Genomic DNA, 72,089 nt, shown 5'->3' with positions numbered 1-72,089 from the left:
GGATCCTCAGCAATAAAGACAGTGCTTTGAAGCACTACTCTGTTTTTTGGAGCAGAGCTGCGGCATATGGTTTCTTATGTCTGATGCAGCTTTTTAGATTTATTAGAATTATTTTGGGCTAATAAAAGGCAAAAATATTGGTTCACAGAGACGCACAACATGATACATCTCATTATAATCGGTGCACCATGTAACTCCCCCCCCCCCCAACTCCTACTGATACCACCCAAGGTGCCAGCTGGGACAGAGAGATGCAGAATGTGATACATCTCATTATAATCTGTGCACCATGTAACTCCCCCAACTCCTCCTACTGACTCTCCCCATGGTGCAAACTGGGGCAGAGATGCAGAATGTGATACATGTCTTTATAATCTGTGCACCATGTAACTCCCCCCAACTCCTCCTACTGACTCTCCCCCAGGTGCAAACTGGGGCAGAGATGCAGAATGTGATACATCTCATTATAATTTGTGCACCATGAAACTCAGCTCCAACTCCTCCTACTGACTCACCCCAAGGTGCAAGCTTGGGCAGATAGGACCAAAATACTTTGATACATAGCAAGTGAAGCAAAGCTGACACAAAGTGCCTTGATACATTGATGCAAAGGGACAGAACACAAATGTTGAGTCTTTTGTAACATTGTGGTGCCTCTTTGCAACCTTCTGTACATATCCCTCTATATTCTACAGATGTAGCCCAATTTCCTGTCACCGGAGCCACGTCCTGAAAAGCAAAATGCTGCGTCTCCGGAGACAGTAAAGTCACGGCTGCCTGCGGGAGTGGTCCTGATCTTCTGAATGACACCCCCCTCCCTCCAGAGAGATTTCCCTCTGCAGGGGGGTGCCGGCAACGCAAACATTAAGTCTGGCTACATCTGTATGTGCAGATTCTTTAAAAAGAGTTGGAAGGAGTGACAAACGGCTCTCTTTTGTAGGGCTGACGTCTGTTTGGACTGTTCCCGACACGGTCTTCTAAGGGTTATTTAAAGAGAATAGAGGACAACACGCAGCATCATACTGCGTAATTAAGGCTTCTGCCCACTTTATTTCATCCAAGAAAGGGACTGCAACTTTGACACACACATTGGGGCACTCAGCCCTTAATCTTCAGTGGTTATTCTTACATCAGTGTTTCAGACACACCATCATGTTAAGAAAAAAAATCATAAAAGTAAAGCCTACTCCTTCATAGGCGTCAGACGAAACAACAGCATAAGCCTCTCTAATTGTCGCTAGTCAACTAGCTTGGTTCCCAGCTCAAAAAATATAACACGGTATACAGATATACCATATGACTGTCACTATCACTGTCCTTATCTGTTTGTTGGGGACGCCATCACAAGAGATTCCATGCAATCCTTCTGGATACTGCAACACGTGAAGGGGGGGCATCCTCCCCGAACTGGATGGGGGGGAGCAGTGTGCCCCCAGCCTCCAGGCGAGAGACTGAGGCAACAAACCTATCTGCCCTAAATACCTGTTCCTTTAAATAGGAGAGCAGGTGAGGGGAACCAGAACCACTGCAAAGTCTGGCATGGATTTCCCATCCACCAGCCCCAGTGACTCTGAATCTGTGGGATGGATCACCTCCAAACTACTAGGTCTGCACTTTCAGATACAAATTGGACAGAAAGCTGCCTACTATCCTGGGATTATATATATATATATATATATATATATATATATATATATATATATATATATAAAGAACTGGTGGTAATTAGTAGTTAATAAACAGACTGAGAATCTAGAGTGTAAATTGTTTCAGTATTGATCGTAGCTTGCGCTGTCAGCACCCTGGGGAGGCTGAACTTCAAGTGCTTAATTCAGCTTAAGCCGTATGCAACCAATAATTTTGTTTTTATCCTCCAAACAAAAGTGCCTTTGTTTATTCTTGTTTCTGTGGAGTAATAAAATCAATTAAGCTATTTTTCCAAACCTAGCCCTTTTTTTATTATAGTCAATATGTTTAAAATGTCAATGCATTCACCGAAAATTGTTTAATGCATAGTGACAGCGCTGTGTGCCGTGCGCAATACTTTAAAGATTCCTTGTAAATAAAAATTTGGGGTACTAATGAAGTGTCTGCTGCGATGGTTTTCAGCTGGAGAATTCTTTAATTAAGGAAAGTTAAGTACTGTGATTCCTTGCAGAAGTTTTATTGTGCTTCCTTGTACTAGTTAGTCACTAATGTAAAGTGGAAAAACTGGAGGAGAAACACCAATTTACAATGGGTGTCAAGACGGGCTTAAGTTTAGCACCGTTTAGTGAATATTGGCCAATGAAGCCTATTTTAAGGTCACTGCTCAAAGTATAAAGAATAAAGTTTGTTTTTGTAGTTACCCTCTCTCCAGCCTGTTTTTGTTTCGGTGGTGCGTCAAGCTTTCTTCACTTCCAAGATCGGGACTCTGCATTACAACGTTGCCACTGTGGGACACTAACTTTTAACATCTGTGATTATTTGTACACTTTTATCCTCCAGTACCTGGGAAGCCTCTCCTCCTGCATCTCACTATGCCCTCCCTATTGCTTTTTCTGTTTACTGTGTCCTCACTCCTTTGTGAATGTCTCTGTTCTCTCCAACTTCACCACTCCCCACTGCACCATTATTTATACACACCCACACAAATCCTCTATTCGCACCCTCTATCTTCTCCTTCCCGCTGCTGTGGATCTCCCCTAAGCCTGAAGCCAGACATACCCACCTGATCTCACTCATGCCTCCCTGCCATCTCTTCCCCTGTAAATGGTGTTAACCTTTTCATTTAATACAGACAAACCTTAAATCTCACCCCACAAATCAAGTATCCCAATAGCCTGCACTCATGGCTATTGTCCCACACTCAGTCACTCCTACCACCCACTGTGACCAAGCACTGCCATCTACAGCACTTACTCCCTCACCTACTGTCTCTGTAAGTTTCCCATTAAACCTCTTAAATTGTAAGCTCTCCGGGGCAGGGATTTCCTTTCCTATTGTCTGATTTTTGCTGCACTTATTGTATAATTATAATTCCCTGTACTGTATTCTTTGTGAAGCGCTGAGTGCACTTTTGGCGCTATATAAATAAAGACATACAATACAATACTTCCAACACTGCTCAAAGTAATTTGGGATTGGATTAATACAGCGGTGCGCAAACTGGGGGGCGCGCCCCCCTGGGGGGGCGCAAGATTGTTTAGGGGGGGCGCAGGAAGCAGCGGCGATTTTGCCAGGAGCAGAGGGAAAAAAGCCGTCTGCAGCTGCAATTTTTCTTTTGGCCATTAGGTGGCGCTGTGCTGCGCTGTGCTACAGTACACAGCAGCATCTCGTTGCTTCCTGCATCAGCGTGTGACATGGGGAGAGGGGGTGAGTGAGACTGGCACATGGGGGAGTGAGACTGGGACATGGGGGAGTGAGACTGGCACATGGGGGAGTGAGACTGGCACATGGGGGGGAGTGAGACTGGGACATGGGGGAGTGAGACTGGCACATGGGGGGGAGTGAGACTGGGACATGGGGGAGTGAGACTGGCACATGGGGGAGTGAGACTGGCACATGGGGGAGTGAGACTGGGACATGGGGGAGTGAGACTGGGACATGGGGGGGAGTGAGACTGGGACATGGGGGAGTGAGACTGGGACATGGGGGGTGAGACTGGCACATGGGGGGGAGTGAGACTGGCACATGGGGGAGTGAGACTGGCACATGGGAGAGTGAGACTGGGACATGGGGGAGTGAGACTGGGACATGGGGGGGAGTGAGACTGGGACATGGGGGGAGTGAGACTGGGACATGGGGGAGTGAGATTGGGACATGGGGGAGTGAGACTGGGACATGGGGGGAGTGAGACTGGGACATGGGGGGGAGTGAGACTGGGACATGGGGGGGAGTGAGACTGGGACATGGGGGGGTGAGACTGGGACATGGGGGAGTGAGACTGGGACATGGGGGGGAGTGAGACTGGGACATGGGGGGGAGTGAGACTAGGACATGGGGTGGGAGTGAGACTGGGACATGGGGGAGTGAGACTGGGACATGGGGGGGAGTGAGACTGGGACATGGGGGGGGGAGAGAGACTGGGACATGGGGGGAGTGAGACTGGGACATGGGGGGGGGGGTGAGAGTGGGACATGGGTGGTGGGAGAGTGAGACTGGGACATGGGGGAGTGAGTGTGAGACTGGTACATGGGGGAGTGAGACTGGGACATGGGGGGGAGACTGGGACATGTGGGGGGAGTGAGACTGGGACATGGGGGGGGAGAGAGACTGGCACATGGGGGAGTGAGACTGGCACATGGGGGAGTGAGACTGGCACATGGGGGAGTGAGACTGGGACATGGGGGAGTGAGACTGGGACATGGGGGAGTGAGACTGGGACATGGGGGGGAGTGAGACTGGCACATGGGGGAGTGAGACTGGCACATGGGGGAGTGAGACTGGGACATGGGGGAGTGAGACTGGGACATGGGGGGGAGTGAGACTGGGACATGGGGGGAGTGAGACTGGGACATGGGGGGTGAGACTGGCACATGGGGGAGTGAGACTGGGACATGGGGGAGTGAGATTGGGACATGGGGGAGTGAGACTGGGACATGGGGGGGAGTGAGACTGGGACATGGGGGGGAGTGAGACTGGGACATGGGGGGGGAGTGAGACTGGGACATGGGGGGGTGAGACTGGGACATGGGGGGGAGTGAGACTGGGACATGGGGGGGAGTGAGACTGGGACATGGGGTGGGAGTGAGACTGGGACATGGGGGAGTGAGACTGGGACATGGGGGGGAGTGAGACTGGGACATGGGGGGGGAGAGAGACTGGGACATGGGGGGAGTGAGACTGGGACATGGGGGGGGGTGAGACTGGGACATGGGGGAGTGAGTGTGAGACTGGGACATGGGGGAGTGAGACTGGGACATGGGGGGGGAGACTGGGACATGTGGGGGGAGTGAGACTGGGACATGGGGGGGGAGAGAGACTGGCACATGGGGGAGTGAGACTGGCACATGGGGGAGTGAGACTGGCACATGGGGGAGTGAGACTGGGACATGGGGGAGTGAGACTGGGACATGGGGGGGGAGTGAGACTGGGACATGGGGGGGAGTGAGACTGGGACATGGGGGAGTGAGACTGGGACATGGGGGGGAGTGAGACTGGGACATGGGGGGGGAGAGAGACTGGGACATGGGGGGAGTGAGACTGGGACATGGGGGGGGGGTGAGACTGGGACATGGGGGAGTGAGTGTGAGACTGGGACATGGGGGAGTGAGACTGGGACATGGGGGGGGAGACTGGGACATGGGGGGGAGTGAGACTGGGACATGGGGGGAGTGAGACTGGGACATGGGGGAGTGAGATTGGGACATGGGGGAGTGAGACTGGGACATGGGGGGAGTGAGACTGGGACATGGGGGGGAGTGAGACTGGGACATGGGGGGGAGTGAGACTGGGACATGGGGGGGTGAGACTGGGACATGGGGGAGTGAGACTGGGACATGGGGGGGAGTGAGACTGGGACATGGGGGGGAGTGAGACTAGGACATGGGGTGGGAGTGAGACTGGGACATGGGGGAGTGAGACTGGGACATGGGGGGGAGTGAGACTGGGACATGGGGGGGGGAGAGAGACTGGGACATGGGGGGAGTGAGACTGGGACATGGGGGGGGGGGTGAGAGTGGGACATGGGTGGTGGGAGAGTGAGACTGGGACATGGGGGAGTGAGTGTGAGACTGGTACATGGGGGAGTGAGACTGGGACATGGGTGGGGAGAGAGACTGGGACATGGGGGGAGCGAGACTGGGACAAGGGGGGGGGGTAAGACTGGGACATGGGGGAGTGAGTGTGAGACTGGAACATGGGGGAGTGAGACTGGCACATGGGGGAGTGAGACTGGGACATGGGGGAGTGAGACTGGGACATGGGGGAGTGAGACTGGGACATGGGGGAGTGAGACTGGGACATGGGGGGGAGTGAGACTGGCACATGGGGGAGTGAGACTGGCACATGGGGGAGTGAGACTGGGACATGGGGGAGTGAGACTGGGACATGGGGGGGAGTGAGACTGGGACATGGGGGGAGTGAGACTGGGACATGGGGGGTGAGACTGGCACATGGGGGAGTGAGACTGGGACATGGGGGAGTGAGATTGGGACATGGGGGAGTGAGACTGGGACATGGGGGGGAGTGAGACTGGGACATGGGGGGGAGTGAGACTGGGACATGGGGGGGGAGTGAGACTGGGACATGGGGGGGTGAGACTGGGACATGGGGGGGAGTGAGACTGGGACATGGGGGGGAGTGAGACTGGGACATGGGGTGGGAGTGAGACTGGGACATGGGGGAGTGAGACTGGGACATGGGGGAGTGAGTGTGAGACTGGGACATGGGGGAGTGAGACTGGGACATGGGGGGGGAGACTGGGACATGTGGGGGGAGTGAGACTGGGACATGGGGGGGGAGAGAGACTGGCACATGGGGGAGTGAGACTGGCACATGGGGGAGTGAGACTGGGACATGGGGGGGAGTGAGACTGGGACATGGGGGGGAGTGAGACTGGGACATGGGGGGGAGTGAGACTAGGACATGGGGTGGGTGTGAGACTGGGACATGGGGGAGTGAGACTGGGACATGGGGGGGAGTGAGACTGGGACATGGGGGGGGAGAGAGACTGGGACATGGGGGGAGTGAGACTGGGACATGGGGGGGGGTGAGACTGGGACATGGGGGAGTGAGTGTGAGACTGGGACATGGGGGAGTGAGACTGGGACATGGGGGGGGAGACTGGGACATGTGGGGGGAGTGAGACTGGGACATGGGGGGGGAGGGAGAGAGACTGGCACATGGGGGAGTGAGACTGGCACATGGGGGAGTGAGACTGGGACATGGGGGAGTGAGACTGGGACATGGGGGGGAGTGAGACTGGGACATGGGGGGGAGTGAGACTGGGACATGGGGGGGAGTGAGACTGGGACATGGGGGGGAGTGAGACTGGGACATGGGGGGGAGTGAGACTGGGACATGGGGGAGTGAGACGGACATGGGGGGGAGTGAGACTAGGACATGGGGCGGGAGTGAGACTGGGACATGGGGCGGGAGTGAGACTGGGACATGGGGGGGGGAGACTGGGACATGTGGGGGGAGTGAGACTGGGACATGGGGGGGGAGAGAGACTGGGACATGGGGGGAGTGAGACTGGGACATGGGGGGGGAGAGAGACTGGGACATGGGGGGAGTGAGACTGGGACATGGGGGGGGGTGAAAGTGGGACATGGGGGGTGGGAGAGTGAGACTGGGACATGGGGGAGTGAGTGTGAGACTGGGACATGGGGGAGTGAGTGTGAGACTGAGGCATGGGGAGGGTGTGAGTGACATGAGGAGTGTGAGATGGGGAGGGGGGTGAGAGTGAGTGTGACATGGGGAGGGGGGGTGAAAGAGCTACATGGGGATGGGGATGAGAGAGACATTGGTGGGAGGGAGGGAGACACTGGCAGGAGGGAGAGAGACACACAATGGCTGGAGGGAGAGTGTGAGAGAGACACCGGGTGGAGGGAGAAACAATAGCTGGTTGGAGAGTGCAAGAGAGACATTGGGGGGAGGGAGAGGCAATGGCTGGAAGGAGAGTGAGTGACAATGGAGGGAGGGAGATACTAGGGGGAGGGAGAAAGAGAGAGAGACACACAGGGGGAGGGAAAGAGAGTGGGGGGAGACACTGAGGGGAGGGATAGAGAGGGACTGGAGGGGGAGTGAGAAATACAGGGAGTTGGAGAGACTGGAAGAGGAGTGTGAGACTGGAAGAGGGGAGAGAGTGAGAGACAATGGGGGGAGGGAGAAAGAGACACACACTGGGGGGAGGGAAAGAGAGTGGGGGGGAGGGGGAGACACTGAGGGGAGGAATAGAGAGGGACTGGAGGGGGAGTGAGAAATACAGGGAGAGACTTGAAGAGGTTAGAGAGGTCCTGAGGTGTTCTAATGTGGCGGGAAGAGAGAGATTAATAATACAGCAGAAATGGGAACGCTATTAGACAAATATTATAATATTTATTTTTAAGTTATGTAATTTGTGCTATAAATACTTTTTTTGTAGACGCGTGGCGGGGGCGTTACAAAGCTGGTTCGCCTCAATGGCTGAACCAGCTCACGTGCACTGACGTCATGTGATTTTGATTACATCAGGCAGGGGGGGCCCGAGAAATTTCATGGATGAAAAGGGGGGCTCGGCATAAAAAGTTTGCTCACCCCTGGATTAATACATACTGTACATGATTACATCTAATTTCATATACACCTAAAATTCTATATGTAAATCCCTTACACGGAGCTTTCAGAAATGTTTTGGAAATGATCTAGAAACAGAATTCAGAAACTAAAGTGTTAAAGCCGCATTCAATTAAAATAACATGTTTCCACCCCGAGGTGGGTAGCATGGGGTCTCCGGACTCGAACAGCATTCATTTCAGCTCTGGGGACACCCTGCTTCCCGAGATACGTAGGTGCTGCTAGTTCTCAATGGGGGTTTAAATCATCATCTCACGGGCCAATAGGGAGCCACAATGGATGATGTCGCTGTTTCCCATTGGCTCCCGTGCCGCCGGAGATTCCAATCGAGGGAAGGCAGATATAGGGTATAATGCTTGTATTGGGGTTGATTGGGGAAATGTCTATGCATTCTGTGTGTGTAAAGAGATTCCAATCACACATACTGTACGCTCCGTGAATAACTCAAGCTATGATACTTCATCAATACTGCCACCTGCAGGGTCCTCAGATGCACTGCATGCAATACAAAAAGTCATTATTAAACAAATTATTGTGATTAGACAGCACAACTCTATCAAAAGAAGGCAAAGAAGTGATGTGATGATGGTGCAATGGGAACTAAAGAGGGGGCCCTTTCCCCTCTATATTCTAGAATAAAACTAAACAGAGTTCCCAGCACTCCATTAAGAAAAAAGTAAAAAATACATGAAACAGGAATAGCAAAAAATAGAAATCAGTTTCTAATGCCTGTCTGAAGATAAATGAATAATAATCAAATTAGATCAAAGAAAAAGAAAGGTATATGCAACATGTGTATACACTGATAAAATGATAGAAACATACACCAAAGCTATATACATATATACAAATAAAGATACTTATCCACCATGCAGGATACGAGGGATGATGCCATGAAAGTACAGGATAAAGATCACAGAACCTCTGCACGGGGGGGACAAAAGAGTATCCAAAATGCTGAAAATTCAATATAAGGACAAAAAAACGAGGTCGGTGGAGGAGCTACAGTGGCGGCCGCCTTTAACCTCCTGCGGCCGTTTCCCCACGATTTTTAAAATCGCGAGCAGATGCGGCATGTTTTCAGCCGTTTTGGGCGCCACGGGCGCTTTCAATGTTAAGCGCCAATAGCGCTGTCTGGTGAATGCGGCTGACGCCTGGCAAAGTCCGTGACAAACGGAAAACATCCCCGAATTTTTTCGGGGATGTAGGAGGTTAAAAGGCGCCGCAACAGTAAACTAGGAGGAAAACACATTTAAATCAGGGACCAACTTTTTAGGGGAGGGACCTCCTCCTTCAGGGCCGTTCCCGCGAGTAAAGTACATGCGACACTGCCCTTCTCCTATCAAGGAAATGCTCCCAGCAATAAACACCAAAAGGAAGGTAAGAAATGCCCAGAAATCGTTAGTAGATTGAAAAATCAGCACAGAGAATTTCCTTGGTAGCAGAAAGGAAGTACCACGTGTACTTAACTCGTGGGGACGGACCTGAAGAAGGGGGTTCCTTCCCCGAAACAGGAGTACTTGTGTGCAGTGGCAGATTTTCCATTAGGTCCGTTAGGCCCGGGACTAGGGCGGCAAAAATGTCTGCCCCTGTATACATTTGCCGCGCTCTCTGGGCCATCGGGCCTGATGGGAAGTCACTTACATATGCTGGGTGCCTCCTTGCTGCTCTCTCTATTCCTCCTTCCGATTCTCAGCGATTTTGCGAATTTGGATCCGCAGCAGATAGTCTGATTCCTTTGGTCCATGGGTTTCAGCGGATCAATCTCAAAAACTGCGATTCGCGTGTTGCGATTTTTTAAAATTATTATTACAAATACACTTAGTGGATTCTGAAACCCGTGGATAGATTTGTAGAATCCAATCCGCAGATTCAGCAATTCGTTGAAGGATTCTAAAGAATCCACCAACGGATTGTATCCAATGGTGGTTTTTGATTAATCTGCGTGGATTAAAACTGATCAAATCTGTTTGCGGATTTTACACCGCAAAATGGATTTTGGGTCAAAAAGCCAAAAAAATATGGGAAACAGATTTGGGCAGATTTGCCCATCTCTAATCTTGGGACCTCTTGCAGGGAGTCTTTGATGCGGTGAGTACGGGCTGCGGTGTTGGCAACTCAGTGAGGACATTGGCGGCCAGGCTGCTGTTGGGGCAACCCTTTTAGACCAGAACAAGTGGCATCCCTCTCCAACAACTTATGGTACCCATTCCTGTAACCGGCGCGATCTTAAAGGGCACGTTACTAACTGAAAACAACGAACGGTGACAGGACACATCTTATACACACTAACTCATTTACAAGACTCCCAGTGAGAATCCCTGTCAGAACTCTGAAGAACCTGCTTCTAGAACCTAAGGTGTGAATATATATACCCTGACATTGACATCATACATCACATGGTGGGTAGGGGAGTAACCCGAGTGAGCCCACACAGTTAACCCCTTAAGGCATTTAAACCCTTTCAGAACTAGTAGTCCCCAAAGAGGGGACTACATATGTATGACTTAGAACAGGGGAGCGCAATCTTTTTTTCCCACGCCCCCCTGCTAGCAGTTCCCCTCTCTCCACACACTCCCTCCCCCCCCTCTTAACTCGGCTCCGGCGTCGCGACATGACGTCACGTTGCCATGGCGACGTGTCTCCAAAAGCCGCCAGAGCCAAGGTAAGTGCAGTTTACAGAGGCCATCCCGCTTCCTTGGCACTTAATTTACGTGCCTTTGGGAAGTGCGCGGGGCCTCTGTAAACCCCGCGCCCCCCGCAGAAAATCTCGTGCCCCCCAGTTTGCGCACCGCTGACTTAGAAAACCATACTTGCCAATGAAGTGTATTTAGTATGGTCAATACAGATGGTCCTTCAAACTACCTTTTAGAATCATGGCAATCAGCTAAACTTTAAAAAAAAAACTTTGGCAGTTTACGTAATTTAATCAAGCCAAGTTGAATGACACCTACTTATTTTTTCCGCAATGTAAGACTCTGCAAAATCTCATTTTGGAGGTGTAAATCCTACCGAAGAAAAAATCATTTTCTCTTCATTTTATTGATAATAATGCCTTACAAATTCCCCAAGTTTCACATAAAGACTACGAAAGAAGAAATATATTCATTTAATAGCTTTAGCGTTGACAAAATCGTTCGCCAATTGCCAAAAGATGGCAGCATTAAGGATGTGATAAGGTATTTCCATTTGTTTCTCTGTTTTCATTTTGTAATCGATAATGCAATGAATGAAGAAGAAATGTGTTCCAGTTACACTTCTCAAAGATAGCTAGCAAAAGCATCATTTCTTATTGATTGACTTCCAGTGGCTATCATGGGGCTAGGTTTAGACAATGGTAGAAATTCCCCAAGGAAATAATATACACGTGACTACAGTAATAAATACAAAAAAGGGTGAAATCAATATATTGAACCTATAGAAAAGTGTGTGTATAATATGCACAAGTCATATAGATTTACAATCAAATGTTTCTGCTCCGCTATTAATTACTCCCCTCTAATGATCAAAAATGTCCTCTTTATTGTTGCATTGGCTAGTTTGAATATACTATACAGAATAAGGATACCAGTGTAAGCAAACGGAGAACCATTCGGTGGACGAGAACCTCCTTTTCCTTGTTTGTATTTGCTTGGAAATGCTGATCTGGCAATAAAGATTTTTTTTTTTGTTTTGTTTTAGTATAAATTATTAAAACATAGGCAAGTGGCAACGTCAATAAACAATGGTAGGGGCGTGCGCGTGACGTCAACGCAGGTGCACGTCTGCTGAGTGAGCTCCGTGCATCCCGTCCAACATACTCCAATATAACCCTTGATCGGGCACCTCATAGCCGCCCACAGGTTGTGGCAGCAGCCGGGGGAACACATGCAGATGCCCTTAAGAAAGATAGGAGGACGGTGACAGCGGATCTCTCCCGATTCAGCCGCGGACCGCCAGCGACGGCTGAAAAAAAAGTAAAATAAAAATGGTGCCGAGGTGCGCGCGCACGGGAGCGCTGCAGGAACAGAGGCAGACACTGCAGAGAGAGGCACAGCAGAAAGAGATATAGAGGTGAGAGCTACTGCTGAGAGGAGAGAGGCACTGCAGAGGGAGACACGGTGATTACTAAACAGGACCTTCAGAATACGCTTAAAGAAATGCAAGCTGGTTTCCAGTCAGCTCTGGACAGAGCCGTAGTGGAATTAAAGGGAGACGTTTCCTCACTGGCTAAATGCACCACAGAGCTGGAAAACAAGATGGACGTCGCCTTGCAAAACCAGGTAAATACTGACGATGAGGTCCTGCGACTCAGCAAAGAGATAAGAGCTAGGAGAGATGGTATGGATGACCTCGAGAACAGGGAACGAAGGAAGAATCTACGAATTCGCCATCTCCCTGAGACGGTGTCTGCGGAAGCCCTGCAGCCATACCTCAAGAGACTCTTCTTGTTAATTGATCCCCAATTACAAGATAGTGATTTGTTGATGGACAGAGCTCACAGAGCGTTGGGTCCGAGATTTGAGGACCCCAAAAGAAGTAGTGATGTGGTACTGAGGCTTCATAAATATGTGCTTACCACAAACAGGACGTAACGCCGAGGTGGGGATTGAATAAGCCGACCTCCAGTCACGTGAGCGTGTCCGGAGTGCAGATTGGTTGTTGTCAGCCGGGTCGGGATTGGAGAGGTACGGATCGTCATAGGTACTAGCCGGGGTCAGGGGTTGGAGAGGTGCGGATCGTTGAAGGTACTTGCCGTGGTCAGGGGTTGGAGAGGTGTGGATCGTCGTAAGTACTTGCCGTGGTCAGGAGCGAAGCTGGTCAGGTTACAGGTACAAGCCAAGGTCAGAGAAGGAATGAAACAAGAACTGCGGATACAAGGTACAAGACATGGAGGCAGGGATTGCAGTAAGCACTTCGTACGCAATGAAGTCTTATGCTCAGCCAATTTGCCAGAGGACTGGCTGAGCATATAAAGGAGGTTAGACCAATGAGCTGCAGGCAGGTATAGGGAGTACTGCCCACTAGAAAGCAGCCGCCCAATGGTAGATGGGGGCGGAGTTAGGTCACAGCTGCAGGTGATCCGAGATCAGTGGGGATTAACCCCTCGTGTGCTCCTCATGAAGCAACGTGGTGCAGTCCATTGGTGAAGGTCAAAAGAAGATGTTAGGGAGAGAACGCGAGAAGCCCAAGTGAGATAGGGGTCATCATATTGCAGTTGAAGTCTCCAAGGATGAGAGATGGGGAATTGGAGGAGAGAAAGACACCTAACCTATCTAACAAGGATAAACAGCATATATCTCTGATACTTCTACAGCGGTGTTGCTAATAATAAAATAACACACATAGGGTTCAGACTAAGGACGAGCTCTCCTAACACTTACATAATAGCAACAAGAACGTGAACTGGAACAAAACTCTAGGACTATCTATAAAAGGGATGGGATAGGTCTTATGATTAATCAATGACCATTACATTCATTTAACTGTTACATAGGCTCACAAAGCTTAGTAAATCTGGGCCAAGGTCGAATAACACCACTCCGACAATAGTTTGCTTTGAAAACATATTTGAGACAGAATTGCTCAATCTGTCGCTACAGTAAAATACCCGATTGTATTTTTTTGTATATTGCTCTCACAATACAGTAAGTTTATAATATGTCTACTGCAGCTGTTGTAGGAATAACATTACATTTAGAACTTGAGTGCTTAAGTCATTTCATTTATTTAGATAGAATTCACCATCATTGTCTGCAAGCCCCATATGATAAGAAGTTTGCTGATTTTTCCAATTTTAACGCCCTACATTATGACCTCGCTTTTGCATCTCGGCGTCAACCTGACTTTGTTTGTCCTTTAGTATGCCAAATTGAAGTAGCGAAGACTTGGGAAAGACATGATTTTACTGTAACCTTGGTCTTGCTATGTGTTTGCATTACATTAAGTTTGGATTGAGGAGACCTGACTGTGATAATAGCATTTCCACGATTTAAGAAAATTAGATAAGTAACATTTGCAAAGTCTGCTAAATTTGTTTGCAATTAATGTCTGCTTCAAAGCTTTCCACGGTGCCTTGGTTTAAGGAGGCGATCCAAGCTTTTTTTTTTTTTTTTACAGTGGATTGAAGCAGGGGGTCTCCGGAGCTGAACCCCATTAATTTCAGCTCCGGGGACGCCCTGCTTCCAGAGATACGCACCTCTGAAGGGAGTGTCTATATGTCTCTTGCTCTCTAAAACTCCAGCGTCACATGGACCAATAGGAAGTCACACCGGATGACTTCACTGCTTCCTATTGGCTAGCAGGGAAGCAGGAGCATTGAAAAGAGGCCATAATGTGAAGCCTGCTACCCAACCGGTGTAGCTACCATCACCACCTATGGAGGTATATGTCTCCAGAAACAGGGTGCCCCTGGTGCAGAAATGAATGGGGTTCAGCTCCAGAGACCCCCTGCTTCAATTCTGTGTTTAAAAAAAAAACGCACAAATTGCCTCTTTAAACCAATGCCGAAGGGCTGTGTTTTTTTTGTGTTTTTTTTTAAAAAGTTTGTATAGACATACTGTACTGTATGCAGAATATGCATTCTGCATTACTAACTACATTACCTTGACAACAACAGGGTATTTTGCAGTGCAGTTGTGTGACACATAACAATGGTTTGTAATGTAAACCCATGTGTGATGCGCTCCACATACTCATACTGGCCCCTCGCAGGTTCCTCTCCAGTGTGCTCTGGACATGTAACTGTAATAAACACGAGAGCAGCCAAGCAGCCAATGATAACGGCTGTGGAAGAGGAGGGACTATGAGGGAGAGGAGCCTTTGGTGGCCATGTTGAGTCAGATCTTTGTGGATCTGAGGGCTATCAGGTTCGGTCAAGGATTGCGGAGTGTGCACGTGGCAGAAGCAGCAGAGAATTGCAGTCCGGACGTGATCCAGTGTTCGAGCGCCATCAGAGGGGACCCTCAACAGCCACAAAGCACAGCGGTACCGAAGCAACCTTTTCGACTACAGGCCTGCAACAGCTCACACGGTGTGCTGGCACCATCAAATAGCCAATATACCCAGGATTGGGTGGCTAACGCACCACTGATACTAACTTACACCCGCACAGCATCATTGGGAACTGTAGTATAATTGTATGATGTGTGTAGTGAAACTCTGCTGAGGATCACGGGTTGACCAGTTTATTAAGACTATAATAAATCCGTTGTACCATCCGTATACTGTGTCTGCATTTCTCCCACCGTCTGACCGTAGGCCACGAGTGGTCATTTAGTATCAACAGGCCCCCATCTCAGTAATAATCTTGTCTGAGGGCTAAAAAGAGGGGTTACAGTAATGTCCCCCAAGGTATGTCCAACATGTCTTTTACATACTGTCCTATGAAAGATGCATGTATCCTGCTTTTTTATTCAGTCTGTTCTAGTTTATGAATGAGTGCACATTTCATTTTTTTGGAGCCAATGTCTGGTATGAAAGGGGCCTGTGGTGTGCACCTTTATCCTAAATTAAAATAAATATATGACCTATTTCCCAAAAATGCATCCTTTTGGCGTATACTGTACGTCACTTGAGATTGTGCTGAAAATTAAAAAAAAAAAAAAGGCACATGAAAAATGTTTCATAATACAAGCATAAAACATAAAAAATGTTACCCTTTTTTAAAATAAAAATCTTACCAAAAATTGATCTATTTTAAAATGGTATTTTTAATAAGTAATTAAAGTACAAGCTCCTTGGTGCAGGGCGCTCCTTCCTATTGTCTCAGTTTATCTTGACATATCTATTGTATTACGATGTTATGGTCCTCCCTCTCACATTGTACTGCGCTGTGGAATATGTTAACACCATACAAATAATTACCATTATCTTTTTAACGGCTGTCAGTGTGTGACTGGTCCGTTATCATAAACAGACAGTAAAGTGAACAAGGAAATCAAAGTTCAGACTAAAATTAAACTTATTTGAAGAGGCAATCCAAGTGACATTTAAAATATATATTTTTTTAAATATACACAGCCTTTGATTACTTTTACTGCAAACTAATTACCTAAGCTGCCGATCCTTTGAGTCTCCTGTGATCGATCAGCAAAGATCCTGCTTCCCAGGGTTCAATCAAGTTGCAATCAATCCTTCAATCAGTGTAACTCAGCAGCTACAATGTATGCTTATTTTACTAAGGTAACATTATCTATTGTTACAGTTTGCACCTCAAACGGCTTGGAATCACCGGCTGGTGATGCTCCTTCAGTGTACTGTATGACACCTTGTCCCAACTTTGAAACATGGTTCATGTGGTCTTAAGAAGTGAAATCTACCTCCCACTTTTATCACAGACTACTAATTGTATCGAAAACGATAATATCTACCACCAATGTTGGTAGATTTGCATGTTATTTTTTTTTTTAAATTTTATCTCCATGATTTTTATTGTCTCTAAAATTTGTTAGGATTATTTACATTTGTCTAAGCGATTGTAATGACTTTATTTCCATACAGCAAATAACGACCATTAAAATAATCAGGTTTGATGTCCGCTGGAAATCAACCCCATCTACAACAAAACATCAATAATTCTAATGGGACAATGATATTTCCGGAGCTCTTTGTTTAGTCTGAGTTGGCATGTGGACCAAATTTAATTATTCAGCAACAAAGCCTGTTAGTGTAATAAAACCATTAAGAGTGAAATAGGATCAAATTTATTAAGTTACAGTACAGTGGCATCATGCCTTTTTTTTTTTTTTTTTTTTTTTTTAAACCATCTGAAAATCTATTTTTCTTTTGAATAATGAAACAACATGGGCCTGTCAATTCAAAGTCAAGCAAAATAAGCATAATTGGATCAAGTGATTGTAAATGGTGACTTTAAAGAACTATTTCAACACTCCACTGTAATGAAATATGACCTAGTGTCCCATCTAAAGCTCATACTGTTACATCACACACTGTATCAAATTGCTGAAATTGAAATTACAACCTTCCAGTGGCATAATCTCCAAAGAGATTTTAGCTTCTAATAATCTATTTGAATTATTTCTTCAATTGAATGCCCCTATGATCCGCAGTAGATGTGGATATGGACCATGATGGGAGTTATTTCTAAGAGTATTTCCTAATGTAGGTTTAGTCATGTCACAGATAAATACGTTTAATGAGAATATGAAAATGATATACTTTTTCTAGCACTTGTGCACAGCAGAAATCTTGTTAAAGGTCCTGGTTACGAATAACAATACAAATCTATTTGGTGTAAACACGTGTACCTGCTTCTATGTTTCTTGCTTTGGACTAGGCAAGTGGATACTTTTTGGATTGTTTAATACCTATGGAAATGTATGCAGTGTTTACAAGTGCCCCTTCCACCTGTATGTAGCTCTTACAAAAATGCACATCAGCCAATCAGAGGTGGTGCTGGGGAGGATGATATAATATGCTTAGGGCCCCAACCAGCAACTAATAACCATTGTGTCTCACACAATTGTATACATGGACAATGCTGATTATAGGGTACACTGCGTGGCATTGATTGTGTTTGATGCCTAAACTTATAAAAACATTCTGTTTTTGTGTGAGGGATAACATATTAAGAAAAAAGAACACAGAACGCATCGGAGGTAAGTATAAAGCTGTGTAGAGCATACAAAGCATACAGTATATACACTTACAATGAGGTGCAGTGTAGTTATGTAAGTCATAGCTCAATAGTCGCCGAGCCAGCTAAACTTCCAGGAAAGTCCACAGCTCAGAAATGTCGTGTTCCCGCGCGCTGGGATGAAATTAGTGCTGTGAGTTCACAGCACCAGGCACTTCCTGGTTACATCAGCACTGTCGATTCCAATGTGGTTGGCTTTGTTGTAGCTGACTAAAGAGCTGTATGAGACACCAGACAGGTACAACTGTGGTGCAACGTGGCCGCTACGCGTTTCTCCCAGTTTGTGTTTAAGCAAGTGTGCTTCATCAGGAGTACATATTATTAGTAACATATTAAGGTTTCTAGCCAAAATTATTGGAGTGATGGAATGGTGCTTAGAGTCTCATAAAGACGAACCCATTACTGCAGCCTAATTATCAATATGACAACTGTGAAACTAAACATGTGATATATTATTTAGTGATCACAAAGCAGGGTCCACCCAACTCGGTTCCTGCAGCTCAACAAGCAATCAATCCCAGTCTCAGAAAACAGCAATAGAACATGACAGGATCCGCTCAAGGATATTGGATGAAAAAGCAGAAAACCTGTTACTCAAACATAGGTTCAACACAAACCGCCAGCAAGATGCGGCCCTAGACACGCCCCTACGCATTTAATAATTTATGTCACTTAATCCCACTGAAGTTTCGATGCACTGCACCTATGTTTGAATAAATGTTTTCCTACTTTTCATCCAATAGTGCTGTGACAGGACCTTAGCCCCTGTCGAAATAGGGCACCAAATAGGGAGCCTGTATCTGGCTGATGAGTCCAGCGGGGAGCTGGTTACAGTAGTTACAGCTACAGACAGACAATTAGCCAGTCTCCACCTGGCTCATCAGACAGGTAGAAAAGCCTCCTGCTTAATCTGCAGGAGATCTCTCTAGCTCTAAGGTGGTATGTGCTGTCAGAGAGATCCCAGGGAAACAGATCCTCTATTCCAGGATGCAGCGAACCCTAGAACCCACCAGAGGGTGTATCCTATTGACACCAACCCCAACCCGGACTGAGGGAAAGAGCCCCATATAACTTCCTTGGACTTTGGGTCAAAGGCTGGTAAGAGGCCTATCCTCCCAGCCCTGCAGATAGGGATTGGAAAGTGTGAGTTAGCCTTTACAAAGTGATAGGCTGTTTTGTTTATTTTGTATACTGCCTTAAAGCTGTGTTGTTTAAAGATACAGGCTAAATAAAAACAATGTTTATTCCCCCAAATGTACGTCTCCCTGGTTAAGCCTCTGCCCTCGTCTCCTACAATCCCGTACCAGATCCGTTTATTCATGTTCTGTTGATATGTAATTTACTGTGTGAATCCTGCATCTCTGATATTTGTAATATCAATTCATCTCTGATATCTCCAGACATTAACAATCTTTATTTAAAATCAGTATACTCTTCGTTGTCTAAATCATAGAAAACTAACGACGCAGATTAAATATTCTTAATCTTTCACCCTTTTGAAGAAATTAGGAATGCATGATATTAGAAATGTAACATCTGGGCGACTTTTGCTATCTCTTCATACTACAGTAGCCAGGTGGTAAACTTGTGTGCCACCGGAGCCTTTAATTCAGGTACTGAAAGACTCATGTTTCCAGCACTTCTGTTTTAAAAACAAGCCAACTTAAAAAGAAGAGCTGTATATAAAAAGGCTGCTTATAGCAGGTGCTCCAGGCAAGCCTTTGTTTTCTTTGATTTCAGCATGCTTTAGCAGTGTCGTTCAGAAAGCTACGTGATGTTGCCAGGGGATAACATGCTTTGAATACTCCTTTCACCTTTATCCTATACACAAGAGAAGTTGAACTGTCACCTGAAATGTATCATAAGAAACTGCACACATCCTGCAATTAACAAGACAGCAATACGGTCCCATGGCTGGGAAGTTAAGCTCTCATAAATTAACATCCCATGCACTCAGAAAAGAAGTATTCACATTGATTTACTACTCCCGGGTTTATGACCACCTCTTATTACTCTTATGGTGTTTTTAATTCAATCTTTGATTTTTCCATTTGATTTATACGTAGTATGGATATATGCCATGGTTTCTGTAAAAGAAATAGCTGCAAATTGTACATTAATTAAATGTAACATGGTATGTCCCATAATACCTCTCTTTCCGCCACAGTGTATCTGTGATGTAAGTCCCTAGTAAGTTCAGGGCCTTCATGAGTTAATCTATGGACCATTGACCCCCCCCCCCTTTGCGCCCACTTGTAAGTGATGGAAGTAAGGTGGTGACTCATGGCCTTTGTAAGCCTATCACTGATAGGTACAGTTCATGAGCCCGCTGAAGCTAACCAGTGGGTGTAGCAAAGTTAGATCAGTCTTGCTCTGGCTTCCAAGGTGAGAGCATGGGTTGTCGGATTCTCCCATTGCGTGGATGAGCTGGCCCACCCTAGGCCGAAAGGTCTGGGGACCATCAAGACCCCATACAATCGGGGCAAGCACCATCCTGAAGTCCTGGGACGTTGGACCTCAACAACTATGCTGTGTGAAGAGCTGATGCAGCATGTCCAATACATCTAGCTTGTTCACAATACCTCTGCCTGGGTGTCAGTTCCTGGGCAGGAGGGGTAGGGAGTGCTGTGGTGGGAGCTGACATCCTGCATCCCAGGAGCCCATCACTGCTGGAGGCACTGAACAAATGAGCAAGAACCCAGAGACCACCAAAAACCTGTCCTGTTGCCCTTTACCATCGTGGCTACTCTGCTCTCCCAAACCAGCAGGTATGCCTCAGCACCACACTAAGACAGCAATGCAGTCCTTCTCCCAGAGGAGGGGACGGGGGGATATGGGTTACATAAAAAAGAAACTTTGTTGGAGACACAACTTGTATTTTATATATAACCCAGTAAATACTGTGCCTGGGTGGGTCTATAAGTACTTGGGTACTATTATTTGGGTGGTAAGAATGTGACACCCTCACTTTGCAGAGCACAGTTAAAAGAAAAAGAAAAAAAACACTAAAATCCATTCTCATGTCTCATACAAGGTATAGAGGAATTATCCCTATCTGACACCACAGGATGTTTGCATTGGGAATATCAAGATGATGGGTTTAGACATTCAAGGGGCACTACAATTAAATTACTCACTTATCTCCAGTAAAGGGATTTTGATCCGGCTCATGCTTCCTAAAAATCTTGATGTGGATCAACTCCCCCCTCTTGCAGCTCCTATGCGTGGAAGCACTCCCCTCCTCTGCTAAAGTCCACCGAAGATAAACTCCACCTCCCTCCCCCTCTCCCCTCTTTAACATGTAGTGTGTTTTATTATGTCAATTGTATTGGAACCATGTCATATTTTTAGTATTTGTCTAAGATTGTTTTATTAACAGTATTATTAATTTGTAAGGATATTTTATATATATATATATATGCTCTTGTTGTTCTTAGCACCTACATCAGACCAATTAAAATGCAACGTAGCTCATAATGATAGTAAGCATAGATTTTACCACCGATAATGGTTTGCTACATCTATTTACCTTTGCATGATCAATTTAGGGATCATTGGATATATACTACAGGGTATCTGTGGTGATGATTCTTGCATGTAGATTAAGCACATGCAACCAATTAGGGTAAATGGAATTCTGCTGCATAAGACAATATATCGAGTCCGATGTAGGTGCACCAAACTACCACCTGACGAAGCACATGAGTGTGTGAAACGCCTTGTGGTAGAGCATTAGAAGCGTCCTGTGCAAACTGCCCTGTGTAACTTTGCCAGCTGTGTTGAGGAAGGCACTGTGAGCCCAGGAGACGAGTTAGACTGCAGCATATAGGCTACGTTATACCCCGCAAACCCGGAAGTTGCAGATCAACGCCGAGACATCAGCTGATCCCAGCGCAAGGGATCAAACGCCTCGAGTACCGCACTGTCTCCAAGCTCTACAATCACCGGCAGGGCAGCATGGACATACTTTTTAAAGCATTCACTGGACTACAGACATCTTAAGTGTAAGTTGCTTCTTGCTTTAATTTGTGCTGTATGTAACGGGTATTCCCCCACCCAATAGCATATGGTATGTGTGTGCGGGGAACCTAATGTTACCAGGTGTGGTGCTTTAAATGTTAGGCTCACAGGGGGCCTAAGCCTCCGCCACGGGGAGCCTGGGGCACGTATAATAATAGGAGTAACCTCGTACTCGGTGCAGCGCCTCCACCTGCGATGGCTCCCACCAGAGGGGGAGTGATCCTCGCAGGACAATTTATATATATCACACACACAGCATGTAAAACAAGAAAAAAAAGAAAAAAAGGGGGGATGGGGGAGCACTGGTGGAAGGCTGGTGTATAACCTAAATTGGTTGTATAATGCTCTATTACAAAGTGGAGGGTTTTGTAGGTGTAAAATAATTTTTAACACTCACACGGCCTTGTGCGAATGCTGTCGCATCAAGGTATCTTTTGGACTCCTTTTTCTTTTTTCTTTCTTTTTTTCTCTTTCTTCTTTCGTCTCCTTTCTGTCTTCTGGATTCTTTCGCCGCCTTGCGTCTGCGTTCTTCTCCTGCTTCTTTGATATTTGTCTCACCCTCGGAATAAATATATACACAAAATATGTGAGCAATCTGTGATTATATCAGGAAGGTATCAGGATATATAATAGGAATATAAATAAAACACTCACACGGGCATGTGTGCGTGCGCTTTAAGGGATGGTATCTTGGTCTCTAAGGGGCAGTCCCACTTCTTAATGTAAAGTTGAAGCTCTAAAAACAGAAAATCAAAGGCCACACCTTAGTACAAAGGTAGAAACAAAATAAAATGTTACTACTCACACGGCCAAGTGTGAGTGCACACTTGGATATGGTATCTTTTTTTGTTGCTCCTTCTGTGGTCCCAGCTGGGAGAGGTCCACTGGTGCTGAACGTGAGTCCTCACCCCCCCCCCCCAATGGGTAAAAAAGTTCTGAGCCCGAAAAATTCAAGGCCAAGGTCTTTATTAAATGAACAATAAAACAACAGAACACAGCTAACTCAGCCCGTAAGTTACTCTGTGGAAAGGTAAAAAAGCCAGTCTATAGGGAATTGAGCAGGACTTGTGGTACTGCAGCTGAACTCCCTCCGCGTCCGGATGTACCATCCCTTAAAGCGCACGCACACATGCCCGTGTGAGTGTTTTATTTATATTCCTATTATATATCCTGATACCTTCCTGATATTACCTGCCGAGCACTCCAGTGCCCGGGCCTGCCAAGGTGCTTCGCAAAGGATCCCGATGACGAGTGAATACAGGAACTACCGTCCGGGGCGATCCCACCCGGATGGCTGTTGCAACCGCAGCGGAGGTCTGAGCCCAAACCTCTGGATGGACGCGCAGCGTCTGCTGTGTCCCTAACTGACTCTGGATAATAATAAGGAGCAGGGTCCCTAACCTGGGGCCTGTCCCTGAACAACACAACACTACTGGTGGCTCAGGGCTATCTGAGGCCTAGGGGGGCTGCTGGCCTAGTGCAGGGAGTAACTGACTCCTGCACCCTACCTCCTTCCCCTAGCTGCTCCTGACGCCGACTGACTAAAGTGCTCAGAGCCCGCAAAATGTTTCTAATCTCCTCTGCAGGGAGATGCTGCGGCCCTATTGGCTCCCTGGCGTCACGTGGGGTCCCCTAAGGCTCATGGGACTTGTAGTCCCTAACTGGAGTTCTCCTTTCATTGGCTCCCGTTCGCGCGCTTGTCCTGCGCATGCGCCAACCTCCGTAGTGGCCACAGTGGTGAGGGAGCCCATTGCCCATGCGCAACCACATAGAAGATGGCGGTGCCCTGCCGCCTTGCTTCGGGAGCGCCGGGAGTCCTCGCAACGCGATCGCGGCCCTAGCAACCGGCCGCAGGCGTCCCTGGCAACCCCCCGAAGCAGGATCCTACCGCCCCCACTCTTGCGGCCGCCCGACAGGACGGCCATTGGGCTCGGCGGCACCCGCGATCGCCAGCAAGGTGAGGGGGGCGACATGCAGAGGGGGACATGGCTACATGTACATTATATTTATATCTTCACCCTGGGTGCACCCTGTGCTCTTTTCTTCTACTCACTTATCTCCATTTACAGCGATCACCCTAATCCAGAGGTTCTCAACTCCAGTCCTCAAGACCCCCAACAGGTGAGGTTTTAAGGAAATCCCTGCTTCAGCACAGGTCACTGCTCTTAATCAATGCCACTGATTAAGCCACCTGTGCTTAAGCAGGGATATCCTTAAAACCTGACCTGTTCAGGGGGTATTGAGGACTGGAGTTGAGAACCACTGCCCTAAAATGTTAGCCAGCTCTTGGACGGTGGTGTCATCGGTGCGACTGCACCTGCCCCACGCTTACAGAGGCCCCGCGCTCTTTCCCCGGCCCAACTTCCGTAATCGCAGTTTAAAATGTTGTGGTCATTAAATTAACCAGCACAACATTTAAACTGCGATTACCGGAGTTGGGCCTGGGGAAGAGCACGGGGCCTGTGTAAGCGCCGGCATCTCCTGCTGCTACGCGAAGTCACGTGACCACGCATCACCTTGACGATGCAACGTCACATTATATCATCCCATGACTCATTGGCAAGTAAGAGGCCCTGGGCGTCACGTGACATAGTCACGAGGTCATCACAGCCCTGGAGGAAAGAGGCTCCGCACACACACAGTGCACTGGACCCTGCCATACTACCAGCCAGCCCGGAGTCAAGATGCATCAAGTTTTGTTGTATAGCTAAACTTGGGTAAAGAAAGCCCTAAGCCACCTTCTTTTACTGTGTATTTCTAATAACTATGATGTAAAATGTTTTATTATTACTTTGCCTCTTATTAGATTTTAAAACCTACAGGTAATAATTATCTTGCAGTTAAAATGCAATCAATCCCATTCATAGACACCAAGTCTACCGTGTGTGCCAGGTCTTCATCATTTTAACTTTCCAAACGGTGCACCAACTGCACAAGTAGGAAGAGGTTGTAGTAATCATTTTCCACGTGGTTGACCTTTAGAATAAAGTTTTACTAGAGAATCATCAAAAGCAAAGATAAACCACTGTCATCTCTACACAGGTACACTATCTTTACAGGTCAGTGGATTTTATTTATAATGGTTTTAAACATTCAGCAGATGGACCCAGTCATCATGCATAATGCAACCCATTGGATATATTAAAGGTATACCATCTTCTCTTGAACTATGAACCCTATTTCATTATTAAAACATATGCTGGCTATTGTGTCCCACACTCATTTTACTGAAGGCTACATTAGGCTTGGAAGTTCTCTTCTCATCTGGTATGCAAATGTAGACAGACTGGCTAAAATAAAGCAGGCGTTTAGCGCTATGCTTGTATGGATTGGTAGCAATCCTTGATTTTATGACGGGGGGGGGGACTATACATGAGGAGTGGGAGCCTATGACATATGTCATCAAAATGCTATATTGCTAAGTAGGAAGCATTAATTTTCAAGATCCAGACATAGGTTGCCCAGCATGAGTCCATGTGAAATTAGATTCTTGATTTACCACTTTACCTTTTGACTCCAGATGTCAAATCTTTGGATTGATTTAACTGTTATGTTAATATCATATTCAACCATACTATTTGCATACATTATTGTCCATTAAAATAGTGTTAACATTCTCTCCGCTCTGCAAATAAAAATGTTATGCTTATGATTAAACTGAACCTGAGAAACATCTACAACATGTAACCTACATGAAAAGCAAACAGGGCAAGTACAGGGTGCTCACAGGGTTAGGGGGTTCATGCATACAGTGCAAGTACGGGGTGCTCACAGGGTTAGGGGGTTCTTGCATACAGTGCAAGTACAGGGTGCTCACAGGGTTAGGGGGTTTATGCATACAGCGCTAGTACAGGGTGCTCACAGGGTTAGGGGTTTTATGCATACAGAGCTAGTACTGGGTGCTCACAGGGTTAGGGGGTTCATGCATACAGCGCTAGTACAGGGTGCTCACAGGGTTAGGGGGTTCATGCATACAGTGCTAGTACAGGGTGCTCACAGGGTTAGGGGGTTCATGCAAACAGTGTAACAGAATAATCCCAGAATTCAAGCGATACATTGCAAATCAATGGGATTAGATGGGATGGTGTATGGTATTTCATTGTCAGTGGGGGAGGAAAAGTGTGTAACAAGGTGTATATGTGTATCCTCAAAAATAATTATTTAAAAAAAAAAAAACATATTCATGCTCAAAAAGTCAGGGACTTACAGGATCATTTATTTAGTTACATGTACTCTGGTCATGTATATGATTATACATTATAATGATTTCCCCTCCCCCCCCTCCTCCCCATAACATTTTAGTTACATTTCTTTAAATGGAGCTCCATTCTTCCACAGTGTGGGGAAGATGGCTTCACAGCGTGGGAGACACGGCTTCACAGCGTGGAGGAGATGGCTTCACAGCGTAGGGGAGGCACCTCTGCGGACACCCTCTGGCAGGCCTCTAGCAAGCCCCCTCCATCATCAAAGGCTGCAGATAAGCACACTGCTCCCCCCTCCCTGGTTGTGGCCTTCCCGGCATCCTCCCCTCCCCCCCCCCAGGTCTCATACCATTACTCCCAGGCCCATACTGCATTCTCCTCCCTTTCCCTCCCAGGCATATAACACTCCCCCCCCCCTCCAGCACATGACTATACTTCCCCCCCCCCACACACTGGCACATAATAATGCCCCCACCAGTACAATGAGAATATACAGTCCGTATCATATTCTACTTTTTAATGTAAAAAAATGTATTTCTCATACTAATGCACAATATTCATTTTCATTGGGGGTGGGGGTGGGGGGGGAGGGGGGGGGGTAGCAAGACTGAAGGTTCATCTATGGTGCCTTATAGCCTTGCACCAGCCTGAATATCTCATTACATACAAATCCATTGTCACATGTAATAAATAGACAAATGGAAGACCTCTCCCTCTGAGAAATGTTTGGTGAACTATTTATGAAACCTCTAAAACAAAATACAAAGTAAACGATGGGGTGCGAATGCTGCTTGATACTGTATCTTTCTTTTTAACAATGACACAGTAACATGACAATTGCTAGTAAGAAAGGTCATATTTGGGAACCGGAAACATTTACAGATGTTTTGGTAACTTGCTTCTCTCTAAAGAATCAATTAGATACGATTCAAAACTTTCCCTCGCTCCGTCCAAATAAATGGGGCGCTCATCTTCCCAAGAACAAAGAAGACTGCTGGACAGTGACTAGGGACCAGAGAGCTTTTAAGATTTAGGACAAATAGGTAGTGCTGGATTATCTGATGGTAGCCCGTCTGTTGTATATCTACACTGTAAAAGTCTGCCGTCGGGACAAGGCTGAAAGAATAGATATGGTGTATGACTCACTGGAGGATAAGAACCTGCCGTTACTCACTTTGCTATAAACAGTGAACGAGAATGGTTACGTTCACCTTTTCTTGGTCTTTTGTGTGTTTCATGGGAATAGTAAAAAGCAAATGGAGGGTGTCAGGTTAAGGGGAAATGTGAGGGAAGTGCTTCTTCACAGAAAATACAATGGCCTTCCCAGGCGTAGATACTGAAAGCTCTGTTAAATCTAGGCTGCTAACGTGATGTTACCTGAATACAGTAGGTAACGTTCGGTAGTTTAACCTGCGTTTAACTGGTATCCCCAAAGCTAAATACATGCAAAAACAACGGCAGTTAGTTATCTCATTATATGCCTGTGCCACGTTTTCTATACCCGTAAATTTTAAACCTTTAGTGCTCGAGTTATGAAACAGTGCAAAATGTTTAGAATCACTATGGGTTAAAACCCCTCTGCGAATATTGCTCAGGTGTTCTAAAAAAAAAGTGTTTTTATTGCTCGTTTTGTTTTGCCCACGTATTGTAGCCCACAGGGACATTCTAATAAATAAATGACATATTCTGTGTGGCAATTCATATATTGTTTGATCCCAAAGGTTTCCTTCCTATTGTTACCCATAAAGTTCCTTTTGTCTGTCTGTTTGTGTTCGCATGCTTTGCATATTGAGCACCCAAAAAAAACCTCAAGTTTTTGAAGCCATCCTTTTTTATCGCCATCAGATCTCTTTATGGCACTAGGTGCAATGATATTTTTTTTTTTTTTTTTTTTTAGGTTTTGTGCTTTCTTAAAGATTATTTTTGGGTGCTCAGGAGCACCTGAAGGTTTAAAATTTACGGGTATAGAAAATGTGTTACAACATTGGAGAGGCCGCAGCAGAGATATTGACTTAAGTAAATGTGAAATGTTCTGGATTCACAAATTAAACACCTTAATACCATATGGTCTGAATGCAGACTTTGAAATAATACCATTTCTAACAAATTAATATCAGTTCAGTCATACCATCACTGCTGCGCTCACTCTAATGTTCTACCCCATTCTCCATCCATTGCTCCACTCCCTCCCTCCTTCCCCATCATCTCTGAGCACTCCCCTGTCTTCCCCCCCCCTCATCCCTAGCCATTGATATTTGATCATCAAGTTTGATGTTATTATTTATGTCACTGATTGATATTTATTTCTCTCCCCCCTTTTTCTCTCTCCGTCCTCATTATGAGCTACATAGTCTTTTATATGGTTTTATGACATAAGGGCATTTTTAATGTATTTTTTATCTATTTTTTATCCATTTTTATTAATTGTATCAAACATTTGAGATTAAAGTTTAGCGTAATTGTTTTTTGGGCCATAGAGTCATGTACCTTTAATAGGAGGACCTGTGTGCAATTAAGTTTTTAATTGAATAATTGTTATCAGTATATAAACTACACACCCACTGGGGGTACTAACTTGCTCCTGAGGAAGCTGTGGTTGAACACAGTGAAACGCGTTGAGCCAACTCTTGCAGCCTGCACAGCTGCCTAGAAGGTGAAGGTGCTGAGTCTGCGGTTCCCCTGCTGCCTGCTAACCCCTGTGTGTCCCTGATCGGAAGCCGTCACACTTGCGCCGGAAGTGACGTCAGACGCCAGTCATCGCGATCCGACGAGGAGCACCGGGAGCTACAGCATCTAGAGGCTCTCCAAAAGACGCTGGTTTTACTTCTAAAGTAAACGCTACGTGTACATTGTTTATGTACTTATTGTAAGTACATTTCTTTACTCCGTTTTTACTATAAACTGTTTTGTTCGATCTGTACCATGGTCTTTCTCTATTTTTCCTGTGGCATGTGCACCTGAGTGAGATCTCCTTCCCTTCACCTCAAGCTCGTGGGGATCCTGTCATTGCGGCCTGCTATACAGTACACCACCTGATTTTGTCAAACGCTGTTTATATACCTACTTGTTGTGTTCCTGCAACCTTTGCTCCCTTCCAACCACCTGTATCCGTTTCTATTTATATGCCAATCCTCTTCGTTTGGAGCACATCCCTTCACCTGATCCAGCACCTGATCCGGGTTGTATATATCTCTTTATTTATTCTCTGGGGTTATGTGCGGAGCGCCATAGATATAATATTTCACTCTCATAAACCAACTAAAATCTTTAACTTAATGCTCATGAATTTGCCTTTTGGGGTTTATCTTGGCATAGTGGCAGGCTTATTTCTGGGGGGGGGGGGGCAAAATAATGGGGTTTAACCGATTAGTCTTTTAAACTAATTTTCAAAGTTAGTTTGTAATTATTGTAAGATGAAATTTGAAATTGGCAACCGATTTTTCTGTGATGTGTGTATGTTGAGCAGCACTTCATACAGGAAAGATTCCAGTACCTTTTCGCCCTTTTTCCTTATAGCTTCAAAAGATAACTATTGACAGAACTGTGCCTTTTTCATGTTGAAATTTGTAATGTCTAGCCTTAAACAGTACAGGTAAGTACTATACCTTTAAGTGAAATTACTGAGGTGGACAAGATGTCACATGGCAGCCATCTTGTAAAGTAGAGAAATTCTAACCTGCTGTTGTCGCAGTTCGACAAAGCTTCTGAGACAAAGCTATAAATACCCTGTTATGCTGAATAAATACATTTGATTCATACTTACCTGTGTCTAGCAAGTATGCAGGGAAGAAGTGAAGTGTTTCAGTATAACTGAGAACATAACAGGATCCGGAGGGAACTCTGGTTTTACAACCAAGAGACCTTGGTTCTACAGACTTTAAGCTATAATTTGCTACGATGTGTGCTATTCACATCTCTGATTGACTGGTGTTACACTTTTAGTGGGGGCTTCACATGATAATTCCAGCACAATTTTGCTCCAAGGGGTCTCCAATCTCAGATGTTTATTTAGGGGGTTTAATATATACTGTTGCAATAGTTTTTAACCTCAATATTATTATTATAATAATTTATAAGGCACAAATATATTCCACAGAGCAGAACAATGGGCGACAACAATAAAATGATATATATATATATATAGCCCCCTTTCCCTATGCCTAAGGGAACTACGCATGCTGCTATACCTGTTTGCTCACAGGAGGCCTAAGCCTCCGCCTCTGGGAGTCTGGGGTGAAATCTTTCTCCTTGCAGTGCAGCGCCTCCACCTACGAGGGATCCCAGCGTTGGCAGGATAACCCCTCATAGGAACCAATACACAGTAAAAAATAATACACCACACAATGGATATAACTAAGGTTTACTGTATCCACCTGCAAACACATACACATATACAATAACGGTAATAACTGTACCCATTGTACTCCCAATGACCCAACACGGGGTGGTTCCCCCAAAGTACTGAGGGTGCCATGGCACCAATACCCCATGTGTCCTGTCCCAGCAATTCCCACCCAAGTGTGAGGTAGCGCTACCCCTTGTGGATGTAGGTGCACATTGGGTACCTACCTAGGTACTCCAGTACCCAGGTGCTGCTTGGTGTAGTGAGTTGCAGCGGGTCCCACACAGCAGGGCCTCCAACACAAATCCCCTCTCTCCTAAGGGTTCCGGATCCTCCTCGCAGTGTGAGCTTCAGCCGGAGGGTCTCACACAATGTCTCTGGATCCTGTGACCTGGTCCCAGGCCGAAGGGCAGCACGTGGCCATCCGGTCACCGGTGCATAAATAACAATAGGGGAAAGAGTCCCTAACTGGAGCCTTCCCTACAACACTCCTCTACTAGTGTCTGAGGGCCTAACTGGGGCCTAGGGACATGGTCTAGGCCTAACCCAGGAAGCACTGCTTCCTGGAAACTACCTTTTCTTTTGGCTCCTCCGTCCAGACTGACTCACCGGCTTTATGCGCGCAGAGAATATCCTGTTCCTCGCAGTGCTCGCATCCCATTGGGTGGTACAGTCCCATGTGCTGCAGTCCCTCCCTCTAGAGAGTCCCTCCATCTGCAGAGCAGTCCTAAGATGGCCGCCACACTCCTCACACTGCGCATGCGCGCCTCATCGCATTGCGCATGCGCAATTACTTAAATGGCCGCCCCCACACCCCCGATCGCGCCGAGCTCCGGCCAACTACTTGACAGCTCCCCCGCACCGGAGGCAGGGTAGGGGCACTCGGTTACATATATATTTACCAATATATTTTTCTATATACTGTATGTTTTTTATCATCCTTTTTTCTGTAATAAGCACTGGACGCCTTTCATAAAATTAAATCGAAAATGTAATAAGTACTGTATTTGAGCTCTAATTGTACCTATTAACTTATGATCGAAATGAACCGTATTTCTGGACATGTTTGGCTACATTGGGATTTTGTTTTCTTTACATAATTTTCTAGTATAAGGGGGACTGAGGACTCCTGAGATGCAAGGCCTTTAATTGACCTTGGTTGTGGCAACGTAATTGGGGTGTATTGTGTTTTGAGGTGTGAGTGCTCATTTTTGTTACTCTACAGGGAAGTGAGTGAGATAACTCGAATAGTGGTTTTTAAACACACACGTGACAGTCCCTATAGAACCAATTGGTTGAGCAAGTTATTCAAGCATTTCAGGGAATCTTTTCTTTCATTTCTGATCTGAGAACGTATTTTACTCAAGGGCCAACATTAGTTTATAAAAAAGCAACATGCTTTCTTCTACAAGCACTATCTGGAGCAAAATAATGAAAGAAAAAGGAACGAAGAGTGTAGGAGGATGCTTTCCCCAGCAGCGTACCAAGGTGAATGCTGAAGCAAACCAGAAAAAAACAGGATACTGTAAGCAGCACAAGAGGGTATGTCAGAAAAACTGAACCAAAAAATTCTGCAAAGTGCCGGTCTCCTCTAAGACAGAGATACAAAGCAGAGCTCTACTCACAAGTTCATAATGCAATTCTCCATTTAATGTGACTGCAAAGAACAGTGGAAAGACAACCTTTTCAGGTCCCATATGGACTTATCACCTGCACAAACGTATCCCACCAAACTTAGTAGTAACCCTCCTAAGGCCGCGCATTTAGCGACGTGACGGCGAAGGCGACGTTGACGTACAGTACACTGCAGTCGCTGAAAAAATTAAATTGAAGTGACTTCCAGCGATCACGAGCAAGATGTCGCGCCGTTGCGTTGCTCCTACTATAAGCGCACGCTTCAATACATCTGTTTTGACGCGATGTCGCGTCGCTGGCACTATAAGCGCGGCCTTAGCGGGAGCCGGGCAAAGAGGGGTTACTGTTGTGTTTGCTGCACGAGCTGGATTCTCCTTGCCTGAAACTGTTTCCCTGCACTTTGGAACTGTATTATAAAAACAGAACCACCTCCCTTGACCTGGACTACTTTTAAGTGGTTTGCCGAAAGAGGACTGTTTTAATTCAATGTGGAACCCTTCATTGGGCAACTGACCTGAAAAACTGTGCTCAATGAAAACTCTCCTTTATAATTAGTAACATCTGGCTTTATTTAGTTTTTTTGAGCTGGCATACACAGCTGTGCTACCTTTCTCCGGATTTTTATAGTACTATTACTATTATAAAAAATGTTGGCAAAAAAGCAAGTTTATTCTTTTTTTTTTTTTTTTCTGTTCACAAAACAAAATGGTAGCTGCTGGACAGCTGGTAAAACCTCATCTAACCATGTCTACTGCTTTTTGTTTTGTAAAAATGTCACACACAAAAACAAGCAGTTTTTACTATAGAAAGGATTATTACTTTGGGCACTACTGCCCATAAAGATATTTCCATTTGCCGGGAATATAAAAACATGTATCTGTGAATTTGTGAAATAGCTGTCAAGTACAGCTGGACACTGTTCAGTAACATCTGCTGTTTAATTTTTTTTCCTATAGCTGGAGGCTTTCATTTTAAACCGTCTGTGCAATCTCAAATGAATCATCTCTCACCATGAGGGCTAATAGAAAATGGTAAAATAATTCTCTGACAAAGGATTGGGTGGCTGCCTTATATTGCACACTTCTGGGGTGATTTATTAAAGAATGAAGATGATATTCATGCCTTCATCTGTATCAGGCATTCACAACAAATGATCGATGTCATAAACGTTGACATTGCGACATCCAAAACGCGTCAGGATTGCATCATTCCTTGCAGCATAACTGTCATTTATTCTTTCTTTTTCGCATGACTATTGAGGCCTGAGACCAAGTCCAGCTTAGCCATAGCTCCTCCAACAAACATGACTCAAGAGTTTGGGGTGAACAGCTACAACTTCATTTTATTTTTAAAGCATACAACAAATAATTTCTCCTTCACGCCCGCACAAGGTGAATCCCTGTTTTGTTATATACTGTATCTACACTGTATTCAGAAAAAAATGGGACTCTTTATTTCTTGTCATTCGGGTACATCTTCCTGAAAATTTGAGCAATTATAGGTCTGTCACAGTAGATTATTAAATGGTAGGATTATTTCATAATCTAATAAATATTCTTTGGAATTGGTGACGGCGTGATGACCTCATCGAGTGCATAGTTACAAAATGGTGTTTAGCAAAGAAAATAAGCACGTTATAAAGTTCTTGAGACAGAGCAAGAATTATGGCCCAAAGCATTTGCATAAAAGGTTTCCTGATAAAGGATGATTGCTAGGAAGACTGAAAGAACTAATTAATAAAACAGTATATCATTCAGGAGTGGGAGCAGCTGGATCAACTCGTTATCGATTATGCAATCATACGGCGGCGTTCTCATCGTCCCGCATGCGTTTCAGCAGAAGGACATTTTGAGCACACACTTTGAACTCCAACTTTATGCTAGTAGTGTTCCAAATTAGATTACAACAGTGTAACACATTTACGAGCTACAAAGGAAAATCTCCTATTTCTTGTTTAATGAGCTAGCCGCAGTGTATCTGGTACTTGTTGACACAATACAGTGACATCAATTTAGTTAACATCAGTTGATTGTCTACATTGTGCTTGTTATATAGTGCTAATCTACATAACAGACCTACAATTGTGTATATTTTCATGGAGATTGAGCGAGATATATTTAATATGAATATGATATGATGAAAAACTAAAGGGGTCCCTTTTTCCTGAACACAATGTGTGTGTGTGTGTGTGTGTGTGTGTGTGTGTGTGTGTGTGTGTGTGTGTGTGTGTGTGTATATACACACACACACACACACACACACACATATACACATACATCTATCTAGATAGATATAGGGATATAATACAATGCACGTTATTGTATATTATCTCAAAGCAGAATCGGTAAATACACTACAACATAAAAATCAACAATCATTCATAAACTGCTTACATTTCCCAACCAACCAACCAAGGGAAGGCGGGCAGAACTGCTTCAAAGATGCCCAGGGTAAGAGCCACACACAGCCCTCGCCCCCCCCCCTTTACCACTCCATACACAGTTCTCCCCTTACCAAACTTGGAGCCCTCCCCCAGGGAGCCCCTTTCACCCAAAGGTCATGCTGGTCCTTCCCCTTATAGTTCTATGGCTTTCTTGATGCAGAACTGGTAGAAATTAACATCACATTTATAAAACATATATATTTTAAAGTAAACTGATCAAATATTGATGACATTTTTTCCTAATGATTGAAATGGGAAGTTTGATTTATAAATATGGAACGTTTGAGCCAGTGCAAATATGATTTTTTTTACCATGTTATATTTGATTTCATATGGAATGTATGGAAGAAAACATGCGTTTAGCCTGTTTGATGAACCCATATTAATGTATTGCTACATTTGTAACTATGTCTCATTAACTCTATCATCCCCAACAGTTCTAGTTTCTTTAATATCATCAAATCTTTCAACCTGATGTCACTTGTTTTCTCATGAATGTTGACATTTTCAGATTCAGTGATCCATTTGTAATTCCACAAGACACAAGACAGAGGTCATTGAACATATAACTGGGTGCCTGAGAAATTATGAGAAACACAGATCTATAATGCCAATATTACAATTAACACATTTTTGGTACAAACTATACACCCATTTTAATGTTGGTTGTGTAGTGTGAGTACAGAAACAGAAAAGATGCAATGCTAAATAAATAGGAAATATATACCACTGACAAGATCACACAATATTAAGCCCTTTTGTGATTGATCTTAATCCATTTGATCAGCTCAAATCACAATTCAAAGTTAAGTCACATGTAGATACGTTGCAGCAATAACTGAACTATACTTAAATAAACAGAGCAAGCAGGACTGTAACGTTACAGGCCAGTAACAAGACTAGGGTAGAACACGAATGAAGAAAAAGTAGATCAGACTATAAACTTGAACAGGGCTGGAGAGGAGCAGTGCAGTAGTATAACAAGACTAAATATCAGTTGGGTTGGAGTAGGAACTTGTCTGGAGTGGAACAAGGCAACATTTATCCAGCTGACAATAATGGAGTAGCATGCCACATCAGTTCACAGCAAAATCTACAGTTTGTCTCTTTAATGAGCAGTTCTGGTGCTAGCCTGATATACCTAGAGTGAGAAGTAATCGTGTTTTAGTCAATAATTGTAAGAAAAGACTCATGATACAGTAGCTGTCCGGGGTGCTGAATGTTGCCAGAAAAGATTTAGTACTGCAGTTGCCCTGGTTCCTTCAGGATTTGTTTTCAGCTTGTTGACCTGGCTTGCGTACTGATGATTTGATCTTGTGAACTCTCCAAGAGAAGTGATTGATGTGACTCTTATAAAGAAATTGATAGATCATTTATATTGTCTGGGGTTTTTTTAATAATAATAAAAAGTTGATATATTTTATTTTTAGTGGTCAAAAATTCTACACTATCTGTATTTGCTTGTGCAGCTCAACCATTTTTTCTGGCCCTCTGAGAAACAAAACTAATTTGAACTGGAAACAGTTTATTCCTACAGGTATTTCCCACAGCATGTTTGAATACCTGAATGTACACGTGTCCTCAGACTTTTCTATTGCATGTTTCTCAGTTCACAAAACAAACTATTTCAGATACAGAAAGATTTAAACCCTTTCCTAATATACAGGGTGTGGAAATGAACATCCAATATATATCCTTACATGCTTCCAGGAGAGTATTTCCATGCTCTTTTCCCCACAATTATGAAACATTTCTAAATCATTTTGTAGGTAGTATGAATATGTGACTGTATATAATGTGGGCAGATGTATGTGCATTTGATTGAGTTAAATACATTAAAGTGTTGGCTTCATTTCCAGAAAATGCTTAACCATGGCTTCAGAGTGGCAGAAATATTAGAGACATATTATATCACCCGGGTAAACTGACTTCATAAAGTCTATTTTAAATACTATTGTCATAGCATGTGTTTCAAGAAAAAAACTATTTCTATCATTTAATCAGCAAAGCATGTTGAAAACAAGACTTTTTATTCGATTCAGGACACTGAATATCCAAAAACAAGTCAAACCAATAGATGAAAAACAAAAACTAATAATGGAATTGTGGGAATAAGAATGCAGGTACAGATACCCCATCTCAAAGGCAACTTTCATTTGTTTTCTGAAAGGAACTGGTTGTAGGAAAAATGCAGTGTACATAGCACATCAGTACAAAAGTGTGTGCAGAGCAAACTAATATTAAACCAAAAAGAAAGGGTTTCTAGTACACTAACGAAAGGAGAATCTAGAACTTGGGGCTCCTACAATACACACACACACACACACACACACGTGTGTGTGCATAGAATATGCAAAAATATCAAAAGTGGAATTAAAAAAGTGAAGGATTAGAGAATATATAGAGGGATGTCACAAAAAAAGGAGTTGTGTGCCAAGCACACGCGTTATAAGTGAAATATCCAATTCGAAATCTATCTATCTCATTCTGTCTACTGTTAGTGGGTTATACCTACAAAGGGTATCAATGATCCCTTAAAATGCATAGTGATGTCTTTATTGTGACAAACAGCACACTGTTTTGGGGGTAACCCTCCCCCTTTGTTAGGTACGGGTGTACTGTATCTATACATATATAGGGCCATAATTACAACGTGGTATTACTCCTTAAGACTGTCAATCTTTATAGATAGATATACTGTAGATATCTGGTCAAGATATATTCAGCCTCAGCATACAGTAGCTTGAAATAACATAATGCTTGTCATTCAAGAGGAAAAATGTGAAGAGAATTTACAATGATAGTCAAGGTATTTGTTGTTTACTAAATTGTTCACTGAAAAGGATACTCTGCTCATAACTTGTCAAGGGCAATTTTGAAACATCAGGTTTTAGAGGTGACTGCTGCAGTTTGCACTATGTAGATGCAAATGACAGCTGCATGGATTGCTATCACTGTATTACTTATTTATATATGACTGAGCACAGCCTCTAACTAAACAGAATCCAGAATTACAGTCTATATCCTTCACTGAGATCTAAAAGAGGAAAAATGTTTCAGACAGAATGGTAATTATTTTTATACATCAAAAACTTTTTTTTAAATTACATTTTTCTTGAGGTATGGTAGAAGCAGTCTTTTTTATTTTTATATATACTGATTTGAATGAACCTATTTTCTCCCTTTTAATCTAGCCATGTTTGATGTCAGTTTGTTGCATCAAATAGTGTTTCATGTATTTAGATAAAGTTACATATACGATGTGTTTTAAGAGTAAATGACCAATTTCTGGAAAACAGGAAACGTAATACAGCAAATACTATTATTTCCTTACAAAACCTACTTGGATTCGTCTTTGAAAAAGTCAGATTATTTGGATGAGTTCCATTTTGCCGGCCTCCCAGCTTCAGTTAGATTTACTGTTGGTCATGATATCTTTTAATGACCCTATGGGAGATTTCTTCTCATATAAATGTATAGTGTACAGAACTTTCAGAACCTCACAGGTCTCTTCTGCAATTATTCTGCAACCTGTGGGGTTTCGAAACTTCACACATAGAGAAATAACATGTCGGTCCCTTAAAAGTTATAAAAAGGTAAATAGAGTCAAAGGGGCCTATGCTATAAGTGTTCATAAGAAAAATTGCCGGGCCATTTAATTTGCCTGTTTTTGGAGCACTGCTATCACGGTATTCAGAAAGCCTCGATTACCTGTGATAGCAAAATTCACAAAATGGGCGCTTAGCCGGCGACGTGAAGATCGTCTCTTTGAAAAAGCCGTACCCGTCTCTCCAGGCGGAAATCTCGCCCGAAATTAATGTATTTAATTTTTTTTAAAACATAACGGGGTCTGTATCTCGGGAAGCAGGGGGTCCCCGGACCTCAAATCAACGCGGTTCTGCTCCGGAGACCTCCTGCTCATCTATACTAGTATTAAAATGTATATTAAAACCGCTGCTACCCACAATAATCATTAAAAACACAACAACACGAATACCCACCTCCTCTACCCCCACATAATTGATACCAGAGGCCGTGGGTGTCCTCAGGTGGTCCCCGTGGGTGCCTGGGTGCCCTAGGGTGGTCCCTGCGGGTGTATGGGGCCCTCGAATGGTCGCCCTGGGTCCCTACTGGCCTGCGGTACTAATCCTGTGGCAAAAACAAAATGTGCAAAACATTGAAATAAATACTCCCCCTTTCCCCCAACACTTCCTTTTGAACTATTGTAACCTATCACATGGTACAGAAACCAATGGGATTGTCTTCAATCCCATTGGCTGTAATACCATATGATATAGCCATGCGCACTTGTACAGTAGATGACATCACATCCTTAAAAAAAAAAGAGGCGGGCACATGATACAGCGTCCAATTGGATTGGAGCTATACCATCTGACCCTAAAATGTGATGTCACTGGTAATTTATAATGGCCTGTACGTCTCATTTTACCTCAAGAAGCCAATGAGAGAACATCCTGTTCTGGATTTACCATGGGGCTTTGGATTGACAGATGAAGAAAGAAGATTAAAGAAAAGAAGAAAATAATGACAGATGAAGAAAGAAGATAAAAGAAAGAAGATTTTTTTTTAACCTGACGCTTGTTTTCCAGGTGGATAGCGTTGGATTTCGGGTGATGACGTCGCGGTACGAGAGCTTGAAGACACAACGGGATTTTAAGGGTGAAGACTTCTAAAGGTAAGAGAAATATTGAATGTATGTAAATGTCTTTTTTTCTGTTTTTTTAATTGTATTTATTAATTTTAATGTTTGTGATTGCCCATGTACTGTATTAATCTGTGCCCCTTTAGGGTACAGATAAATACAGTGACAGCCAATGCATTTTTTGGGCAAATGCTTGTTTAAAATTTAATGTAATTTTTTCTATTTGTTTTTATTGTTTGGATTCAATTGTTTGAAATTTGGATGGCTTGTTTATAGTACATTTTAGGTTTGGTTAGCGTTTTAAATTAATTAATTGTTTTGTTAGCTAGTGTTTAAAATGAATTGGTTGGCTAGTGCTTTTATTTCTTGAATTGTGGTGTTTAGGTGCTTGTGTATATCTTTTATTATTGTGTATTTTTGGCCTTCATGCTTTTTTATTAGGGTGACCATTGACTGCTAAAGTGGCTTATCATGCAAATATTATATGGGTATGATGTAGCACTATGCCAATCAATGGGTATATCAATGGGTATAGGATGCCAATCAGCACCCTATGATGTAGCATTATGCCAATCAATGGGTATAGGGTGGGAATAGTTGTCTCGGGTGGATGTTTAGGCCTCCCGGGTGGGTAGCAGAGGAGGGTGAGTTAACCCCCTAATTACTATAGCGTTTATTAACCGCTACGGTGATTAAGGGGTTAGGGGCCATTAGATTATATTTTTTCTTGTATTCTTGCTGGCATCGGAGAACATGCGTGTGTGAAAGGGGTTTAACCAAACGTGGCGCTCATACTGCTGCGGCCGAGTTTATTTGAGCATTTGCCCGGTCTCGGCCGCAGCAGTAACCTGGAGCGCGTCGGAGGGTGCCGGGCGCACGCCGAAGCCACGGAGGAGCGCCCTCCAATCGGGGCTTTCTCCCTCCGCTCGCCGGGTCCGCCGGGTCCCCCGGGACCCCCTACCGCCGTCCCCCACATCGCGGGACACCAGGGGTCCCTCGGGGAGCCCTGGACGCGCGTGCAGGGGGCGCAGGCTCCCGATGACGCGTGACCGCGCACGCCGAGGGAGTGGAGCTAGCAAGCCGGTACATGTCCCGGCTTGCGGTACTAGCCCTACTCAAATTAAACGTGTCGCCAGTGTATATATTAAAGTGATACTTAACATTGAAAAAACTAGATACACATGATACACATAGTAATATTAATGGTGATACTTATACAAACACATAAGTCGGATGCAGCTATAACCCGGTGTAGGATTGCTTTCTCAATCCTCGTGGCAAGTGGATAAAGGGATCATCGGGAAGCACATACCATGTGGAAACAAAAAACAAGTGCTTATTGTGCAATATTGTAAAGTCAATGACGTGAAAAAAAAAAAAAAAAAAAAACTGCTAGCTCAGATGTATACGCAGAATACTCACAAACGTGAGATGGATGAAGGCACATAAAGGTATCTTTAAGGAATGGCTGCAATCCGTGCAAACGGGATATCACCAGACCGGTACTCTCCACAATGGACCTTAGGATAAGATGATACTGGACATAGTGTAGACTGTATAACACATTTAATATGGGTAAATAAAATCCATTCAACTCACATGGTGTATGATTTAAAAAAGCATTTAGATCACAAGTATTGGATCTCTGCAATCGGATGAGTCTTCTCTCAGCTCTCCCTCTGTGCTGGCGTGCGTGTCACGAATGCATCTCACCGGCAGCCGGAAGTGACGACATCCGCATCCAGAGGTTCCGGTTGGTGCAACGACGTCACTCTACGCGTTTCACCTTCTCCTGAAGAAACCGAGAAGGTGAAACGCGTAGAGTGACGTCGTTTCACCAACCGGAACCTCTGGATACGGATGTCGTCACTTCCGGCTGCCGGTGAGACGCATTCGTAACACGCACGCCAGCACAGAGGGAGAGCTGAGAGAAGACTCATCCGGTTGCAGAGATTGCAGAGATCCAATACTTGTGATCTAAATGCCTTTTTAAATCATACACCATGTGAGTTGATTGGATTTTATTTACCCATATTAAATGTGTTATACAGTCTACACTATGTCCAGTATCATCTTATCCTAAGGTCCATTGTGGAAAGTACCGGTCTGGTGATATCCCGTTTGCACGGATTGCAGCCATTCCTTAAATATACCTTTATGTGCCTTCATCCATCTCACGTTTGTGAGTATTCTGCGTATACAGGCATACCCCGGTTTAAGGACACTCACTTTAAGTACACTCGCGAGTAAGGACATATCGCCGAATAGGCAAACGGCAGCTCACGCATGCGCCTATCAGCACGTCCTGAACAGCAATACTGGCTCCCTACCTGTACCGAAGCTGTGCGCAAGCGGGGAGACTATAGAGCCTGTTACAAATGTGTTAGTTACATGAGTTATGCATGTATATGACGATTACAGTACAGTACATGCATCAGTAAGTGAAAAAAGTTAATGCTTCACTTTAAGTACATTTTCGCTTTACATACATGCTCCGGTCCCATTGCGTACGTTAATGTGGGGTATGCCTGTACATCTGAGCTAGCAGTTTTTTTTTTTTTTTTTGTTTTTCACGTCATTGACTTTACAATATTGCACAATAAGCACTTGTTTTTTGTTTCCACATGGTATGCGCTTCCCGATGATCGGAGAACATGCACCTGCAGTATGCTGACGACGATGAAGTAGAAAGGTTTATTTACTTTATTTATGCTGGCTGGCTAATGTTTTATTTTATAATTTGCAAATGCACTATTATCCATATTTGGATAATAGTTATTTTGCCCATTACTGTACTGTATGTGTGTGTGGGGGAGGTGTATTTGTTTAAATGTAATGCACATTTTTTTTGCCACAGCATTGGTACCACAGGTCAGCGGGGACCCACAGGGACCACCTGAGGGCCCCCAGACACCTGCAGGGACTACCTGAGGACTCCCGGACACCCACAGGGACCACCCAAGGGCCCCAGACACCTGCGGGGACCACCTGAGGACCCCCAAACACCCGTGGGGACCACCTGAGGTCCCCCAGACACTTGTAGGACCACCTGAGGGCCTCCAGACACCCGCGAGGATCACCTGAGAACCCTTGGACACCCGCGGGGACCACCTGAGGACACCCGTGGCCTCTCGTATCAATCATGTGGGGGTAGAGGAGGTGGGTATTAGTGTTTATTGTGGGTAGCGGGGGTGGGTGAAGAGGGTATTTGGCTCTTGGTGGGTAGCGGGAGGGGTTAACCCCTTAATTGCCTTAGCGGTTAGCCGCAAAGGTAATTAAGTTGCCTGTAAATGCATTTTTATTGCATGGGATTCATGCTGTGGGTCTCCGGTGCTGATATTAATGGATATCAGCTCTGGAGACCCCCGGCATTAATCTGATGCAGAAAAAATGCATTTTTTTTCTAAGTCCTCTCTCGCCGCCTCTCAGCAGGTTCTCCCCAGCCTCACGCCAACTTTTACTGGCGTGAGGATTTTGGGAGAAACTCGCCATTCTAGAGCCGCAATAGGCCTCGATAAACTAATCTCGGCTACTAGAATTGCACGAGTTTCAGAACCTGACGACAAGTGGCTTATCGCCGCTCACCCGGCAATCCTTTTTTGACGGCTGAAAATGTGGGCCATTTATGCCTTTATCGCCCACTTATCGAGGCTTGCTGAATAGCAGTAGGCATTTTGGCCAATAAGTGCTCTATAAGTGGCTTATCGACGCTTATAGCATAGCCCTATGTCACCTATAGATGTTCAAAAAAGATATATTGAAATCAAAGTCACATTTGTAATATGATCACAGAAAGAACATACTGTATGATCACAATAAGCCTAAATAGTATACTGTAAATACAATGTGTAAATACAAGATGATTATATAAAAAAAAAATATATATATCATATACAGTATATATGGAATAGAATATAAATCTGCTACTTTACCAGATTATTAAAAAAATATTGTACGCTGACATCTTTCCTAAAGTGAACATCTATTGGTATCTTGCCCTCTTCATTCGTGACGTAAAGAAGCAATTCAGGTGAGGCAAGGAAGGTGTTAACTCCTCCCGCAACCTTCCCGGTAGGCCTAACCATCCACCCTGTGGCAACTACCCCCTTCACACACCCCCTCTACCCCCAAAAAACAGGTACAGTACAGTAGTTTAACCCCTTCATTACCTTAGCGGCAAGCCACTAAGGTAATGAAGCCGTTTTATTTGATTTTAATAACACTGTATTGAAGCAGGGCATCTCAGGAGATGAACCACATTAATTTCAGCTTCAGGGTTCCCCTGATTCGTGAGTTACAGGTTCCTGGTATCTCCCTGCATTGTTTAAATCTCCCACATCACATGACCGGGACATTTTAAATTTGCGGCGATACCGGCACCCCATACTGGGGCCTGTAACTCAGGAAGCAGGGGGTCCCTGGACCTGAAATGAATGCGGTTCAGCTCCGGAGACCCCCTGCTTCAATACTGTGTTATTAAAATCAAACAAAAATCAGTGCGATCGCCTGTAAGAGCTGTGCAGGGAGATGCAGCTCTCTTCTGTGCAGTTCTTACAGACTGCGTCCAGATCGCAGCAGCAGAACTTAGAAAAAGGCTCAGATAAGGACACTGCTATCCCGAGCGGTATTGGCATTGTCCTACCTCCCAGTTTCTGACCTGCGATAACTCTTTCTGAATACCGTGATAACGCAAATGTCGGACCGTGAGGTAGGGTCATGCCAAACCATTCGATTTGGCAGTGATAACATCAAAGCTACCTCAACAGGCCCCTGTATCCCCATTGCAAGAAGGGTAAAGCATAACTTTTATTTACGTTTTCTCACAGAAACAGAAATTTCTCTGAAAAGAAACATAATAATTAAAACAAACCACTGTATGCTCTTATTTCTAGTGCAGGGTAAAAGCTTCTCAGGGGAAACCACAGTGCCTTCTAACAATGTAAATAAGGTTTATTTCCCTTATGTTCACAGTGGCACTAATAAAATCAACATTTCAAATGAATATTTTTGTTTCGTTGTTTCTTTATTTTTATACAGTGTTTGAGCATAAAATATAGAGAGAACCAGTGTGTACTTTGTAACTCAAGTGTTTCATTGTTTAGTCATACTGTAGATATCTTGAATACTAAGCTCATAGAGTAGCAACACAAAAACAACTTAGAAACATATATTTAAAGCACATAGAGCTTCCTATAATTTCAATTGATCACAATTACAGGCAGAGCTAAATTGCAGAGTAACAGTAAAAAAAAAAAAAAAAAAAAAAAACTTATGATAGAGAGAGACCTATTTTACTAGAAAAGAGCCCACCTGCGATACCTGAGATATACCTGGGAAATATGCCAGCAGAATATGCCAAGTATATTTTAATTGCTCCTATTAACACATTTCTCAGGTGTGCTCTTTTTTGTATGTAACCCATACAAACTAGGGCTGGCCAGAGGAACAGATGTCTTGAGCTGCAGAAGGACTGTATGCTGAAAGCAAGACAAGGGGACCAGACTTCTATACCTGGACACAGACATTGCCATAGCACATGAGGGTGCTGACCCAGGAGAGCAGAGAAGCCTTCCCCTACAGCTACAACAAACAGATAAGAGACGTTCTTCTTGGACTGTTGTATATCTATATGTATATATGATTGGGGGTGGTAACTAGCTTAGCTACCCACCCAGTTAGAAAGGGACAGAGTAAAGGTGTAGATATTCTCCAAAGCAAAGTAGGCCTTTATTTGGTTTATTTTTGTGTTTTTGCAGTGTTAAAGGAACAGGCACAATAAAGCCTCATTTTAGTTTCACCTTAAACTGGTCTCCATTGCGTACCTCTGCACACGTCTCTTACAGTCCCTTTTACAGAAAGAAGAAACACCAGGAAACCATGTTTCCTCCCATTTCCAGCTGTTCTACCTATGATATTGAGGGCATGGTTGGTAGTTACAGTAGGTAGTTGTGTTCTTACTTTCCACCATTTTTATAGAACATTTCTATTTGTTCTATTGTATTGGCGTTTCTCTGCCACCTGACAAAGATTATCCTGAAATATTTTGCTTCTCTTTGCCTGTGCCTGTTAGGCCTGTAATATAGTGAGCGCGTGCTACCGTGTGCTGCGCGTCAATGATAACTGCATGTGCGGACCTGACGTTAATATAGTTGAGATGCGTGCACGGCCGTGAGCTTTGGCGCAGCAGATCTGAGGAAAGACATGAAATTTGTCTTTTCGCACTTTTAGCGCACCATGTGACACTGCCAATCACAGTGCGGCCTAAGGCTATGCTTATAGTGCTGGCGACGGTGACGCGACGGTCGCTGGAAAATCAAATAGAGGTGACTTCCAGTGATTGAGACCAATCTGCCGCGCCGTCGCTTACTATAAGCGCACGCGACGGCGGCAATGCATTTGTTTTGCAGCGACGTCGCGTTGCCGGCACTATAAGCGCAGCCTAACTGTCACGCTGTGCAGCCCGCAGACCAGGCCAGTCCCCTGTACTGAGGTGGGATGTTGAACATACACACTGACAGCAGAGGGAGCGGGTCCGGGATGTGGTTGTAGCGTGGCCAGGCCTCGGTAAAGGTTTAGAATAGTCGTTGTACTTGCCGAGTTCAGGAGTATAGAGAGTTCCGTAGTCAAATCCGTTTCCGTGTCCAAGGGTCTGAGAGGTAAGAATCGTGATGGGTAAGCTGAAGTCGGAAGTCAGACAAGCCGGTTCAAATCTGTAGGGGTAAAGACAAACAGGAGCACGACACTGTTTCCAGGTTACACAGGAAGCATGGAGCTATGCAGAGCAAGGAGGAAGCGACTGAGCAGGGTATTTAAAGCGATATCCACCAATCCGGACGGGGGCGTGACGAGGAGCAGCTCCTGAGAGGCTGGGACTAACAGGGCTCAGCTGAGAGTGCAGGAGGTGTGGCAAGAACTCCCGGGCTGAGTGGGGGGCGGAGGAAGTCATGGCGCGCGTGTTACAAGTGCCAGGGATAGATGCGCGCTCTGTAACGCTGGCGCGAGAATCCAAGATGGCGGCCACGGCGTGAGTAGCAGGAAGTGCCGCGCGCCGGCAGCGGTAGCAATGAGGGGCAGAGGCAGCAGCAGCTGCAGTACTGGTAGTGGTTAAGGAGGGGTCACGTCGCAGGGGACGTGGCCCCCGATTCCTTACAAAAACACTGTGATGTTATGGCCACATCCCCCAGCAGCGCGCATCACCGCTTGTACTATAGGTACAAAACGCCCGCATCACCTGCACGCTCAACGCCGTGCGTGCGGCCGCACGCGCACCAGCAGTTACTATAAAACCAGCCTCATATCTCTCTTCATGTGTTAAACTGTTACATTGTTTTACATTAGCAATTTGCTGTGTTTTATCTCTTTTGCATTTGAGTGCTACAGGTTTTTTAATTTTTTTATTGTTGAGCATTATATCGGGGGGCATATTCTGCAAACAGCCTGGATTTAAACAGCGTCACGTTAATCCTTCTTTATTTTCTATAGTACTATACTAATGTGGGTGCAGCAGACTGAGACGTGTCTCGTACTGATTTAGAAAAATACTTTTTCGTAGAGTTGCAAAGAACAAAAGATTCTTTCTTCAAAATTGACATTTAATGAGCTGTAAGAAATGTATTTCCAGAGCAGACTGCACAACTTTGGTCCACTTTAATTAGCTCTGTACATACTTCAAGATGCAACCTAGACTCTAGAAGCTATTACTGCTCAGACCTAATAAAGTATGCAATTACATAGAGAAAAAGATAGGAAATAGGTTTAAAAAACAAACTCTTAGCTATTAATTTTCCATCTTTAATTGTATTTTTGGACTCTGCAAAGAACAATTACTATTTGTCTACTACAGTATGTCAACAATACATGCTAAATCACAAAGCCATGCTTATCTGGGGAGCAACAGAGAGATCAAAGGGATAAGTATGGTAACATGAAGGTCATGAGAAATAGCCTTTTAAGTCTACTCAAATGTCGAGATGGGCGAATCCGGCCAAATCCTTTTCCCGAATTTTTTTTTTTTTGCATTTTCAACCCAAAATGCGTTTCACTGTGTAAAATCCGTGAAAGGATTTGATCGGGTTTAATCCACGTGGATTCATCAAAATCCGCCATTGGATACAACCCGTGGATGGATTTGTAGAATCCAATCCGCGGATTCAGTAATCCGTTGGCTGATTCTGCAAAACGCGAAATCGCCCTTTTTGAGAATGATCCACTGAAATCCCCGATCCAAAGGAACCGGCCGATCCACTGCGGATCCAAATCCACAACAAAATTTGCCCATCTCTACTCATATGCTGTATACTATCTAAATGCCGTCATTTCATTCACTGAGCAATGTACACATTCATTAAATTGCATGGCAATATATTAGCAGTACATACTGTAGCACATGTTAGCATTCTGTATGTTACTGTACATAATTGTGACTAACAAACAAGTAATACATATAGTATGTTGGTGTATGAAGAGGTGTGTAGAATGTTCCTGTAGGTAGGATACAGATATCAGGCGTGGCCAACTCCAGTCCTCAAGGGCCACCAACAGGTCAGATTGTAAGGATATCCCTGCTTCAACACAGGTCGTTCAATCAGTGGCTCAGTCAGTGACTGAGCCACCTGTGCTGAAGCAGGGAAATCCTTAAAACCTGACCTGTTGTGGCCCTTGAGGACTGTAGTTTTCCCACTCTTGAGGTAGACTGGAATAAAACTTCAGACTCCGTCAACTTTGAAGTATTGACACTGATGGAATGAAGAGACCTGTATTGCTTCTGCTTTATCAGGACATCACCAACAACATGAATGATTGTATGGCCTGTGTTAATCCAACGGGATCAATGGCAGTGTATAAGTTATAACTAATGCTAATATTATTTGGGACGTTTTGGCCCTTGAGGACTGGAGTTGGCCTCCCCTGATATAGATGGTTTCAACCATGAACACCTTCCAAACTACGTGTCTGCATTAGTAGAAAATGCCAAGGAATAGTCACACACAGGTAAGGATATAATTCATTGCATGATTTGGTAAGGACCAAAGTTTTGGTCTTCAGCTGGGGTCGTAATCATGGCAACCATATCATATATGTTGGTATATGTCTAACAGTCATAGGTGATAATTATAGAGCGAACGCCCTGGATACTGTGGGTGTGAATGGCCCCCTGCTCTTCCTTCACCATACCTGCCCTCTTTTGCCTGTGATATAGTTATCTCCTGCTGTTGCTTTCTGCGATGATTCTGCTTGGTAGCAGACATCCTATCCTTCCTCTTTCCCTTTTCTGAGAAGTGAAATAAAAGCTTTATTCGGCTTTTTATTGATGTAATCTTACATCAATTCCTGGGTCCTATCTTTGCACCAAATCTTACTTAACCACATCATTCTAATTTTAGACTTTCTAAATATTAGACAGTGCTAACATACATCAGAAACATCCTTTATAACTATCAATATTCATTATCCTAAAAGCAAGCTATAATTTGCCCAGCTGTACCAGTAAATGCTTACCATAAGATTAATTTCATGTTTACAACTGCTTTTGATGTACACTAATAGAACATTAACGTGAAAAAAATAAATGTATTCACTGACACCCGGTGGCATTTTGTTTCGTGTACGTTAGTTTCAATGTTACCACATCAAATCTCACATTAAAGGAGGCGCAAAGCGTCACATTAGTGAGTGCAAAAAACGATGGCTAAATCTGTCTGTACAGAGCTTCCTAATATCACAAGTCTTTTAACATATGAAAAGAAAAACACATTGTTTTAATGATGTATGTTCTGGCCCAAGCACACCCTGAGAGGGACAGGCTGGTTAACTCAATCCCATATATCAGGCGAGGGAAAATTCTTACTTGCTGAAGTGTTTATTTGGGGCAACAACATACAAATAAAAAGGGGGGAAAAGTACTGAGGGAACACTGGGACATGAGAGCAATGGAGGGGGAGGGAGCTATGGGGAAAGTGGGCTAAATGCAAGATATAGGGATAGGTAAAAATCAGTAACTTTATCAGGATTAGGAGAGATGACTGCTCAAGATGGCTGCTGGTACTAAGAGACCGCATGCTGGTCTGATGGGAAATTAACTGGGACAGTACCACCTGTCAAGGAGAGGGGGAGCAGTCCATCCAGGTAGAAAAGGCACTGGGGTTGCCAAGGCAACTGGCTGAAGCCAAGAAACCCACAAGGGGTCGCAACATTTGTTACAACAGCTAGGCTGAGGAGTGAAGACAGAGAAATAACACAATCCTGTCCCAGGACAATGTATACTTTTATTTATGTCTAATGTTTATGTGTAAATCAGAAATATTAATAGAAAAACTACAGATGTATAATTATTGGTTTTATAGGCATGGGGTGTTCTGAAACCTGGGATAGATTACCCAATCAGCTCGTACTTACAGTCTCAAAAATGGCGAATTCAACTGTTGCGGATTAATCCAAAACCGTCATGGGATACAATCCGCTGGTGGATTTTAACAATCGATCCGTGGATTCTGCAATCCAATGGCGGTTTTGGATTAATCCGCATGGATTGAAACCGGAACAATCCGTTGGCGGAGTTTACACCGCGGAACGGCTTTTGATTTGCAAACCCGGGAAATTCCGGTAAACGGATTTGGACTGGTTCACCCATTCCTAGTTGCATGATCTATGGGCAGGTTTATTTTCTTTACAGTGACAAAAAGGAAAGGATCATAACAGCACTCAAAGGGCTCATAACCATACAGTGGACTGCAGGCTATCATTCCCAAAGAGACTACAAACAATGATATAAGAGACACGGTCCTCACAAAGAGATGGCTAACGATAAAGGGGTCTGTGTCCACGTAGAGAAAAGGGTGTTTAGACGCACGGCTCTGTTTTTTGGAGAAGGGGTGCGGCATACAGTATGTAAAACCTTTTTCTTTTAGACTTACACCACCTCAGATGTGGACGATTTTTGGAGGGAAAATAAAGGGCTTAAAGAATTGACGCTGAGACGCAGAATGTGATACATCTCATTATAATCTGTGCACCATGTAACTCCCCCCAACTCGTCCTACTGATTCTCCCCAAGGTGCAAGCTGGGGCAGAGAGACACAGAATGTGATACTGTACATCTCATTATAATCTGTGCAGCATGTAACTCCTCCCACTGAGACTACTCAAGGTGCAAGCTGGGGCAGAGAGACACAGAATGTGATACTGTACATCTCATTATAATCTGTGCAGCATGTAACTCCTCCCACTGAGACTACTCAAGGTGCAAGCTGGGGCAGAGACGCAGAATGTGATACATCTCCTTATAATGTGTGTCCCATGTAACTCCTCCCCAACTCCTCCTACTGACACTACCCAAGGTGACAGAATGTGATACATCGCATTATAATCTGTGCACCATGTAACTTCTCCTACTGACTCTTTCCCAAGGTGCAAGCTGGGTCAGAGAGACGCAACATGTTATATATCTCATTATAATCTGTGCACCATGTAACTACCCCCCCGCCCCCAACTCCTCCTACTGACTCTCCCCAAGGTGCATGCTGGGACAGATGGGACCAAAATACTTTGATACATAATGTAGGGGCAGGGTAACAGTATCCTGTTGTGTGTGAAAGCTTGCTATTCCTAATTTTATAAGCCCAAAGGAAATGTAAATGATAGAATTCCTTCTAGTAGCAGTCTAATCTTCTTTATATCCTTGTTTAGATCTTGCAGAAGGCACATGAACCATTTTCCGAGCACTCGTACCAGTTGCGTTTTCTTTTTTAAATCCTTTCACAGATGCAATCTTCCAATCATTTTCCATCATGAAGACATATTAATGTAAAACACAAGTTCCTAAAATAAAACGCTTTGTAGCTCATCCCTGATCATGGCAACGTTAGGATCTGTGCAGCATGCGTTCCATAGATTCTTAGCAGGTGGCAGAAGCAATATGAGACATATGTATGAAGGCAAAAGTGGAGTGATTCTGGGGCCCAGCGTCTGCACCATTTGTATCAAAGAAAAAAAATCCTATTGAAAGCAATAGGATTTTGTTCTACATCTGGAGCAAAGTTGTTCCCCCAAAATGGCTCCAGTTTTGCTTTGATACATTTGTCCTTATGTATAGTATCTTCTGTGCTTTTCGTTGTGCTGCTTTAGGGTGAGTATTTCAGGTCCTAATTTGTAGCCCTTACACATGTGCCAAATAGCAACATAAATGTTACATGAGATGTTACATTGATGTGCGCTCCCCAGTATATTACTAAGCAAGATTTCTCTGCAAGAGCACAGAAGGGTGAGGTCCCACTGCTTAAAGCAGCAATACTACTTTCCCCCCTTTCTTTTTTTTCCTTATTTTTATATGTAAATCATGTGACAATGTATCACATGCTTACCCAAGCTGGGTATAAATCTGTAAAAATTCTGATTGTGTGCCTAACGAAATGGCCGCCTCCTAACCTTTTGCTGCAGTCTGTGAAAATCTGCAGCTGATTTGTAACATTATATTACTAAGTGTAACTAACACATTATTGTTACAGCTTTCAGAGTAATAGACAGTCCGCTGATTGGAACCCAGCAAACAGATCTGTTTGTAATACGTTGTTGCCAAAGGGCAGAGCTCAAAAAAGGTGTGCGCGAGAGCCTGTTTCAATAGAGGAAGTGGATGTGACTCGGTAAAGGGTTGCTCTACAAACCAAAGGATAATCATTACATTTTAAAAAATCATAAAAAAATGGCATTAGGAGTTTAAAAAAAAAAATAATACTACAGAACTGATTTATTTAAAATAAAATAAATGGGATTTTTCACATTTAACACAGCAGTATTAGACTTCAAGATCTTCTTTGGTGTTGATGATGCATACCAAGTCTAAACTCTGATTTGCGGTTTTATTTATGAAGCAATTCTATGCAGTCTATGGACCAGCGGGTTTATCCGAATGCACTGGCATTTGTCACGGAACTCTTTAATTTCACCTGATATGTCACTTAGTGTATGCAGAGCTGACCAAGCAGGTAAAAAAAAAAAAAACCTGCTGTGCAGTCTTTCATGATAATATGACTGTATCTTCCACGACAATATGTCATTTGATTTGCCTATAAAAACCTACAAGCCCATCTGCGGAGTGAAATTATTTACATTTACATTGCGATATCATTTTCCTGCCTGCCAGCTGCCTAACAGCTGTATAAGATAGCCGTCCCAGTGCTTTTCATTACCAAGTATACTGCTTACTTGTACGTTGATATGGGCTGTAAAACAACATCCATATTAATGCAATCCCAAAATGTGGTTTAATTCACAGTGAATCAACCCATCTGCTGTGCCATAATGATGAATCCCCAAACGAAGTGGGGAATATTCTGGTTAAATTGGCTATGTGGAAAGTGTAACGTGTGTGCGGCAAGCTGCAAAAGTGACCATTTTGCTGTTGAAAGGACTAATTGATGATCATGAAACCAATATGTAAAGGTTGCTCATATGTTCCTTGAAGTCAGTATGTCCTGTATTTTGGGAGAGAGCTTAAAGAGCAATCGGTGGAGAGGTTACCTTTTACTAAGAGTGGGAAATTAAACTTGTGCTTTGGCTCTAAAAAAAAGCTTTTCATGTTTTGTTTTTCTGCCAAAAACTTGGATTTGTAAAAAATAATAATAATCGCATCACAATGACAGCATAGCGCGCGGTATAATACTGTATATATAATTTTGCCCTGTGATCCCAAAATGCATGAGATTTTTTTTCTTTCCAGTCACATGCAGATGTTACACAAAATGTGTTGCACTTGCTACTACTGTGTTGAATCTGATCATTGAATTACATGGTTAAACATACTAATCTGTTATAAATATAGCTGTACAGTGTTGAATAATTAAAAAGCACTCATTTAAGCAGAAGGTAAGGCAGAAGAAACCAAATGAGTTTTTATTCTGCAAGTGCATTCAAATGTTTGCTCTTGTATCCCCTATGAACTACGTATGTGTACCTTAACTTCATTGCAGCTCTATGTTCTCCCTCCATAAATACAGTCGGCAATATATCTCTGCCTTCTCAACGGAACAGGGTCCCATTTATAAGAGCTCCCGTGGAGAAAATTCTTATTAGCAATCCTTAGTTATTTTAACAGGGTGGTGATTTAATAACAACAAATCACAACAAGAACCTGGCAGAGGAAAACAAATAGCATAATAAAAGGAGTAAATAAACAAGAAATTAGCATATCCTTTGTGGGAAATGGGGTCAACATCTAAAGTCAGACTGTGTCTGCCTCGCTCGTGTAGTCATTAAAAAGAACTATTTGTCAGATCCAGCGGGACTGGAGGCCTTGTATTTATTGCCACATATATTTATCTTGCTGGAGACATTAACCTTTGATATGTAGGGATGCAGCAGTCATGGAGCGTGATGTACACTAATTTACTGCAGCAGGATCATTCACCGCCTAGAACACTATAACAGCCCAATAACTGTCCGAGCCTCTAGCATCAGAGATTAATATTTATTTTTAACTCTAGCTTTGGGAATATGCTCCACAAAGGAAACAAAAGGTGTGTTCAGTGCCATGCTGTGATATATGATAGTAGAGTGACTGAGTAGTTAAGTATAGATTAGTGCATAGTTATATCAGCTTGGTGAAAGAATGTTCGCTATCATACACAATTAGATTATGGTGGGCAATAAAAGGGACAAAACCACTCCACCCCACAAAATGCAGCAAATATAGAATACCCTTGACCGTGCGTGTATCTGTGTGTCTTCTACAAGTCTTCACCATCAGCTTCATTCACCTCATCCTCCTATCATACAGTGGTTAGACCAATAACAAGCATTCTGGGTAGTTGCACGTTAGTTCTCTCTCTTGGCTGTATAGTGTTCCTACAAGTATGACAAATAGTTGTAAAAGCTTGCTTTGCATTTTTTTCTTTTTAACAGAACATTCACATCATTTTCTAACTCCATCCATGGTTTTTCAAACAAATATGAAAATTCTTGCAACTTGGTGAAATTAAATTGCTGACTAAGATAGTGGCTCTTGCTGATTTTTGAGCATTTCACAAAAGCCTCAAATCCTCCAAATTTGAAAATCTGTGTGAATGTTTAACACATATCTGCCCCTCCCTTAAAGCTCATCCCCAAATATATCCCTAAATGCACCATTCACTCTACCCACGACATCCGCCTTTCCTCCTGCCTTATCACCTCCTCTCACCCCCACCTACAAGACTTCTCCCGTGCTGCCCCCTCTCTCTTGAAATCCCTACCACGCACCATCAGACTCTCCCCCAGCTTTCATATATTTAAAAACTCATTGAAAACTCACCTTTTCAAGGAAGCATATCTGGCGTCACCCCTAACATCCACCACCCCCTCCCAACCTATTGGGACCAGCTGTGCGGCTAGACAAAATTTCACACTAACACCCCCTAACATCCTCACCCCCAAACGTTAAGGGGATCAGCTTTGCGGCTGGATGACACTCCATCCTGAGGCATTCTCTGTCTCACAGTGAGCAGTCACTCTACCTTTCGTTTCAACATTGCCCCTTATTCCCTCTAGATTGTAAGCTCTCAGCATCAGGGCCCTCACTACCTTCTGTATCTGCGCATGTCTGTCCTTACTTCTATGTAACGCTATTTATGTAATTGATGTCACTCTGTTCCTTATTGTACCGCGCTGTGGAATATGTTGGCGCTTCACAAATAAACAATTATAATCATCTCTACTATCAACCATCAAATTGAGTACAACACCTGTTTTGTTTGACCTTGGTCAACGTTTGAGCTCTTCTGATTGGGAGCGGACAGTGACTACAGTGCTCTAATGTCCCAATAAAGTTGCACGTTACTATATTATAAAAACATTATACAGACATTTCTGTTTATAGGAGCTTCTGCCATTCTACACTCAATGACTTTATACATATTAGACATTTAATGGACCAATAATATAAATGTTGTAGAATGTTCTGTTATGACCAACAGTTATATTATAAGCCTTCTTACAGAAGGTACACATATATACAAAATGATTTGTCCCAGAATCTTCTGTACTGTCAAGTACCCACCTGAGTGGCGGTAGGCTCATTTCTTAAATAGTTAAAAAAAAATTGTCATCCAGATGATTTGTCTGGAGAGAGGCAGATTAAGCATTGAGTTACTACCTTACAAGCCAAAGAGGCCTATTCTTGTAGCTCCGAAGAGTGACAAACCACTTCTAAAGTGCCCTTTGGAAGCGGATTGACATGCTTTGCTATTCTGTAATCCTTTCTCGCATGTCCAATCTGTGTCTAAAAGGCTGTTTTAGAAGCGGTTTCATTCTGGCTCTGTCACTCCGATCGGTTTGTCAAAAAAGCCTCAAACTCACCTATTTAGACAAAAACTATTATTATTCTCGTAGCTCCGTTATGCAAACCGCATCTACAAACTCGCATTGTTTTCCTGCCACCTCAAGGGCGGCGAGATTGGTATTGTGAGTTACATCTAGAGCCTGAAATATGGGTGGCTGACAGAGCAAAACCCCATATACTGTATCAGCAAGACCCCATATCTCAGCAAGACCCCATATCTCAGCAAGACCCCATATCTCAGCAAGACCCCATATCTCAGCAAAACCCCATATCTCAGCAAAACCCCATATCTCAGCAAAACCCCATATCTCTGCAAGACTCCATATCTCTGCAAGACTCCATATCTCTGCAAGACTCCATATCTCTGCAAGACGCCATATCTCTGCAAGACGCCATATCTCTGCAAGACTCCATATCTCTGCAAGACTCCATATCTCTGCAAGACTCCATATCTCAGCAAGACTCCGTATCTCAGCAAGACTCCATATCTCAGCAAGACTCCATATCTCAGCAAGACTCCATATCTCAGCAAGACTCCATATCTCAGCAAGACTCCATATCTCAGCAAGACTCCATATCTCAGCAAGACTCCATATCTCAGCAAGACTCCATATCTCTGCAAGACTCCATATCTCTGCAAGACTCCATATCTCTGCAAGACTCCATATCTCTGCAAGACTCCATATCTCAGCAAGACTCCATATCTCAGCAAGACCCCATATCTCAGCAAGACCCCATATCTCAGCAAAACCCCATATCTCAGCAAAACCCCATATCTCAGCAAGACTCCATATCTCAGCAAGACTCCATATCTTAGCAAAAACACATCTCAGCAAAACCCCATATCTCAGCAAAACCCATATCTTAGCAAAACCCCATATCTCAGAAAGACCCAATATCTTAGCAAAACCCCATATCTCAGTAAAACCCATATCTCAGACTGGGGATGGAGTTAGCACCTCCTCTGGTCATTCCACTTGTAAAGCACGTACAATCTGAGCGTTTTGGCAGTTAAACCGTGCGGTTTGTCACTTTTTATACATGTGGTTTAGAAGATGCGATTTGCAATCTCACATTTTATTCCCCCACTTCTGAACATGCCGCGCGGTTTGGCACTGACAACTTCGGAGCTACGAGAATAGGCCCCAAAGTCATGTCCCTTTCTCCTCCAGAGATGACGCGCGGTAAGAGACTTGTCAAATCAAACTGTCGCTTTCCCATATACGGATCGCAGACGAGTTCGGCTGAATATGAAAGGGACCGTCAGGCAGCAGAAGTAGTTATACAGTTGTTACTGTATAGTGAACAAAAAAAGAAGACTTTTGTTAAGCAAAGCAGAGGTGTGAACAAGCACAAACGGAAAGTAATTAGTTTCAAATTCTTTATCTTGGTCTAACATGATAGATTTTTTTTTTATTATTGATTTCCAAATTTAGGAAATATGTTAACAGTGGCGTTTGACATCTGATGCTCTGGTAACTTAATGGCATTTCTGCTTCTACTTTTAATCAAGTTGGACCTGTATCTGCTACTGGTATTGACTTAAATTGAAACATTTGCCTTTCCCATCAGCACTAATGCTCTCAAAGAAAGTGCTGTGTGTTTTACCAGGAAAATTATTCTTTTTTTTTTAAAACATTTTATACGGTTATTCTTTAAAAAAAATAAAAAAATAATAATAATGTTTTTTATCAACCATTTATATATAAATTAGATAATATAAAATACAAAGTTTGACAGAGGCCTTATTTTTTGGGATCAATGTACAAAGGTGTCCCCTATTTTTTACAGGGTGTAGAGGTGAAGGACTAAAAAATCAAAGTCACTTTTCCTGAAGCAAGCAAACGCAAAAAGTAATTTGCTTAAAAGACAACACTGTTCAATTGCTACTGTATAACAAACAGGTGGTTTAAGAATCATGCAGTCAGAATTAAATATTTATATTCAGGTTTAACGTGCAATGAATGGGAGGATAAGGAGCTAAGATTCTACATGGATGTGTCCTCTTTCCCACTTTAATAAGATGCCCATGCTAATGTGTTACTTAGACACCCTCCCCATCCATGTGGTCCAACCTCTCTCCTCAAGGGCCACCAAATAGGCCATTAACCAAGTTGTCTTAAAGAGAGCCCTGGTCTTGTAAAGAAGGGGCGGCATGACGTAAGGCCGAAAAGTCCCTCCTGTAAGGTGCTGTGATGTCAGGCCAGGGGAATGGTAAATGAAGGGGTACTTAAGTGAGGGGGAGGGATCCTAGCTTCCTCTTTCTTCTAGGATCTACGCCTACCTACCCTGTTTTTAGGCAGAATGGATGTCGGCGTTGGAAGAAAAGATTGGGATTTTGTTTTTGTCGCTGTTTAGAGTATGTGTTGGCGGGAGTAATGTTACTCTGGGAGGGGGACTCAGTCAGTATTGGATCCTGGAGGGAGGTCTCAGACCTCGGAAGTATGTTAGTTGGGGAAGCTGCGGCCAGTGACCTTCCAGGTGAAATTTGTTGAAGGCGGTGCCATTCCAGACTAGCTTCCGTTGGTGTGGGGGTGACCTTCTGATGGGGGACTAAGGTACTGATTGGCTAGATGAGCACGAGCTGAGGGTTTACCTCGAGCTCAGGTAGGTGTGAGCAGCGTAATCTTGCTGGGTCCCTAGTTAGGGATCAATATGAAATATTTATCTGTTGTAATAAACAAAGCCGTGGATGTTAATTTCTCCCACACAGTTGTATGGTATGTTTATGGGGAATGGGGAGAGGGGTCCTACTCGACGCATGGTAATTAGAGACAGGGTAAAGGAATAATCAGGACAGATTATATGTGCCAGCAATATATAACATATTGAGTGGTGTTTTATTCTACATATATAATCTAGGATACTTTATTTTGGAGAAATATTTCTAATTTAAAGCAACCTTTTATGTTGTCTACCATTATTATGGACTTATTTATACTTTTCTACAGACTGGCTCTGCCCCAGTACCCCAGGACATTTGGACGCTGTTATTTTGCTTCCCCAAGGCTTTTGCTTTCAAGCGTCCTGAAATATATTTGTGCAAATAAGTTTTGTGTGCCTAATCTCACGCAACATGAAAAGATTTGTGTTTAGAAATGATTATTCACTTGCTGTAATCACAACAGATGAAGACTATTTCCTTGTGTTTCCTTTCAAATACTCATTGATGCATTAATTAAAAATGTTATGTCGATTAACGAAAATCAAGCATTTCTGGGCTGCACGTACCCATCGGTGGCCTTTGAAGGTTTTTATCTTACATTAAATACATCATTGTGTATTTTCACATTTCAAAAGCAATTTCTTTTTCTACGTCCCTTATAAAGGCAACACAGCCGCTACTTAAAAGATAGAAAAGAAACATCAAATCTGCTAAACTCAGTTGCTTTTAGAACCTAAATATCGTCAGTGCCATTACATTAATTTAAACCCGACTGCCATAGAATAAAGCAATTGTATTTCCTTTGCCAGCTAGTAGTTAATGTTCTAATAGCTGTATTGGACCTGCAGAGGTGTAGATTGATTATACTGTACTGTATGTGTCAAAAAAAAACATATATAGCACCATGGGGGTGGTAAAGAGTGCAGGATGTGGCCATACTAGCAACTGGGCTACCAGGCACTGAAGCAGCCCAGTTGGAGCGCTGGCATGTGGTCAGTAGTGGACTGGCAATACCTGAGAGTTTGGGCAATGCATCATAATCTGATTTTTGAGACTTGAAAACTGGATTTCCCAAAACAAACTGTTTTTAAAAACTGACAAGACTGTTACAATGGTTTTTGGGACCAAGGCTAAATATCTAAAGCTTCCAATGCCTCCGAAGCTACAGATCAGAACTAGCTCTAATGCTATCCTAGCCCCCTGTCATTAGTTTCAAATATCTGGGCATATGGTTTCACTCCCACTTAACATTTGGGTTGTACATTGATACCCTGATATCCGAAACCTATGCCAAACTATGTGTACTTTATAAGAACAAATCCTCCCTAGGTCTGCTGGTCAAAAAGTGCATCACACAGCAGATGCTAATGCCAATTATAGACTATGGGGACATAGTATATAAGACAGCACCCCAAAATAACCTTAGCAAACTAGACACCCTCTACAGTTCAATATGCCACTTTGTCCTCCAATGCAACTACAACACACATCACTGCAAAATGCTCCAAAAACTAGATTGTACCTAGACTCAAGTGATGGCCAAAGTTAATCTCCCCTGTCTTGCCTTCAAATACTTCTTGGGCCAGCTATCCCCGTATCTGGACAAGCTCCTCACCCCTACCACACACAACACTTATCACCTGAGATCTGACTACAAGGGACTTTTCATGGTCCGAGGATTCCACAAAGTATCCGGCGCGCCACCTTCTCTTACCGTGCACCTCACACATGGAACAATCTACTTGAGACTCTCAAAACCACCACCAGTCTAAGTTCTTTCAACACTAAAGCTGTCTCACATTTTAATGTGGTCTGTAACTGTTACATTCGCCTATAACTTATTTTATATTTAACTGTTCATGCAATATCTTCATATTTAATGTATAACCCTGTTCACCTAATATAATGCAATGTCTTTATATATAATGTATAACCCTGTTCTCCTATGTACCCATGTTTCTGTCATCATGACTATGCCCAGGACATACGTGAAAACGAGAGGTAACTCTCAATGTATTACTTCCTGGTATCACATTTTATAAATAAATAAATAAGGAAGGACTGCTGGAAAACACCTTAGACTTGGATAAAAGGATAGTATTTTATTTCTGTGACAATAGAACTTCTCCTGGAAGACTGGATTCCCACCCAACAGAGGCGCTGACTTGGGCTTTTGGAGGGAATGATTCCTCTAGATCAGGGGTGCGCAATCTTTTCCCCCTGTGGTCCTCTGCCGGCACTCCCCCCTCTTCGCGCCATCCCCCCCTCCTTACCTTGGCTCCGGTGTTCTGATGTCACGATGTCACGTTGCCATGGCAACGTAGCATCACGTGACCCCGCCACATCATTTGACACCGCATTGCCATGGCGACGCATATCCAGAAGCTGTCTGAGCCAAGGTAAGTGAAGTTTACAGAGGCCTTCGCCGCTCCCCTGGCATTTAATTTAAATGCTTTTTGGGAAGCGCGCTGGGCCTCTGTAAACACTGCACACCCCCGCAGAGAATCTTGCATCCCCCCCATTTGTATGTAAACTTACGCCCAGGTGGGGGGCGGGGGAATTAACCAACATCCCCTGCTACAAGTGAACAGGGGTGTTTCCTTTCAGGTCTGTGGGCTCTGGTTCTCCCCTGAGGTGAACTACACGTGGCTGGCTGTGTGGACCTTTAAGATGTCTGCCCCTTTATGTGGGAGGCTTAGCCCAGGCAGCTCCTGGAAAGCTCCCCTCCTTGTGATTCCTTACTACACCCAGAGGGACCTCCCACAGAGTCTAGATCAGTCCATAGCCCTTTACTAGAACAGGCCATAGAGTGGGGCATTACCCTAGAATCCAGATCCACATAGTTCTCTTAAGTCACCTAATGGGACATTAACCTTATGTAATATCACATTAACACTAACTGGGTATTTTCAAAGGACAATAACACAACAGTAAGCCATGTTTTCTCACATAAAGTGCATAGTGTTAACTCTAAGGGAAATTAGCAATAACGTGCAAATTATATGCCAATGAGGTTTTATAATAGCATTTCATATCCACAAAAGCATGTTAAGGTTAACCTGGGGACTTAACGTTACTTAGTTTACTGTGGGAGGTTGCGTCCATATGAAAAAAAAAAATCAGGAAGTCAGACAGTGACAAGTATTTGTTGGTAAACCAGGACAGGTTTATTCCTTTGATAGTTTGTACAGGTGGATTTTTAAGTACCAGCTCTTTAAGGAGACAGGAGCAGCAGATCCTGGGGAGAATAAGCCTTGCAGTGGCATCTGCGGTGAAATACATCCTTCACCTTCCCCTCTCACTCTGATCTGCGACCTGATCCCTCCTTAAATAGCATCAGACACCAGGTTCATGTAGGATCAAACCAAGCTAAGCCAACCACACAGGGGAAACAAAACAAAATTACACAAAATTTAGAAAACATAATAAACTTGACATCACATATACAATTTTCTACAACCAAACAAAAGTAAATATCAACTGCATGTTTTTTTACTCTTGTAAAATAAGAAGTTACTCAATTTCAGTATCACCTGCCTTTAAACCCCCTACAAATGGTATAATCCACCATGTATGGTATTGCAGGAAGGAAACACTATCTTTCCACAGATTCTGCCCAACAGCAAACACCAAACCACCTTAACAAATCTTGCTATGGTTCAGGTAAGGATTTGTCTATATTTTTTTATACCTGGCCATAAAGAATTAACCTCCCTTCATTCGTGCTCGAACTGCCTGCATGTGTAAAATACTGTGCAGCAAATAAACCAGTACTGCATTCATTTGACTGCCACCAGGACACCACATGAAAAGTTAATAAAGTTTAGGAAAAAATAGAGAATAGATAGCTGGGCCCAGCAAAAAGAAAACAGAAATGACAGACACAAGTGGTGCACTAATTGCAAGAAAACAAATATGCACTTTACACTACACACAACTTTACAAGCAGCCCTATCACATTTACACAAACTTGGCGTTACCCAGAAATGGGGCGTTTACAGGGCCATGATGGGTGTTACACCTCAGTTAGGCATGATTTAACGAACGGTGTTATTTCCTAGCGTTATTTCCCCCTATTCGCTTTCTCAACTCAAGCTAAAGGCATATTTTAGGGTAACCCGACATTACTGGAAGATAATGCAGCATTATGCTACAGTACAATAATGTGATGTTAAGCCTATGCTAGTGAGATGTAGTTTGTAGGTTGTTTTTGCATATAATTAGCTGATAGGATACCATGTTAACTCAAGGAACATAATGTCTGTTGTTGTTGGGTAATTTCATGTTATGATCCATAACAGAATTTTGCGGATCTAGCCTTAGATCTGGAGATTAACCATTTGATGGCCACATATAGACATTTAGCATTAAAGTGTGCTAGAACTAGAGATAATAATAATAATAATAATAATAATAATAAATGGGCGAATTAGCCCAAATCTGTATTCTGGATTTTCTCCCCAAAACCCGTTTCGCGGTGTGAAATCCGCAAATGGATTTGGTCGGTTTTAATCTGCGGATTCAGCAATCCGTTGGTGGATTCGTAAAAATGGTATTGGCAATAATAATAAAAAATCCGCAAAACGCTAATCGTCCTTTTTGAGATTGATCCGCGGAAATACGCGGGCCAAAGTAACCGGCCGATCCGCTGCGGGTCCAGATTTGCCCCCCAAAATTCGCCTATCTCTAGCTGGAACTAAGCGACCATTGCATTTCCAAACGGATTTATTTTGTGGTCTTGATAAACAGAGCAGTCTGTATTCAAAATCAGGTCACCCACCGCTCACCAGGGCTCTTCAACTGGCGGCCTGTAGATCAAACCAGGCCCTTAGATGGTATGCACCTGGTAATTTAATTATAGTTGCCTACACAACTTAGTGCATTTTAATGTTATTTTGAAACTCACTTGTAAGTCAATGTAAACTCAAGATATCAAAATCACAGATGTTACAAACGCTTACAAAATGTTAGAAGTATAATAATCTGTAAGTCTTTAAATGCATTGAAAATGGCATTACAATGCTGTAGGGCAGGGGTGCGCAATCTTTTCCACCTGCCTGCTCTCCTCCCCTGCTCGCGCGCCCCCCCCATTCTCCCCCTTCCTGCTTGGCTCCGGCGTCAAATGGGGTTATGTGATGTCATATTGCCATAGAAACGCGACATCGCGTGACCCCCACGACGTCATTTGACGCCGGGTTACCATGACGAAGTGTTGCTGGAAGCCAAGGTAAGTTAGTTACAGAGGCCTTGTGCGGTCTCCTCTGCATTTCATTGAAATACCTTTGGGGAGAGTGTAGGACCTCTGTAACTGCCACACCGCACCACCCCCCCCCCCCCCCAATAGTTGGTAAACCTCGCTGTGTATTATGTAAATAGAACCGACCGTAGAAATCATTGTTGCAACTTCTGCAAAACCTTCCCAGAGCCTCTCTGCCTACCTTCCCACAGCCTCTCTGCCTACCTTCCCACAGCCTCTCTGCCTACCTTCCCACAGCCTCTCTGCCTACCTTCCCACAGCCTCTCTGCCTACCTTCCCACAGCCTCTCTGCCTACCTTCCCACAGCCCCTCTGCCTACCTTCCCACAGCCTCTCTGCCTACCTTCCCACAGCCTCTCTGCCTACCTTCCCACAGCCTCTCTGCCTACCTTCCCACAGCCTCTCTGCCTACCTTCCCACAGCCGCTCTGCCTACCTTCCCACAGCCTCTCTGCCTACCTTCCCACAGCCTCTCTGCCTACCTTCCCACAGCCTCTCTGCCTACCTTCCCACAGCCTCTCTGCCTACCTTCCCACAGCCTCTCTGCCTACCTTCCCACAGCCTCTCTGCCTACCTTCCCACAGCCTCTCTGCCTACCTTCCCACAGCCTCTCTGCCTACCTTCCCACAGCCTCTCTACCTACCTTCCCACAGCCGCTCTGCCTACCTTACCACAGCGTATGCATGTGCTGCATTCTCTAGAAAACGTACATAACCTTATTTACAATTCCAGATTCTTATTCCCGATTCCCTGCGGTGACACTTTGCAACTACAGCATGTATACTATAAAAAGGCAAATCAAGCAAGGAGCAAATCATTTCTCCTCTGCTGACATCAAGGGAACATATTTTTGCATAAGGTGTTAAATAAAAGTGAGTCAATGACATCTGTCTCTTAATTAAAGTGGATGGTTAAAGCTGGCTATACCCACAAGATATTATAATAATAAAGCTGCCTGAAGCTGTAACATCAACACACTCATTAGCGCGCCCAGATAGAGAAGGCGTTAATTATTGAATGTGTTATCCTACCAGTGGAACAATTTTCAACATAGGTGAACAAAATGCAGTGGAGTTTCCAGTGACATAATATATCCTAATTATGGTGCACATTGAAGTGACATTAATGACAGATGGGCATCATGGTGGGATACTGGTTAATTCACATTAGTGTCAAGTTAGGCAGCAAAAGCTTAAAAAAGTACAGTACATGGGATATATAATTACCTACCCATGTTCAACTGTGGTAACATTGCTTATTACGTTGAAAGATGACTTTAAAGCGTTGGATAAAAAACAAACTGGATCAGCACTCAAAAGTAATATATTAATGTATCAAAAAAAAGCCACAATACAGAAAAAAAAATCAGCACACACAGGGAGAGGAAATGTTAGCAGACACACTATGTTATGTGTACACAATAGAGCAGCGGGGTGCAAGATTGAAGGGGGGCGCGGCGGGTTGCAGAGGCCCCGTGCTCTTCCCCCATGGCATTTAAATTAATGCCGGGGGATCGCGTAAGGCCTCTGCAACTTCACTTACCTTATCTACGGCGACGCGTCGCCATGGCAAAGCAGCGTCAAATGAAGCCGCGGGGTCATGTGACATCACATGAGCATGGCAACGTGACCCAGCAGCCTCGTTTGACGCAGGAGAGCCGGAAAGAAGGTGAGGGGGAGGGGGGCGCGAGCAGGAAGGGGGCGCATGCTGGAAAGATTGCGCAGCGCTGCAATAGAGCAACATTTCAAGGCCTCCTGTCCCCTTCGTCAGGCTTCTGTGTGGGGCAGGATCATAGCACCTCCAGCTGTATTGTGTTAGGGTGACTGCTAGTTCATTCTATATATTTTTTAAAGTTTTGGATGCTATCGAGACATTTATTTGACACTGGAAATCATGGTCATCCTAACTGTAGTATCTGCAGTTCATGTTGCAATTAAGAGAACAATTCTCCGAACGATGGTGCTACAGTATCAAAAACCCTAGATAGGTAATGTCAGTAAATGTGAAAAAACTATATAACACTTTGAGAAGCGGATGATGAGTCTGTGGACAGCGTCACACCGCTGGAAACCAAAGCCAGAGGGGATAGACCAGGAAGGAACAAACACCAATGGCCCAACACTAAGTAGGGCCAGAGGTTAGTTCAAGTCCTGACTAAAACCCAAGGCTGGTGAAGTAAGTATATACTAATCCATATCCATTCCCAGCCTAAATAGGTTATCCAGGGATACATCATATAACCAGTGGTGGGCAATTCAATACATGAAGAGCACTACTCACGGACCCATTGTATCAAGGGTAATCAGTCTATTCATCCGGGCGTGCATCCCTCAGAGCAAAAGAGGTAGAAATGAACAAAATAGAAGGAGCACAGCAAAAATGTGAGAACTGGAGGCGCCGAATCCAAAATTAGAAACAAATTTCATGTACTGTAGCATCAAGCCGACAAAGGTGAAAAAGGAAATCGCTGATGCGTTTCTCGCCGTGGCTTCCGCTTTATCAAAGACTTCAGTCCATGTTGTAAGATGAAATCACTCATTTACAAACATGCTAAATCTCAGGGGTGTTCTTCCCACCTTATCATCTTCTAATATTGTATTGTCAAACTCAGTAAGCAGAGCGCGCAGCGAGGTGTTTCCACGCCTGTATTTAACCTGCCTTGTACTCTTGCCTTTACTGTGTATCTTGTCAAAGTGTGTGAGCTTTTGCTTACAGAGAAAGTCACAGAAATGCTACGCTTGCCAAATATGGCAAAATAGAATTGTTAATATTTGGTGCTTACCATTTCTAGAGATTTTTTCCCCCACGTATCTGTGTCTTGTCACATGCACAAAATAAACATATATACTGTAGGCATATCTGTGCAACAAAAGTAGCAACAAAAAAATATGACAGAGTAAGAAAACATCATGGAGAAGGAGCGGCTCAGTGAGTAATGACATTGACTGGCACTGAGATTGATGCAGGGGAACCTGGTTCAATTTCCGGTGTCGGCTCTTTGTGACCTTGGGCAAGTCACTTTATCTCCCTGTGCCTCAGGCACCAAAAACATAGATTGTAAGCTCCACGGGGCAGGGACCTGTGCCTGCAAAATGTCTCTGTAAAGCGCCACGTAAAACTAGCAGCGCTATACAAGAACATGCTGTTACTATCATGACGCAGCTATTTTAGTGCAGGAGTTAGAGATGTAACTGTCCTGATTCTCACATTTATTACATACACGTAAGGCCAAAGTCATTGCATTGTTTTTATCTGCTTTGTATGACCTTTACAAGCACGCACACACACACACACACACACACACACACACACACACACACACACACACACACACACACACACACACACACACACACACACACACACACACACACACACACACACAGCTAGTGCTCGCCTGTATCTATATATTTTTTATTATTATTTTTTGTACTCTTTAGATTTTTTTTTCACTATCATTATTAGGTAATTTCTGGTTTCTAACCAGTTTTAACTGCCCTGTAGCACGTAGAGGTTTTTTTTTTACATTTTAACCCTTTAGGCACCACATATATATCACTCACCCCATGCTTATGGCTGCAGTGTTTGTGATTCCCCTTCTCTCTGCAGTGGAAGAAATACTTAAGACAATATAATATTGGTAGTGTGTAGGCCCTACTGAAATGGGGTTACCGTGACATGGTTATAGGCGTAAAATATTTTGACCAAATTATTAAACTAATGACCTTTTTTTTTTTTAAATGAAGTATGAATATAGATAAAATGCATAGTAACGTACTAAATAATTTGTCATATGGGATGTAGCATTGGGACTTTCTTTACCTTATTATTCACCTTGACAGAAAATCCAGAATAAGAAAAAAAATCACTCACATTTAAACATTATTTATATGATCATTTATGTATAATGTGCTAACATGTTCCACAGTGTATCAACTAAGTATAGATATAGGATAAAGTATATGTTGTCTAAATTTAGCATAGGTTGTACTTGATGGACCTATGTCTTTTTTTCAACCTCATCTACTATGTAACTATGTAACTATGTATCACAATGAGGTCATAGACAAGCCCAGCAAGACAGACACACATCGGTTTACGCACGGTTACACAATCAAAGAAGAAGTTCCTGCTCTAAGGAACTAACAGTTTAGCACCATGGACAGTTCTTCAAAAAGGTGGAGAAAAATGCTAGATTTGCAAGGGGTGTATACATATTGGATGTATTTTGCCTTCATGCCTGAAACATGGCCACAAACCCCAAATTTTCCCTTCGGTAATTGTATAAAAACCACCGTACAGTCCATCCATCACAGAATTATTGCAAAGCCATTGAATATATTGATCAAAACTAGACTATTTCATTATTGGAATGAACTAAACTCAGTCTGCCTATGGATTCAAATCACATATTCGGACGCCTACGTTACCGATATGCCCTACATCAGGGGTGGCCAACTCCAGTCCTCAAGGGCCACCAACAGGTCTAGTTTTAAAGATATCCCTGCTTCAGCACAGGTGGCTCAATGACTGAGCCATTTGGGGTTGTATGGACAGGGGTCATCAAAGCTCGATCCGCGCTACGATGGCCAAAATCGGCTATACAGAACGTTCTATTAAAGTCAATGGCAGATATCGCGAATTCGACCACGATAGCGCAGATTACGCTTTGATGACATCTAGTCTATGTATTAGCGTAGAGAAAGGTTTGCTTTGATGCATTGCTCGCTTTGTTTGAAGTAGACCTCCTTTCCAGGGGTTGTATTAATAATATTCTTCTTAGAAGTGACACAAATCGATCACTTTGAATATATTTGCTATTTCACATTTGTGCGTGGCACTTTATATCGGTATCAATTTCACCTTTTCATTCACTTAATACCGTGTTTTTTTTCTCACTTTCTTCACATCCAGTGAATTTTTTTTTTGCCCTAGTTTTCCCGGTATAGATCTAATTTTGGTGACTGAGGCACAGGGAGAAAGTGACTTGGCCAAGGTCAGGAGGAGAACTGACAGTGGAGTAAAGGTTGGGTACATGGCATATAACTAAATAAATACAGCTCAACCCCCTTATAACTCTGTGCTTGGGGTCCAAAGAATCACATCGCGCTATAAGCGGATCGGGTTAGAAATAATGTACAATTGTATGCATTGTACAATAAAGTATTTAAGATACCAATAATCGTGTTGTAAAGTATTCATAAATACGAAAATTGGGAGCCACGCTTGCATCGCGTTATAAGCGGATTCGCATTGTAACGGATCTCGTTATAACGGGGTTGAGCTGTATATATTTCATATCCACATTATATTACAATGAACCCCAACTGTAATGCTCCAGTATTTATATTTTACATAGAAGTTGTTTATTTACCATAAAACATTATTTTACCGCAATTAATATCCGATCTTACATTAAATCAGGTTCAGTGCGGTTTGCTTCACAAAGTAAAACAAACTATTGGCATAATGTAATGGAAATGCTCTCTTCCTTGAGAGATAATTACCTTCAAGATAATTAAAATTGAAAATAAAATCGTTGTACAAACAACATCAGATTGTTTCTTCCACATTATGAGCGTGTTTAGAACGCAAACTAATATATTTAATTATTGCTAAAATAAATGGGTTATTTGCACATTTTATTAGATAAACATATGCAAAGAGGCTGTTGAACAGAAGCTATTGTAGGGATCATATGGGTCAGACTTACAGATGTAGCAAAAGTTATTGTTCGTCCTGGCCTTTATGGTGGATTATTCTGTGATATTCTGCACTATCGCTGCCATTGAAGTCAATTGAAACTCTGTGGTGTTCTGCATTATAATGTGATGTGTGTTTATGAGTGGGAGCAATGAAGTCTGCTACATCTGTATTCACTCAAAGGCACACAATATATGTGTGTAACAGGGTATGTCTTTTCTGCCTGTCTTTCCCCTCCCTGTTATGTAAGTCCTGCTAGCTGCAGGCTGTAAGAGGTTAATTCTGTTGACTTGTGACTCCCTCTATGCTCCTCTCTGATGAACAGAAGTAAGGTGGTGACTCATGGCCTGTGTAAGTATCAGGGATAGGTATAGACCATGAGCCCGCCTCTTCTGCTACCTGATGAGGGGATGTGCCAAATTTACTCAGTCCTGCTCTGGATGAGGAAGAGAGCAGTAGGGCTATGAGCCTCTCCCATCGCGGGAGGAGCATGCCCACCTCCAGCCCCTGGGGCAGGGGGGAACATCTGATTAGACCAACAGATGCCCTGTAATATCTGGGGCAAGCATCATCCAGAGGCCTGGAGCCTCTGAGACCCTGCACCGCTGTATGAAGAAGATCTGCAGTGATTGCCAATAAAGACCCTTGTTCATCATACTCCTGTAAGTGCCAGTCCCTGGGCAGGAGGGAAGAAGCATGCAATAGTGGGGGCTGATCTCGGAACACCCTGGAGCCCACTACTGCTGGAGGCGCTAAGCACCTGAGAATGTGTAATGTTGGTTCTCTGGTAGGATGACATGATCTGAGGGGGTATTGCTCACCATAATTATTCCCGGTTCTACAAGATGTAAAGGGATAGTATTTAAATGTATGCAATGTCCCACTTTAACATGAGTGCTAATAAGTTCTCTGGGAGTAATGACTACGCTAATTATTTTGTCCATGTTAAAACACACAAGGCGTGATGCACCCCCCAAATGATCATCTATTTTACCAGTATGAACCTTGACTAAAATAATTTTACATGTGATACAGATGCTTATGGATGACACGTATTTTAATTTTATGAATAAAACCGACTTGATGACGCCGCGTCACACGCAGATCGGTGTTTTCTCTCCCTGCCACACTAAGAGGTTATCCGTTAAACTGTGATAGTGCCGATCAGGGCACCATTGCACGGAAACTCCCATTTGAAAGCTGCATGTAATACATCCTTGCCTTATTCATGGATTGCGTCTAGCATTTCGAATGCTAAAGAAACCCTGTTTATTTGGCAGCAACACAATAACAGAATGGCAAGGATCAGCAGTAATTAGAAATGTAATTACTTTCTTAAAAAAAAAAAAGTGGCCAGTTGATAATTAAAATAAAGTATATTGTTAAGCAGTGGAACTTCTCCTTAATTTGCATAATGAGTTTTAGACAAAATTGGCTAATGTTCTTTTCTTGGCTTGAGCAGAGTACTTTGCCTCTGGTGACAAATAGCTGATGTAACTGGAATTGGTCTGTTTTCACAGACCTTATATTTGTCATTGTTTGTATTCTAAGGCTGTTCAGGAGCAATCCACCCTAACTAACCTTTTATACAGGAAGCAGGGTTCCCCCAGTGCAGCACCGCACTGTTTCCAGCTTCGGGAGCCGCCGGGTTTCCGAAACACTTACTGGTGAAGTTACAGGTATTAACTTCCTGGTTTTTAAAGGGGATTTAAATAGCCGTCCAATAGGAAGCCCCAACCGATGATGCTGCAGCTTCATATTGGGCCGAGATTTCCCATTTTGTTTCCCCTGAGTTAGATTTAAACTCTGCAACTCTCAGGGGCCAGTCCTGCACAGCTGTGATCTTGTGCCACTCTACGCGTTTCGCTGGATTCCCAGTTTCATCAGCATGAATCCAGCTGCGCGGGATTGATGTTCACTGCGCTGCTGCTTCCCTAAACCTGCGTCCGGGCATCCAAACCAGGAAGTGCGGGAGCCAGCCAATCACCAGTGAGATCGGAGAGTGGAGAGACGATGAGAGAGCTGCGGACACGAGTGGGGGGTGAACGCTGAGGGTCCCGGACGGCGGCCTACTCTTTCTGTAATCACTGCTTATTTGCGTTATATATCCTGACTCCATGTGAGCGTAAAAATTATTCTCTATACCACCTGATACATTTTATATCAGTCTGCACTATTGGGGCTTCTACTTTTTATTCAAAAGGTTACCACACCAAGATGCATCGGACACGTTGTTGCCACTGATGGACATGCTTTACAGAACACATAGCTTGTGAGTACACAATCTATAGGCTACCAATAAATCTATTCATTTTGAAAGACATATTGCACTATTTGTGTTTTCAATTTTTTTTATTAACGCTTTTGCGCTCCCCACCACCTGGACTTCGATATTGCTGAGGATTGAAAGAGCAATCCTGTAAGAGGTCTGAGCAGCACTTTATAAAGTATTTTGTATTTTATAACACTGTTGGGTTTTTTCCCTGTGTGGTATTTTATCACAGAACTATTGACGTCACAGAACACTTTCATATATAAGAATTACACTTTTATTTGGTATAGAGCGCCAGTTTAATAACACTTCTTTCTCAATGTCCTGTGAAGCTACTTGCCTGTGCCGGAGACGATTATGGGGCCTATGCTATAAGCGTTCATAAGCCACTTATCGGCCAAAATGCCTACTGCCATTCAGTAAGCCTCGATAAGTGGGCGATAAAAGAATGAATCGCCAAAATGTTGAGCCTTCAAAAAAAAAAAAATGAGAGCAGTTGTTTAAAACTGCTCTGCCAGGCGAAATTATCAATTTTTTTGTAATAACCTGAAATTTCTCAATTTGCGAATCTCCCCCTCACATCTTCCCCCTCACCTGTCCGGGCGGCGTCTCTCAGCATGCTCCGGCATCGCATGTTCCCCCTGCAAATCTTCTCAATATGGCTGCGCGGTGTCACATGGCCAT

This window comes from Ascaphus truei, chromosome 11, assembly GCF_040206685.1.
Source record: "Ascaphus truei isolate aAscTru1 chromosome 11, aAscTru1.hap1, whole genome shotgun sequence".
Taxonomy (NCBI): Eukaryota; Metazoa; Chordata; class Amphibia; order Anura; family Ascaphidae; genus Ascaphus; species Ascaphus truei.
Note: the sequence above shows the minus strand (reverse complement) of the source record.